The 70,254-nt window shown below is 56.5% G+C and overlaps 1 protein-coding gene and 3 long non-coding RNA genes across 4 annotated transcripts; 2 read left to right on the top strand and 2 right to left on the bottom strand.

Moving 5' to 3' along the window:
• The first annotated feature begins 6,400 nt into the window (after positions 1–6,400).
• LOC114676699 (uncharacterized) lies at positions 6,401–8,662 on the top strand. The gene is made up of 2 exons (XR_003727760.2): positions 6,401–7,107; positions 8,102–8,662. It is a non-coding gene; the product is annotated as an uncharacterized LOC114676699 (long non-coding RNA).
• A 16,849-nt stretch (positions 8,663–25,511) lies between these two features.
• Positions 25,512–26,791, bottom strand: LOC106997226 (putative uncharacterized protein encoded by LINC00322). The gene is given in 4 exon segments (XM_077997902.1): positions 25,512–26,092; positions 26,094–26,131; positions 26,134–26,261; positions 26,263–26,791. Coding segments are annotated over 4 exon segments (903 nt in total). The 5' UTR covers positions 26,547–26,791; the 3' UTR covers positions 25,512–25,639.
• Positions 26,792–37,379: 10,588 nt separating this feature from the next.
• On the top strand, positions 37,380–46,873 carry LOC144340122 (uncharacterized). The gene is made up of 4 exons (XR_013415839.1): positions 37,380–37,514; positions 37,900–45,088; positions 45,405–45,658; positions 46,726–46,873. It is a non-coding gene; the product is annotated as an uncharacterized LOC144340122 (long non-coding RNA).
• A 5,693-nt stretch (positions 46,874–52,566) lies between these two features.
• On the bottom strand, positions 52,567–56,875 carry LOC144340045 (uncharacterized). Its single transcript, XR_013415771.1, has 2 exons — positions 55,401–56,875; positions 52,567–53,991 (listed from the first exon to the last, which is right to left on the bottom strand). It is a non-coding gene; the product is annotated as an uncharacterized LOC144340045 (long non-coding RNA).
• Positions 56,876–70,254: the final 13,379 nt, after the last annotated feature.

Here is a 70,254-nt window from a genome sequence, read left to right as displayed (position 1 = left end):
TCAAACTCCTGGCCTCGTGCAATCCTCCTGCCTCAGTAGGAGTAGTTGGGATTACAGCTGTGAGACACCATGCCCAGCTGCAGGTGCAGAAGCCGGGGGCCTCAGAGGCTGTGGACTCCTGGCTGCTGAGGAGGGGCACAGGCCAGGAGAGCTGACTCTTCAGTGGGACTTAGGTGGCTGGAGCGTGACCCTTTCCTGAGGACAAACAGCGAGCGTTTTGGAGGCCGGCACCCAAGATAGGCCCCTGCTGGTCCAGCAGCCTGAGTGTCCACACTTTTCCAGGGCATCTTGAGTTAGCCCACAGAGCTGTTGTTTCAGGATAAAAAACGCCCTTGTATTCCATGTTCCAGTTCAGAGGCCCGTCTGTTCCCAAGAGGGGAGGTGTCAGCGGCATGAGTCCCACCGGAAGCCGGGTTGCCGGGTCCCTGTCTCTGCCCTGCAGACGATGCATTCCAGGGGCCCCCTTGGGATGCTGCCTGGCTCTCCCAGGCCCGGCTGCCTTCGCACGAGGGCTCCGAGGCCTGCTCGTCCTACGTGACTGCCTGAGTGTGCACACGCCTGGCCGTGTGTGGGCGTGTGCCTGGGGGCCTGAGCGCGGCAGCAAGGCCTGCGTGGACTTGTTGTCTGAAACAAGCCAGCAGCCAGCTGCGTCAAAGCAGGCAAGCTGAACAGGGCTGCTTTTTCAGCCTGACAACCCCAGAGGCTGAACAGGAGCTGGGGGAGGCGCAAGGGGCCTTTCCCCTGCCCACAGCACAGCGCTCGACCCTGCCTTGGAACCTGGGGCCCGGGGTGACTTGAGGGTCCTGGAGCAAGAGGAGCTGCTCCACGGGAGAGCCTGTCCCCCTGCCCCTCAGCCACCAGATTCGGGGCTGCTGGACTTGTTCTCAAACCTGCGGAGTGAGTGACAGCTGCTGAGACAGGTCTCGGGCATGTGCAGGTGAATCAGTGCGGACCACAGCGAGTCCGCCTTCATCCTCCTCCTGGGAGGACTCGTTCCTCAGAAGCGAACGGGGCCTCCTCACCAGGGAAATAGAAACCAAGCACGGGAAAAGCATGGAATGTGTGGGGTTTCCTGGGAGTCTTCTTCTGAGGCTGGAAGCAGCTCCTGCCTGAGGTGGTCAATGCGGGAATCACAGGGAGATGGTGGCTGGGCCTGTCAGGACCTTGCAGCCCACCTGGTCGACAGGGGTCCATGAGGGTGGTGGGGGTGCAGGCGGGGTACACTTGGTGATGCAGACACAGGCCCCTCAGTCAGCTGTTGTCACGCCAGTGCTGTGTAACACACACTCCTGATGGAAACACTGAAATAACAGCCTACGGTTCCTGCTCACCAGCTACAGCTGCTGCACGCTCCCGGCTCAGCTCCCAGCTCAGCTCTGGGCTGCAGGCGGGCTGCAGCTCTGCTCCTGCGTCCTCATCTCCGTTGGCCCATGGGCTGGCCAGGACACATGGCCACAGTGACACAGGGCACCAGGGGCCGACCTGGCTGCACCCACACAACCCAGCACTGCTTGTACCAAGTCCACCGTACACCCACAGGCCTGAGCAAGTCACATAGCAAAGCACAAGGCCCAGGGCTCGAGAAGCCTCCCTGAGGCTACAGCAGGGGCACACCCCACCTGTCCCTGAGGCTGAGGGGCAAGGCCCAGGAGAGGGGCTGCCTGAGTGGGCCCTCCATGCTGGCCAATGCGGAAGATGCCGCACTTTGCCTTCCTGCTGCTCTGTATCTCAGCGTCCCTCCAGCTAACTCAGGAGACAAATCCCGGCTTTCCCTCCACCTGTTTGGAAAGGGGGCTCGCTGGGCGAGCCAGGAAAATGCAGTGGGATTTGACTCTGCACAGCCCCTTCGAGGGGGCGCCCCGAGAAGCAGTTCCGTGCCAGCACCGACCGGTTCTAGACTCAGCCTGGCTTCCGCGTCCACTCAAGGAAGATGGGTTTGTGTTGGCAGAGAGGGCCTCTCCCTAGGTCCCCTCACCTGGCTCTGCTTTGGGGGTCCCCTCACCTGGCTCTGCTTTGGATGCAGAGCCCTTGATTAGGTGGTTTGTTCGAGGGGTGGACCTGGGGAGTTGGCCCAAACTTCTCAATCTACCAGAGCCCCTGTTGACTCAGCAGCCTCCACCCCCAGGCTTCTCTATGCAGACAAAGCCTGGCTGGCCTGGAGAGCTCAGGATAGCGTGGCCTCGGGCCAACCCTGCGGGAGTGTTTTGTGTGTCCCCATCTCTACCTGTATCAACCCTAAAACATACAGCGTGTGTACTTGACCCCGTTCTCATTTCCCGCAACACTGTTGTGTGGACGCCGTTTAGGGGCTGCTGACCGTAACTCACGTGGTCATGGCTATCCCTGAGCTGCTCTGGGACTTCCTGGGTCAGTCAGTGTGGGAGCTGACCAAACTCTGAGAAGCTTAGTGTCTTACTAATTTTGCCATTGGCCCCAGTGTGGACCCCATCCTCTCCCAAAACGGAGATAATTTTGCCTGGAGAATTCCAAAGCTCCCCTCGAGGTTTCTGTCCGCACTCTTGACCCCGGAGCTGCCCAAGGGCACAAGCGTGGAGACACGTGTCTGATGCTCTGCAGTGACTGCTGCATGCTGGAGTCTGATATGGCGGGACAGGCCTGGCGTATGCTTGGCGCCACGGTGTCCCTTCTCAGCCACTCGGCACTGGCAGGCAGGCTGTTTGGAACAGCATTGCAGATGAGTGTCAAAGATAAGGTGAGGCTCCTATCACGGGCAACGATTATTCAGCAGGGGATGCGCGGCAGCTCTGCCTTGTGTTGAAAAAGCTCTCACGGCCTCAGTTTCTTCCTCTGGAACTGATGCAGGACAGTGAGCCCCAAAGCTGGCTTGGCCCAGGAAGGTTCTTGGGTTCACTAGGAAGGAATTCCAGAGTGAGCGGGAGGTGAAAGGAAACAGCTTCACTGAGGTGACTGTGTCACAGCTCCGTGATCATGTCTGCAGAGCAGGGCCACCCCCAGGCAGCTTGGGGAGCAGCTGCTCAGGGATAGGCCTGCAGTCATATTTATACCCGTTTTTAACCACATGCAAATTAAGGGGTGAGTTATTCAGAAATTTCTAGAAAAAAGAAACTTCCAGATCATTGCCAGGGAAAGGAGTGGTAACTTCTGGGTGTTGCCGTGGCAATGGTAAGCTGACCTGGCCCTGGTGGGCATGCCTTATGGAGAGGTGCTCCTGACTCCTTCTTGTTTCAACAGTCCTCAATCTGGTCCGGAGTCAAGTCCCCCCTCCTGCCTTGATGGTTCCTACCTGAAAAAGCATTGAGAAGACTCCACAGGTGAACGTGCAAAGCTGGGGTGCAGTGGAACCTCGTAGGGACATACAGGATGAACTGTGTGCTGCAAACATGACCTGTTGAAGCCCTAACTCTCAGAACGTGACCTTATTTGGATAGGGTCTTTAAAGAGATGAGCTAAAAGGAGGCGTGAGGTTGGGCCCTAACTCAGCATGGCTGGTGTACTTATAAAGAGAGGAGATGTGGACAGAGACAGGCACAGAGGGGCGCCCATGAGGACGCAGGGGGAAGACGGTCACCTGAAAGCCAAGGGGAGGGGCTCAGAGGAACTGACCCTGCCACGCCTAGACCTCGGACTTCAGCCTCCAGAACAAGAGAAGATCCGCGTCTGCTACCGAAGCCTCCGGCTGGGGGTCCTTTGTGGTGGCCACCCCGGTGAACTCACACGGGACGTGTGAACTCACAAAGGACACGCAAAAGTTTCCCCAGTGTCTCCTTTGGGACTTCCTGGTGGTTTGAAGAAGGCACTCTGTTTCTGAAGGGCACTGGCAGCGTATTTCTGGGTTTAGAACTTTTCCCATGCATATTTGAAGAAGTATTTTGGGAAGATAAATGTTAGCACGTTTCACTGCTGTGGAGAGGTCCTGTGGGGTCTGTTTTGAAAATACGTGATGGTTCTGACCACAGAGCCCCGGGCATCACCGGCCACACCGTCGCCCACAGGAGGGGTCAGCAGAGCTCCGGTGGTCCAGACAGGCAGAGCCTCTGTGTCCGGTGTGGCTGGGGGTCCTTGGGATGCCTACCCGGCTCAGGCGTGTCCCTTGCTTAGCTTGTTTGGAGGCAGAATTAACCTAATGCCTTCACTAATTATATTTGTTTTTGTCCAGGAGTTGGTGATTTGTGCAAACATCAAGGACACATGTTTTGGGGGCCTATGTGCCAAGGGGCAGACAGAGAGCTTGTGTGTTTGGTGAGGGTCACGGCCTTGTCACTGAGCTTCCCTGATCCTGGGGGCCCTGGGTGGCTGCCTGCTTCCCCCTGTGGGCTGCTGAGTGAAATGGGGGTTCCCAAGGAGCAGTGAGGGGGAGGTCCACCCTGGTCGCTGGGCCCTGTGGTGAGAGCCTGCAGGTGGCACTGGGCACGCCTGGGTCACCCCTGCCATTGTAGGGCTCCCGCTACCCAGCTGTTGACAGAGCCACTGCTTACCCTGGGTATAGAGCATGTGGAGGGTGGAATCCCACGTGTGGGTCCAGTACTCACATGTCCTGACCTCAGGAGCACATGACTGTCTTGGGCCCCCCAGCATCCAAGAGACACCTGGATAAGGGCCAGGAGGTGCATGGCACGGGCTCCCTGGGAGGCATTTGGTTTTCATTAGTAAAGAGCAGCCAGGAGGAACCTGGAGCTCCCACCGCAGTGGACTTCATGGCATTCTCTGCAGTGTCACGTGTCCTGGGGTGGGGAGCCCAGCTCGCCCCCTGCCCGCCTCAGCCCCGGGCTTGCAGCCGCAGCGCTCCTCTGATCTCCGCCTTCAGCTGCGCATGGCTTCTCCCTCGTGTGTCTGTGTCTGTCTTCTCATGGGGACACCAGTCACATCGGGTCAGGGTTTATCCTATTCTAGTGTAAGCTCATCTTAATTTAACTATTTCCAGCTGCAAAGACCCGACTTTCAAGTAAGGTCATGTTCACTGGTGCCAGGGTCAGGGCATCCACATATTTTTCTTGGGGGGAGGCAGGGGACCTGTAACAGACGGCAAGGCAGCCCCTCCCTTTAGGAGCAGGACTCAGCCGAAATGCAAGGGGGGCCATGAGGATGTGGAGGTACCGCCCCGACCAGTGACCATGGGGGTTTGTGGGAACCGTTTCTCACCAGCAGGCCCTGGGAACGTAAATGCAGGCCGTCTGGGAGATCGCCAGGCCTGTCCCCTCTGCATCTTTCTGAGGACAAAGGACATTTGCAGCTGTGGTGCTGGGGAGCCAAGGAGACGCCGGCCTGCAGCCACCCTGGGTCCTGCAGGGGTGTGCACGTGCCGCTTTGTGAGCGAGTGGAGAGGGGATGGGTGAGTCCACGCACAGCAAGGGGAGAAAGAAGTCCCCACTCACATGGACACCGAAAGACCCCTCCCAGTCACCACTGCCAGGCCAGGAGTGGGGACCTGCAGTGCCCAGGTCCCCGTCCAGTCCATAGGGCAGCTGGATGGGGTGGGGCAGGGAAACTGTCAAAGTACAGCAGTGCAAACCTGGCCAGAGCCCACCGTGCGAATGCCCATTGGGACTTCGTGGGCCTCTGTGGCCTGAGGCTCAGTGGAAGAGAATTAAGACTTTTCTCAAAGTAGAAAAAGAAGAGGAGAATTCCTTTCCTTTTCCTCCTCCGGGGGGTGGAGTCATAAAGGGACCTCCAGGCAGGCACGGCTGAGGGCCACGCATGCACCCTTCATTCCTCCACCAGCTGACGGTGTGTGCATGAGCGTGGATGGAGCGAGTGCCGTCCTCCGTGTAGGGTAGCCCTCCCAAGAGAACCCCACCAGCCAGGGAGCCCCAACCAGCCCCCAGCGGAAGGGTCTGGGATCAGGTCCCGGGTGAGCATGCTGTGTCTCCCGGAGCATTTGTTTGGGGTGGCCTGACGGACAGGCATGGGGAACAAGTGAGCCGATTCTCAGAACTATCCCCCATCGTCCAGAGGCGTGCAGGACAAGGCGCCCCTCCACCCCCACCAGCCCCACCCAGCAGCCCCCAAAGACAGTATCAGGCACCCCAAGGATGGGGTTGACTGCTGAATCTGCAGTGGTGACAGCTTGGTCTTCCAGCAAAATCTCCAGGTCCCAGGGAGTTCCAGCAGTGTCCTAAGACCCCTAGTGCAGCGTGCCTGCCCTTCCCCCGTGATGCCCTGCTTGTCAAGGGGGTGAGGCCAGCCCACTGTCACCCATGGCAGTGCCTCCATGGGAACACACTCATGGGGAATTAAAGACAGTTGTCACGTGCTCCCAGTCGGGCCAGGATGGAAAGGGTCTTCTCGTCTGTACAGTGGGTGCAAAGCCAGTCAATTTCGACAGGAGCAGGTGCGCAGGAAGCAAGGGCAGCGCCGGCCCAGGAGGGCCTGGTGATGTGTACGGTTATTATTGGAAGTGTGATGGCAGTTGGGAGTGCAGGGCCATGAGTCACACCCAAGGTGACCTTGAGTCATGCATCTACCCGGCTCTTGGGCCTCGGGCTAACCAGCTCCCCGCCTCCTCTCCACACAGGAGGCCACAGAGAGGTTTGCCGAGCCCGGCTGCCCAACCAAGTGTCTGGGGCCAGCGGCTCCCGGCGTTCTCCTAAGCCTGTGGCTTCCCTGGGGATCCCTGGGACTCGCTGTCCCAGACAGAGCCTCACCCACTTTGGAGCTGGTTCTCCCAAGTGCAGGGCCTGAGGGTATCGTGGCTGCCAGGGCGGGGCAGGAGCAGAAACTGAACAGGCTGTACCCAAGAATGCAAACGGCGTGAGAACAGGGAAGGGCGCCGGCAACAGCGACACTGGCAGCTGCGTCCTGCCCACACAGCTGGCATGGGAATTCCCCGCCTGGAGCCCACGTTGCTCATGTCTTCGTTGAAGAAGGGATAAGGGGCTAAGTAGGGGGTGTCCCTGACCAATGGGACCTAGGGTCTAACTTGACCCACAGGATGGCTGCTCTGTCCACCCCAGCCCTGTGGATATCTCTTGCCCACCCAGCCACGGCAAAAATGAGGCGCCCCCCACCATGGTGACCCTGTCTGCCAGCCCCAAATTTGAGACTCAGAGTTGGACAGGCCAGAGTGCGGAGGAACACCAGCCCCCTGGAAGCCCCTGGAATACGAAGCCGTCACCGCTGAGATCATCCGTAAGTGCCTGCTGATCACCCCTTCCGCCTCCAGATGGAAGGAAATCCTACAAAGGAAACACACATATCAGACTTTCTAGACTCTCTCTCACCATGGGCTAACACCGCAGAATGACTTTACTGTTCTAGAAACATGGACATCCGCCCCAAGGCTTTGATTGGGGAACGGAGCCCCTGCTTTTCTAGAGTGAATTTTTTGAGCAGCTTGCAACCTCCGCCAGTAATTTGTCTCTTATTCCAGAGGGTGCCAGGCACGAGGAGACCGTGGGCTTCCTGCTGATCCAGGCCCACCCTCTGCGGATAAGATGAGGCCTTCCCTGCCAGTGGGAGCCAGGCTTATGGGGGTGGGGGACAGCCTGGGCCCTCCCAGGGACTCTAGAGGAGGAGGATGTGCTGGAAGGACCGCACCCCAGCCCGGAAGGACACCCCCAGGGCAGCCAGGCCTCCTGCTGCAGGTGACCCCTATGCCCCACACAGAAAGCACCCTGTTTATCAGGGCTTCTCATGGGCAGAGTAACCCCGGAGCCCCTGGAATAAAACTCATGCGTTTATGAAGTAAGACCAGGATTAAGGATCTAATGAGATTGTGTTGGTGGAAAAGGTCGGGAAAGAGGGCGTGAGCTTGGTGCTGTGCTGGTGAAGGAACGACCTGCCCAGAATTACTGGGGGCCACACAGGCCGGGTGAGCAAAGCCAGAGGCGTTTCCAGATCCCCTCCGGCTGGGTCCCCGTGGAGGGCGAGGGGTGGGAGGGACAGGGGGGCCTGCAGGGAGCGTCTCCGAGTGAGACGCTTGGCCAGGTCGCAGACCCAGGCAGCTGGCGCTTTTACTTTACTTATCTCTTCTCTCCCTTTTTTTTTTTTTTCTGTTTAAAGTTTTTCTAACATTTTTCTGTTTACTTTCAACAAGTTAAAGAACTTCTTGCTTTATTTATTTATTTATTTTCCTGTGGTGAAATATGCATAAGATAACATTTACCGTTTCAACCACTTTTAGGTGTGCAGTTCAGTGGCATGAAGCATATCCACATTGTTGTCAGTCATCGCCACCACCCATCCCCAGAACTTCCCATCCTCCCAGACTGAAAGCCCGTCCCCTTTGAACGCTGCCTCCCCACACCCCTCCTCAGTCCCCAGCACTCACCATTCCACCTCCTGTCTCTACGAACCGGACGCCGCTAGGGACCTCATACAAGTGGAACCACCCGGTGTCGGTCCCTGTGTGCCTGGCTTATTTCACTCAGCATCAGGTTCTCAAGGTCCGTCCATGTTGTGGCGCGTGTCAGGATGTCCTTGCTTTCTGAGGCCAGATCCTACGTGGTCTGCGTAGACCATCTTTCACTTGCTCACGCCTCCATCCACGGGCGCTCCAGTGGCTTCCATCTGTCGGCTGCTGTGAATAAACCTGCTGTGAACACGAGTGTACAAATATCTCTTTGCATCTCTGCTTTCAATTCTTTTGGGTATATACCCAGAGAAGAAATTGCTGGATCACGTGGTAATTCGATGTTTAATTGTTTTGAGGAGCTGCCATACTTAATAATTTTTGAAGGTTTAGGATTTCTTTGGGAGTTTCCTTCATATTTTTTATAATAATGTCACAGAACTAATTTTGATGAAAAATGCTTATTCTCTACCTTTTCATTCTGGGGAAATAAACTAGTGTGATTTGAATATAATGTAATTGCGTACAAACCCAGCCACAAAACCGGGCGCTGTGCTCCAGCAGAGGTTCAGGAGTTATGCCACTTTGCTAGGGAGGGTATGTTTCCATGATATGCCAGTGGTGGGTCCTCTTAAAAGGGTGTGTATTCTCTTGCTGACTGTTTAGAATTGGCAGGATGTGGTAATAATAGTTGGTTTTACTATCACTTTTAGATTCTTTACAGGCATCACACTCCCAGTCGTCTTGTTCCCTCCTATTACACTACCCACCTGCTATACCACTGATCATAGCTGTAGGTGCCTAGGACTGTAATGCTGATACAGCAACAAAGCTACAAATGGCTCCAGGCCCAGACAATTCCACCACACTGTTAAGGAACTGATAATATTTAAATGGATGCAAAGCATAAATAAGGAAAGAAAATTTCCAAGTTCTCTTTATGAAGCTACCATAAGAATGATACCAAAACCCAAGGAGACAAGCACAGAAAGAAAATCATAAGCCAATCTTATGAATGAATAGCAATATAAAAATGTCAATTAAATTGTCTAAAAACTGTAAGCCATGACCTAGGAGACTTGAAGATGGTTTGATATTAGGAAATATCTTAAAATAGATCTTCGCATTCATAGAGCCTATAAAATTGCAGTAATTGGGACATGGACCCACTAGTCAGAGAGCAAAGAAATTAGGCAGAAGAACCAGAAATGGATCCAAACACACCCAGGTAGTTAGGAAAGGTGATTTTGTCTATCGGTGTGATGAATTCCAGTTGTTCAGAAGACCCCAACTGAACAACAACCAAACTACAACTAGTTTTCTAAAAAAAAAATAAAATCGCATTCCTACTTTACTTCCTAAGCCCTCCATATGTTATAGTTACAGCAGATATTTTTATAAAATTAGAAACCATAAACATACTAGAAGAAAGGAGAGAGCCATTTCCTTTAGTAGTTTTAGAAGGAGGAAGATCTTCTGAAATAGAACACAAACTCAGAAGTCACAAAAATGGATAAAAAGAAATAATAATAAAGTTAAAAATGTTTGCCTGGTGGAAAACAACCACCATAAACAAAGACAGGTGATAAATGAGACAGAATCTGCAATGCAAGGCACAGGAAAAGCTTCATTTGGCTCCTACATAAAGAAGTTCTAGAAATCAATGCAATGAAGACCAGTCAAGTGATAGAAAATGGGCAAAGTACAAAAACAGTTCACAAAAGGGAAATATGAAAGCTGTTAAACGTATGGAAAGATACATGCACTAATGGGAAAAAAAAGAAATAATGCAAGTTAAAATTAGAATGTAAGACCGTTTTTAATCTATCCGATTGCCAATGACAAAATGTGAGAACCCTCCGTCGGTGAGGAGTAGGAGAGAGGCATCCTAACCGATTACTGGTGTGAGCAACGTGCGATGCTTTCTTTGAAACAGGTATAGAAACGTACAGTACACACACCCAGCAGGTCTGCAGATACATGCACACAAATGCTGAATGACATCTGCACCAGGCTACTGACACAGCTTTACCTGCAAGTAGTCAAAAGCTGGAAACTGCTCCAACGTGCCCGGATAAGAGCCTGGAGAAATAAATCATGCTACACCCAGACAGTGGGATTCGTGACAGGCAGCCGTTAAAAAGCGGGAGGTGGCTTTATGTGCAGCAATGCACAAACTACTGCTGAAGGCAGGAAACCAGGTGTAGCGTGCGGAACGCTTCCTGGGCAGCAGCACCTCTGGAAAGGTGCGTGAGCGCCCGGGGCTGCCATAACCAAGCACCACAGACCGCCTGGCTTAAAACCTGTCTGTCCTCTCACAGTGATGGGGCCAGAAGTCCAAAGTCATGGTGGCAGTCGCACTGCCCTTCCTCTGAGGCCTCCCAGGGAGAACCCTTTGCTTCTTCCAGCTCCTGGTGGCTCCAGTGGCCTCTGCCTGCATCTGCACGTGACTCCTCCCTATGTGTGTCTTCTCCCCGTCTCTTCTCTTCTGAGACCATTGTCATTGGATCCGGGCCCGCTCCAATTCAGGATGACCTCACCGGGAGGTCCTTAATGACATCTGCACAGATCTTTTCTCCAAATTCAGTCACATTTATAGATTCTGGGTGGACACATCTTTTAGGGGCTCACTATTGTCCCCCTAAAAGGAAGAAGCTGAGGCAGAATTAATCTAAGTGGAGAGTTTCTTTGGGCCAAGCTTGAGGATTGCCACAGATGCCAGTCGCCCTGGATCTACACGCCGATGGGCAGCAGTTCATATGGTTTGGAAGGAAAGTGGGGGTCAGGGAGGCAGCTGATACCACGTTTTCTATCAGGAATTCTCGTGAGTTTACAGAAATAGCATTGATGAGTGATCAGCTGTACAATGTTAAGCTATAGGGTGTGGGTTACAGGGGCCAGTGCGGCATTACTGGGTTAATCCATAGCTACTCATGGCAACTGCAAGCAGTTTCCAGACATGAACACACAGCTCAAAGCAGGGAGCGGGGTGCGAGCGCTGTCTCATTTGAAGGTCTCTCTGGGCCTGATAATGACAAGCACTCACATTCCTCAGACAAAGGGTTTTTTCTCACCATTTAAACCACCACTGCCGGAAACAGAGGTAAGGAAGATATCATGGCCTGCCCTCTGAGATTTTACACCATGCCTGGAATGACCTCTTATCAAAATAAGTATTTAGAGCTATTCCATGGCAGTGAGGAGGTCTGTGCATAAACTGTCTCCCAGTGGAGGACCGGCCACACCCACACCCTCCCATGCTAAGGACAGGCCCAGAGCCCTTGAGGGGCAGCTTGATTGATATATATATATATATATAAATAAATTAATTGTCTTATTTCTATCAACACAAAATTCTTTATTAATGCCGACACTTTTCCACTTTATGGTAACTCACTCATCTATTGTTTTAGTTGGCCGCCCCACTCCATCAACACACACACAGGTGCGCTGGCCGGGTGGGGAAGCCACAGGCAGTAGCAGGTGTGGAGATAGGCAGCCAGAAGGTGGGGCAGGTGCCCTCCTCCCTCCGTAACAGGAACAGCCAGGCGAGTCCAGGAACAGCTATGCTTTTCTGGCTCCCACTCAACTCCCCCACCCCCCAGCGTCCCCAGCAAAGGCTTCTCCCTTCCCCACAGGGCCCCACAGATTTGCATGTGAGTGATCCAAAGCTAGGTCAGTCATAGGCAAACGGGCCTATGCAGATATTCTGTGTTAGCCAGATTGCTTCTGCCAACTCAGGGTTTTCCGGTGTAGCCGTCTCCTTCCTGTGCCTTCTGTGAACTCAGGGTTTTCTGGTGTAGCCGTCTCCTTCCTGGGCCCTTTGGTCTGCTCTCCATTTGTCCTGAGAACAAAACCTGCTGCCCCACCCCCCACCCCCAGTGCCCCCCCTGCCCCCCAGCACCTCCTCCTGATTCACTGAAGTTGGTGTTGCACAAAGTTCTCTGCCTGTGAACCCGCATCCCTAAGCGTGCGGCCTTTGAACCTGCGTCCCTAAGCACACAGCCTGGGATGTGGAGGGGAACCTGGGGAAGTTTACACATTTTCCCAGCCAGACCCGCAGTATCAGTGGTTCTCAACCAGGAGTGGTCTAGACCCTGGGACATCCGGTGAGATCTGCACACAGTCTGGGTTGCCACACTTAGCAGGGGAGGGGTGCCATTCAGCATCCTGCAGTCCACAGGACGGCCCCCACCAGAAGGAATTTTCCAGCCCCAGATGTGAGCCACACGAGCCAGGGTCTGAGTGTCGGGGCTGGTGGTAAAGGTATCCTGGGCAGAGAGGGTAAAATTCTTCCGGAGGAATCCAGAGGCTCCTGTGACTTCTCTGTGAGGAGCGTGTCCCTCTTCGAGACAACCCTCCCAAGAGACAGGCGGGGGTCCGTTCTTGTTGATCATCTCACAGAGTTGGAGAACTACAGTTATCCTGGAGGCCAGATTGGAGGTGTCTCTGCACCCAGGCAGTGGCCCGGCTCACCTGCTGCCCAGGGAGGGTGCTCACATGCGTGGCCTTGGGGCCTGTTCTGCCGGGACCTTAACCCCATGGTGAGCCCATCTGGGTTTTCCTTGCCCTTCTCTGGACTCAGTGGTCCCAGCCCCTTTGAACTTCCCCTGTTATCTTCTTGGGACTTACCAGTTCCATTCTGAGTCCCACATGGTGGCTGGAGAGACTCGTATTGGGTGGAGCTTCAAAGCTGGTGTGACCCTGGGACTGAGGAGGGTTCTGAGGACTTTGCAGTTATGGAGACAGCCAGAAAGCCACAGTCCCTTCTCTCTACACACTGAGGAGGTGCCCACTTGGTGGAAGACATGGCCCTTCCTGCCAATGTGCACCTCCCCTGAGCTCCTGCAACACCAGCAGTGGTGAAGGTACCCCCTCCAGGAACCCTGGCCTGATGGCCTCGGGGCATCCATCACCAGTGAGGTCCTTTCCCCAGTTTTGAGAACACACATGACTTTACATCCAGCCCAGCAGCCCCCATATACCCCCAGGAAGGATCCCCCACTGGAGCCTTCAGAGGGAGCACAGCCCTGCTGGCATCTTGGATTTCTGGTCTCTAAAACTGTGTGAGAATAAATTTATGTTGTTGGTTTTGTTTTGTTTTGTTTTGAAGCAGGACCTCACCCTGTAGCGCAGGCTGGAGTGCAGTGGTTCAATCACAGCTCATTGCAGCCTCCACCTCCTGGACTCAAGCAATCCTGCCACTTCAGCCTCCTGAGTACCTGGGACCACAAGCACACACCACCACACCCGGTTAGTTTGTGTGTATGTGTAGTTTTTGTAGAGATGGGGTCTTGCTATGTTGTCCAGGCTGGTCTCAAACTCCTGGATGCCAGGAGCAGCCATCCGCCCGCTTTGGCCTCCCGATGTGCTGGGATTACAGGCGTGAGCCACCGCACCCAGCCAATTTCTGTTGTGTTAAGCTGTGGGTGTGATAATATGTTAGGGTGGCCTCAGGAAACACCCACCTAATTTGGGAAGATGAGAACAGGGAAATATATATCAGCTTGTGGGTGAGAATTTTTAGGCACAATAATTACTCAGATGTTCTTTCACTGGCAATCAAAGCAGAAGACATTCGAATGTTCAGGTTTAGATGTAGGTTCTGTCCCTGAATGTACTGCAAATCCGAGACAAACGTGCAGGGCGATCTGGCCCAGCCAGAACAACAGCTGGTTCCTTACGCTGCTCTATCATCAGCTCTCTGTGGACCCAGGTGGCTGCTTGGGCACTTCAGCCAGCAGGAAAGAGGAGGGGATGAAGGAAGGACGTCATTGGCCCCAGCTGCTGTAACAGAACACCGTAGGCGGTGGCTCGAGCCACAGGCATTTCTTTCTCCAGCTCTGGAGGCTAGAAGTCTGAGATCTGGGCCGGCGAGGTTGTATTCTGGGGAGGGTTCTCGAACTGGCTTGCAGATTGTCATTGTCTTGTGTATCCTCAGATGGCAGAGAGAGAGAGAGAGCCCTGGTGCCTCTTCCTCTTCTGAAAGGGCACTAATCTCATCACAAGGGCCCCCTCATGACCTCATCTAAATCTAATTATCTCCCAGAGGCCCCATCTCCAAATGACACCACATGGGAAGTTTGGGCTCCAATGTGAATTTACTGGGGACACAGTTCAGTGCACAGCAGAGGGCGTGGTCCTGCCCATTAAGGATGCTTTCTGGAGGTTGCACACAATACTTCTGCTTAAAATTCGGGTGCCAAAATTTAGGCACATGGTCACATCTGTCTGTGAGGCAGATGGGAATTGTATCCAGCCAAAATTAAGGATTTCATATTACAACGTGATCTGATGAGAGTGGGGACTCAGACTTTCTCCACGTCCCTTCATTGCTTCATGCCTCTTCACAGTCCTTCATATCGATCCTGCCATCTCATGGTCCAATGTGGCTGCTGGAGTGCCTGTCATCACCTCTGCATTCCAGCCAACAGACTACACCTCACTTAGTCCTGATATAGCGTGAGGAATGCAGCCTTTTATCTGAATGCAGTGTGTCCAGTGAAAAGCTGGGGTTCTTGTTATTCAGGAAGAAGGATGGAAGGGCTGGGGGTAGTCAGCAGAATTTTGCCCACAGCCCTTATTGCCCCAAGGACCTTGGGTACAACACTGACATGTAAACCGCCCTCCTGTTTGATCATTAGCTGCTCAGATTCCATCCCTGCAAAGCCCACACCAGAAACTCCCAAGTGCATGAGTCACGACTTTTCTTCTTCTTGTTCCTAGGGTCTAGGCTGCTGCCAGGCACGTCCCAGGAGGGTTAGCTGGGCATGCGCTGGCCAAGCTGAAGCTGGGCTGTACTGAGCAGAGCCTCGCGATGGGGAAGCAGCGCCTGCAGTGGCTGCTGACCTCCAGGTAACCCGCCGTGTGCCCGATGCTGGGAACCTCCCCAGAGCGCTCTCGGTTCAGGCTTTCTGCACCTGGCTTCCCCACCCCAGGTACTTTCCATCCGCACCCTCTGCAAGGCTTCAGAGCTCTTTCTAACAAACCCCAGGGGGAGGCAGCGTGTTTCCCTGCAGCCAGACACGCTCAGTGACATTCTAGAATCAAGGTCTGTTCAGCGCTTGGCAAAGGCCCATTCCATAAAGGACAGATGCCCAGCCTTGGGAGGTTACAGGAATGGGGAGCAGGGCGACAGGACTCTCAGCAAGTCTGTGCGCCCAGGGGTTCCAGCCAGCGTGGCTTGCCATGCTCCAGGCTGGGCTCAGAGGCTCCGGCTTCCCGTCCCTCTGAGAGCGTCTCTCTGCGCACACAGAGCGGGTGGGGGCCAGGCCTCTTGTCTGCTCCGGGCGATGTGACTCAGCTCGGACGATGACGACATGATCTTGAGCGTGACGGGGTGGGAAGCATTTCCTCCTTCTCCAGGGCCTGCAAACCCTGGAAACGCGTCCACGATGCAAATAGCGACAGGCATCATTAGCGGACGCATCCTTTCTGTTTGAGCTGGAAATGCTCAGGGCTGCAAGGCCCTTTTCTGGGAGGAGTGGTTCCTGCCGTCATCCTCCTCGGCACCGCGGCGTCTGATTCCCGGGAGGGACAGCCCGGCAGGTATAAAAGGCTCTTGCATGACAGGCCTAGAGGAATTAGAAATATAATTTTTCAGGCGCTTCCAAAAAATCAAGTAATTAGAGCTCATGCACGTAAAAAGGCCCGCCATGAGATTTGTGGATTGTTTTTTAAAGGAATCAATTTACATATTAAAACAATAAAATATGTCCAGGAGAGCACGAGCTTCTCAATGCTTTCAGTGTCCTCTCAGTGCGGTTCCAGAAAACTCTGCCCCAGAGGAAACCAAGGACGGTGTTCCCTGGGCCCTTCCTAGGGGTATGTGGGGGCTGCTGGGCTGGATGTAAAGTCATGTGTGTTCTCAAGACCGGGGAAAGGACCTCACTGCTGCTGCTGACCCCAGCAATGTGTTCACTTGAATCAGTTCAGTGTAAAACAGAAAGAAAAAAACAACGTTCTCGTCCTTGCAGGTCCTAATGTAGAAAGCGAAATGGTAGAAAAGATTTGATGTTAAATTTCCAGCTCGTAAAAGCAGATGCAAGTTCATGCTTGTGCATGGCCGTGGGGAGGCCAAGGCTGGGAGGGTGGGGCCCATCCTGCAGGCGCAAGGTTAACCTCTCGATGCCCACAGGGGCCTGCAGCTTCCCCCCCTCCCCTAGATGATGGCTTGAATGGTATTCCCCACAAAAGGTGCTGAAGTCCAATCCCCAATACCTGTGAGTGGGACCTTCATTGGAAACAGAGTCCTGGCAGATCAGGTTAAGATGAGGTCACAGGTTGGACCCAACAAGACTGGCTTTACTGAAAGGGGCGATTCGGACATAGAGAGGCATGTCCAGGGAGGACAAACTGAAGACACAGGGAGAAGACGGTCATCTCCAGGAACACCTCAGGCCACCAGAAGCTGGCAGAGACCAGGACCAGAGGCTGCCTCACAGCCCCAGGAGGAGCCGGCCCTGACCACCCCTACATTGCAGACTTCTGGCTTCCAGGGCTGTGAGGTCAGGGATCAGACTTCTGGCTTCCAGGGCTGTGAGGTCAGGGATCAGACTTCTGGCTTCCAGGGCTGTGAGGTCAGGGATTTCTGAGGTTCGAGCCCCCCAGCATGGTGGTGCTTTGTCACGTAGGCTGAGCTGACTCATACACCCCGACAGATGAAATGTTTCACCATCAGTTTCAGTTGTGAGCTGGTCACCTGGCCCCAAGAGAGCCCAGGCACCACGGCCCACTGTCCACCCCGGGTTTCTGCCCACACCGATGGCTCCTGCGTCACCATGGCCAGGTGGGGGCACTTCCTCCACTCAGCCCTGGGTCACATGACAATTCCCTGTTCTCACTGTCCCCGTGACCCCCTCAGGGTCAGCGCTCCCACAGCCCTGCTGCCCAGCATTTCTGATCCCTCTGTTGAGGATGGGGGCCCCTGGGTCCTGGAGCTCCCAGTACCCAATCCCAGCCGAGGCCACTGCCTGGGCTCCTTCCTCCCAGAGGCTGAGCTGGTCCTTGCCCCCCTGCCCTGGCACTGTGCTGGCTGTGCTCTCTGAGCTCATTTTTCTTGGTGGAGGCCAGGAGTTGGCTTCAGGGTACCCTTGTGGTTTCTCCTCCAAGGCCTGGGGACATGATCACAAATCCCTCCCAGGGGCCCTTCTGATGCCTGAATAGTGAGTCACGGAGGGCCCCCGAGCCTGGGGCCCAGGCCGGGTAAGACAGATTGTCCGCCGTCTCCTCTCCTCCCCTCACTGCCTTGAGAGAGGAGCGTCCTTCTCAGCTGTTTCTCTACATGGAGCACAGAGGCCACCAGGCCTCACCGTCCTGAGAGCCATCCCAGGCACCACCCTCAGAACTGGCCATGTGGCTCCAGCGTGGGTCCAGGCTTCAGTGGATTCGGGCCCATTAGGCCAGGGGAATGCCCAGTGGGAGGCCTGTCCCTCCTTCCCAACCCTCCCCTGACCACATCTGGCCTCTGTGTGGGGGCTTCCGGGTTTGTGTCCTCTTCTGGAGCCTGAGGGGGCCTTGGGTGGAGCTCAGATGTGCCCTGGGAGAGCCATGCAGGGCGACGCCCCTGGGTGGGAGATGGAGCTGGGTGGGCCAAAAGGGGGTGCCTGTGGGTGGGGCCTGCACCTGCACAGTGGCCTCAGCAGGTGTGACTCAGGCAACTGAACCTGGCTGAGGCTCAGGGACCCCCGAAACCTTGCTGTTGGATTGGAGACATTTTCGAAACGAGCCCTTGGTGGCAACCCCAGGTTGGCTCCACAGAGCCCCACGATCTGTCTTCCGGGTGCTTCCAAAGCAGGGGCTCAGGCCGGTGGGGCACCTCGACCCTCGCTGGATGCTTCTACCACCCTCCCCTGGTCTGCTCCCTCTGGAGAGGGGCATGGGCCTGGAACCACAGCCTATGAGCCCATCCACAGACCTTGTTTCCACTCACGGCGGCATTTCTTATCAATGCTCATGGAAACCACGCGGGAGGTGGCTCTGCCCCCTGGCTCTACTCAAGGGGTCATAATACATCTCAGAGCCAGTCTTATCTCCACTGCTTTATAGGAGTCAAAAAATACAGTGTCTTCAAGATAAGGACAGCCCGGCAGACCCACAAAGTCACAGGGCACAGAGCTGCCCAGCACCCTTTCTCCCCCAGCCCAGCCTGTGCCGGCCACGTTGCCCCGACAGGTGCCACATGAAGGCCTTCACCGTTGGAAATGGTGCTGTGTGGCAAGGGCACCTGGGCCGGTGATGACAGCCGAGAGTGGCGGGAGGACCCATCACCGAGGCTCCACGCGCAGCCCCATGCTGCAGGCAGAGCCCTGGGCCCAGCCAGAAACCAAGCGGTGCGGAGGCTGAAAGTTCTTGGAGACTGTCTGCCCGGCTTCCTCCTTTCTCCAGACAGCAAGACCCAGGATGGGCCTGGGGTTGTCCGAGGCCACAAAGCTGGTTTACGGAGGGCTGGCCTGGGGACCAGGCTCCTGGTGCCTGGTTCAGAGCCTTTCAATCTCCATGTTGCCACACCTGAGCCAGTGCGAAACTCAGCTGCAGTGGCCAGACTGTGAGCCCAGGGCCACTGAGAGGCAGATGCCAAGACAGGATGACGGGCAGGAGGATTTCATCGGGAGATCAGCAGTGTGGGAGGAAATGGGGAGGGAGCCAGGAGGCTGGGAAGGCCGCAGGACAGAAATAGGAGTCTGACTGCCAGAGAGGTGGGGAGGGGAGGGAGCAAAATGGCGGGTGCAGGCTGTAGGGAGCCCTGGAGACATGGCCGGGGCAGAGGGGTCCCAGTGGGGGACAGGAGTGTGGCTGATTCTCAGCTGTGTCCCCAGTACCTTGGACAGTGCCTGGCATATAGTAAATGCTCATTGTAGGTTTGATGAGTGAGTGAATGAATGCATGGCTGGCGATGGGCTAGTGGAGGAAACGGGAGAGACTTGCGCATGGGAAGGGCTCTTGGAGCCTTCTGCCAAGCAGAGCGGAGCCTGAAACGGTCCAGAGCGTCTAAGTCCTCTCCAGACCGTGACCCCTCGGCCGCCCCGACTCAGCCCTGTCTGCTCCCTGCCATGGAGGTCTTAGACATGCCGTCCCGGGCTGCAACCTGCTGAGCAGGACCTTGAGAATGAATGTGCTGCCTGAAGTGCATGGCCGGCCTCCTTTGGCGCCAGCCCGCTGGCCCTGGTTGCGGGGAAATGCCTTCTGTATTGCTTCGTAATGGCCTGCTTTGTTCAGCCAGCTTTGCACTTGCAGCCAGCCAGCTTGGCAGCCGAACGGCCACATGTCAGTCATTCAGGCAGCAGGTCGGCCGTGGAGCTGGGTGGCTTCCAGCTGCCCGTGGGAGCCGGCCTGAGACAAACCTCCTCCCTCCTTCTGAGAAGGGACCAGGCATGCAGGATGCGGCCTGGCTGCATTTTCAGTCATTTCCCAGGTTATTTTCCTGGCTGCAATGACATACCAGCCACACTGCTGCCCATGTGGGCCTGGGTCTCCCTGGGCTCAGGAGGAGCCCCACAGGTGCTTTATGAGGACGGGCTGGGAAGAGTGGAGGAGGCATCCCCAGCCTGTCCCTGCAAGGTGCCCGGGTCCCTGCTGTGGCCTGCCCATGTCCCCAGGTGCCCGCATGGCACAGCCAGGCCACCTGCTGTGCATCTTCTGGCCCTGTGCTGGGAGGGTGGCACTCAGTGGATGCCAGCCGTGCTCCCACCTCGGCCTCCACATTCACTTTGCCACAGGGAAAAGGGGAGTATTGCACTGGCCCAGTGACCCCAGACGCGCTGACCTCACGGGGAAAAGGGGAGCATTGCGCTAGCCCAGTGACCCCAGACGCGCTGACCTCACGGGGAAAAGGGGAGCACTGCGCTAGCCCAGTGACCTCAGACGCGATGACCTACTGGGAAAAGGGGAGCATTGCGCTGGCCCAGTGACCTCAGACGTGCTGACCTACCGGGAGGTGCCATGGGTCTGCCCTGCATCCGAGTCAGGCGGGAGCTGCTAAATGCACCCATCTGGGCTCTGTCCCAAAGCCGCTCGTGGGAGCCTGGAGATCTGCATTTCCACATAGTTCAGGTAACTCCCAGATGATGGATGTGTTGCGAGGCTGGGAATCCCTACATCACCTTCCCAGGGACAAGCTGATTGCACCCTCAGCTCCCCATCCCAGGCTCTGGCTTTGCTGGGGCCTTGCCGTTCCAGCCCCAGGTTCACGAGCTTGCTCCTACAGAGCAGACACCCCTCAGCCCCTCCCTAAGACCTCTTCTGCGTGCCGAGGGAGCAGGCGGATCTTTCAAAGCTTTCCCCGAATGCCCGGGGTCCACTCCTCTTGTCCTTGCTTGTGAGTCATTCAGGTGGCTCCAGCTCCATGCTTGCCGAGTTTCCTGGGCTTCCCTAGCAAAGTGCCCCAGAATGAGTGGTTTAAAACAACAGAAAGGTCTTCTCTCCCAGCTCTGGACACCAGAGGACCAAGATGGAGGCACACTCTCCATGAAGGCTGAGGGGCGTCCCTCCTGCCTCCTGCAGCTCCTGGCGGCTCTGGTTCTCCAGGGCTTGTTGGCCGCCTCTCCCCATCTGTGCCTCTGTCTTCCCCGAGGAGGGGAAGCACTGCCATCAGCCCCATGTCAGAGACAAGGAAACAGAACCAGGGCTTCTGCAGCCATACACACCTTGCCACCGGGGGAGAGGCTGCTGGGACCCCACTCCTGCCCCTCAGGCCTCCTACTCCCAGAGAGGACCCCTGGGAGACTCCGCCCCACCCCTGGCAGGGAGGAGCTGAAGGGTCCTTCTTTGAGCACCGTCACTCGGCAGGCCAGGTCACCCTGGTCTGACTGCAGCCTCCCGAGTCACTCTTAGCTCAGGGAGACACCACATGACCACGTCCCCGACGCGCCTTCTGGTTGGGGTGAGGCTCTGACACCGCGGAAGCCAACAGGGTTTAGACGTCCTGGTTCCCAATGTCTTGCAAGGCCTCAAGCCGTGTTGGGGGCATCCTGCATGTGTGAGGGCCAGCGAGGGCTGGCACTGTCCGCTGCAGCTCTGCACGAGGAGGGCTGAGGTTGCTCCCTGAGCCTGGTGCAATTCTCAGGGTGCGCATGGGACACCCCCTACCCCTTGGCCCTCTCCTGATCGGCAGCAGACATTCTGGTCCAACCAAAGGAACTACCTCCCGAGGGCAGAACCAGGCTCCACGCTGGGGTGACTGCCTGCCCCCTGGGTGGGCAGGGCTCTCCCAGCCCCTCTTGTCCCCAGGGCCTAAAGTTGGGTCAGAGCCTGGCTATGCATGGGAGGGAGCTAACCTCTGCATCCACCAGCTCTGAGTCAGCCCAGAGCCCTGTGCCCACAGGACCTCCTGGAAGCTGAGGCCACCACATGCAGGCCACTCTCCTGGGTGCTGGCCTCCATCTGCACATCCCTGGCTTCAAATGCTCCTTTTGCCTTCTGGTCACCACTGTGGTTGGTGCTCACAGGACTTCATCACGGACAGGCCTGTGTTCAGATCCTGCCTGGTCCTTGCACCCCATGTAACCCTGGCCAGGTCCGCACTCTAGGTCCTCTTATCTGTAAAGTGGGTGGTACAAGGAGACGGTGCATGGAAAGCACCCAGCGGGGCTCAGGGAGACCAAACATGTGATCCCCTCTCTAAAGTGTCTCTTATTTCCAGGGACCTAAGCAGAAGAAGCCAGTGCTTAACCAGAAGAGTGGGAGTCAGGTGGAAGATTCCAGGCACTGGCTCCCCAGGCTGGCTCCTCTCAGGGCCCGGCCAGGGCTGCAGCTGCCCCACCTCGAGGCTTACCCCAGGCATGCAGAGTGGAAGACTGGGATCCCCAACATCCATGGGCTCTGCTGGACTTGCTGAGGCTCGGGGCTGGCTGGGCACTCCCAGGAATGGCCCCCTGGCCTGGGCACTGTCAGGGCCCGAGGGGCACAAACCTCGCTCCTCACCCATGGAGCTGGGTATAGAGGAGCCGTTTCATGGTTAGAGCTCCCAACACCCAGACAAATCCCACTGGAAGCCTCAGGGTGGGGAAGCTGCATGTGCAGAGGTCCCCAAGCCACATGGTGCCTCTGGGGTGCTGTTGTTGCAGAGCCTCGGGCTGGGATCCTGACTCAGCTGCTCCCCAGATGGGCTGCCTTCATATTTAAATTTCAGTTTCCTCTTTTGCAAAGTGTCAATCGTAATACCCACGAGTCACCTGTATAGCTCTAGACAGGATTCCGAGAACAGCACCGGAGTGAGGGAGACACGCTGTTAGTCGTGCAGTCATACAGGAAAGTCCTATGGAACACAGGTGACGGTCGCCTTCCGTTCCACAGTCCGGCAGATGTCAGTTCTGACAAATGTTCGTGTCTTTTCTTCCAGCTTATTTTTCATAATAGAGTGTAATACAAATTGGAGCCATCCTGTACACCTGCTTCCCTTTCCAATTTAATGTATCAGAGCATTTTTCTGTGTCATTAAATATTCCTTTCTGACATGACATGGCCTTATTTCAGGGTTGCTTTAGGAAATGTGGGTTGTTTTTGACTCTTCACTATTATATATTTATGACACTTGCAGGGAATATTGTCATAAGGGAATCTGCACACTTGCAAGGTTATCTCCTAAACATCCGAGTGAAATGCATGGATGCCTCATGTCCCCTGTTGCTTTAAAATGTTGCTCTGTCCCCTCCCACCAGTGAGACAAGGTCAGGCTCCAAATCCCCGCACTAGGGAGGGGTGAGCCTTGGGGTGGGGTAGCTGCAGCCCTGACCAGGCCCTGAGATAGGCCAGCCCTGGGGGAGGCCAGCCCGGGGAGCCAGTGCCTGGGATCTCCCACCTGAATCTCATTCTTCTGGTTCAGCAGTGAAGCTGAGCCTCACCAGACCTTTAGATCTCAATTCCTGTTGGCAGGAAAACACTGGGAAAGAGAGAAGGACGACCAGTTAGACGTCACGGCCAGTCAGCAGATGAGACATCAGGAATGAGAGACGATTTGAGTCTCAGTGTGGGGGATGTCCAGGCGAGGTCAGTGGGGAAAATCCAGTTGGTGTTACCCCTCCCCCACACACCAGTGTACCAGCTTAGCTGCTGTTGGGCACGTCACCTGTCACCGGTGTGTGCACCTTGCGGGTACCACCCTTGGGCGTATCTCAGTGCAACTGGGGACACATGTGGGCGTTGCCTCCGTGTGGTGGGAGACACGCCCCTGACTCCAGGGACAAGCAAGCAGCGAGAGGAAGGCTGAGTTTCGTTCCCAGAGCACAGAGCCAGGGCACTCCTCCTGCCAGTGGCTTCTGAGGCCCTCCAGCCCCAGTGACCCCCGGCTGCACCTTCTCTTCCTCAACTCTCCCCTCCTTCATCAGGTTCTCTGAGTCAGCAAGGCTGGGCCAGGAGCTTTGATAAACACACTTCACCGGCGCCAAGCAGCTGGCAAGGGTGCAGGAAGGAGGGGAGGAAAAAGGCTGGGGCCATAACCAGAGTGAGACCTCGGGGATGGGGACGAGAGCGTCAGCAAACAAAGCAGGGATGCCGCAGGTGGGGACAGGGCCCCTCATTCCCTAGCCTTGCACACCCTCTGTTTATGATGACAATTTCCAAACATAGAAAATAGGAGAACTGTATGATATCTCTTATTTCCACAAAAAATTAACAGTGTCAGGTCTTTTGCTGTGAGTGCTTTGTTGCTGGTGTGCGGATGAAATTCTTTTTTCTTTTTTTTCTTTTTTTTTGAGACAGAGTCTCACTCCATTGCCCAGGCTGGAATGCAGTGGCGTGATCTCAGCTCACTGCAAGCTCCGCCTCCCGGGTTCATGCCATTCTCCTGCCTCAGCCTCCCGAGCAGCTGGGACTACAGGCACCCGCCACCATGGCCGGCTAAGATTTTGTATTTTTAGTAGAGACATGGTTTCACTGTGTTAGCCGGGATGGTCTTGATCTCCTGACCTCGTGATCCGCCCGCCTCGGCCTCCCAAAGTGCTGGGATTGCAGGTGTGAGCCACCGCACCTGGCCAATCCCAGCACTTTCATGAGATTAGCTGGGCTCAATGGCTCACGCCTGGAGTCCCAGCACTTTGAGAGGCTGAGGCGGGTGGATTGCTGGAGCTCAGGAGTTTTGAGACCAGCCTGGGCAACATGGTGAAACTCATCTCTACAAAAAACACAAAAATTAGCCAGGTGTATTGGCATACTTGTGGTCCCAAATACTCAAGACATTGAGGCTGGAGGATGGCTTGAGCCCGGGAGGTCAAGGCTGCAGTGAGCCAAGATCATGCCACTGTACTCCAGCCTGTGCGGCAGAGTAAGACCCTGTCTCAATCAATCAATCGTCAATCAGAATGAATAAATAAGTTATGAGATTACATTCACATTTCCAATTCAAATTTAAGATGACAGTGCTACTCTTAACCTATTGGATTTTGTATTTGTGTATTTTTTTCTCTTTCAGTAATAATAATTTTGGTTCCTTACATCATTCACATAATTACTTACTGGCTTTATCCTAGAAGAGGAAAAAATTTAAATAACGATGCCAAACTTAACACTAACACTAAGACCTACTGAACGATACATTTGATTTCCTTGCCATTAAAATACATGCCACCAGTTAAAAAAAAAGTCTAAATTCTGTACTCTAAAGCCACTTGAAATAATTTTGTGTTTGTTTCAGTTATGTCACAAACTCTATATAAATTTCCACTTTCGTTGTTTTCCTTTTCTAAGGATGTTCTCTTTTAAACTTAAATTTTAACACATTCAAATTGTTTTTAATATGGAAAACGTTCACATAGTTCTGGGTCAAACACTAAAGACAACTTATCTTCAGGGCAGCTTCCATTTCTAACTCCACACACACGTCAAGTCACCATTTTTATTAGTTTCTGATTTATCTTTCCAGTGCTTTTCTTTTGCATCTATAAATAAACACGCACATATGCATATTTTTACACTTTATTACGCACAAGACGGGTCACTGCGTACTGCTGCCTGCTTTTGCCACTTAACAATATATCTGGAAATGGCGTCTTATCAATCCCTGGAGAAGGGGGCTGGGCCTGGGTTGGAGGGAACCCAGCAGGCTGGGAAGGAGGGGTCTGGAGCATTTTCTTCTCCAGGCAGCAGGAACACTGGTGGTGGGGATTGACCTGGGGTTTCCAGGAACAGACGTTACTGGCATGCTTGAAAGAATATCAGGAGAGAATGTGAGTGCTCAGTGTGGTCCAGGCTCTGATCCTAAGCAGCCTGATGCATCTCAGCTGAGACTGGATTCCTCAGCCATCCTGGGGTCTGTAGGAGGATGGCACTGGGCTACATAGCGGCCCCCCTAAACTTACATCTACCCAGAAATGGGGAACGTGACCTTATTTGGAAGAAGGACCTTTGCAGATGTGATTAAGTCAAGGTGAGGTCCTACTAGATTTGTGTGGACCCTAAACCCAGTAACTGGAGTCTTATAAGAGGAGGGGACACACAGCAAGGCCAGGGAGAAGGCCACGTGACTCCGGGGGCAGGGATGGGAGCAGTGCAGCCACAAGTCAAGAATGCCAATGGTTGCCAGCAACACCAGAAGCTGGGAAAGCGAGAAACGGATTCTCTTCTAGAGCTGACAGAGCAGGGCTGGCTCTCCTGATGCCTTGAGCTCGGGTTTTTGGCCTCAGAACCAAGAGGGAATACATTTCTGTTGGTCTCGGCCGCCCCTTAGGTGGCACTTTGCTTGGCAGCTGCAGGACACTCACAGAGATGGGATGGTCTCTGAGGCTGATCCCTGCCCTCACACCCCTGACCAGTAGCCTTGTTCTCATCCGAGTGTCCAGAAAATGGGCTGTAGGAGTGCAACATGGGGAGGTGCAGGCATCCCACTGAGCCCAGGCCGGGTGGTGGCAAAGAGTGGCATTCCCACTGAGGCGCTGGTGACTGCCTGGCCAGCAGGGGAAACTGAGGCAACCAGGATGGCTTCACGGCCGGACTTGGGGAGAATGCACCCATCAGCAGAGCAAGTGTTGGGGGAGCCACCGGGAGCCCAGAAGAAGACGGGGGTGTGGGGTGATGGGGGCACTGGGAGGAAACATCCCACTAGACAAGTGGAGAGGCAGCTGGAGTGTTCCAGGGTCTGGGGCTCGCAGGACGGCTGAGTGTGGCGGTGCTGAGGACTCGGTGCCTGCACACTGGTGTCCAGGCGGCCCTCACTCAGCCAGCTCTCCGAGTCATTTCTACAAGGTTTATGGAAACACAGTTTTGCCCGGGAGGTGTGTGTGTCTCTGGAAGTCGTTGAATGTCTGTTTACAGTCGCCATTCCTGCTGGGGTGATTAAAAGCGCCATCGGAGTTGATTGTAGCCTGGGTGGTCTCTTGATCTGGGGGTCTTCTGGGTCGAGGGAGTGCTCTTGCCCTTCCCTTTCTGGTGTAGCGCGAGACTGAGCTGGAGGAGAGAGGCTCCCACACCCACCTGGCCAGAGACCACAAACCCAGACGACCCCTGTGAGGTGGAGTGCAAGGTCTCGCAAACCCAGGGACTCGGCTTGGACAGAATTTCCTGGCTGCTCCAGTCTTGAGGATTCCAGTGGGAGTGGTGGTCATCTACCCGGGTCTGTGGGCCTCACCTGGGGTCACCGTGCATCCTGGCCTGTCTCTCTTCCTCTCCGGATCCCCCACCCCAGGCCACATGCCTCAAGGGACATCTAGGATGGAGGAAGCCAAGGGTCAGGCTAGACCCTTCCTCACCAGATGCGAACACGATGCCTGGCACCCCCGCCGAGAGTGGTCTGTGGTCCCCTCCGGTGATGGCTACAGTGTCTCTGAGATATCACTGTCCCCATTTCCCAGATGGGAAAACTGAGGCTCCAAATGGCTGAGAAACGTGCCCAAGTGTCTGAACCTGCAGGCAGTGGGCTGGGGCTCAGGCCTGGGTTTGTGTGGCCTCCTCAGTCAGTGGGGAGTGTGTGTACGTGTGTGTGCATGTGTGCATGTGTGTGCTTGCGTGTGCGTGTGCATGTGTGTGTGGGAGTGATGGACAGAGAGGGAGAGTGTGCACACGTACTGGGTCTATGCCCCAAGGGCCATTCCCACCCCTGCCATGGGGATGTGGTGCCCTCGGGGGTCTGCCCTCTGTAACCCCCAGGCATGTGAATTTTCTAAAACTGGCTTTTCCCCTCTTGGCTCCTGTCCATCCCAGATCCAGCATCCACGTACGTTTGACGCCAATGGAAACTCTGCCTTGTGACTCGTGGAGTGGCCTCCGCGAGGGACACGTGACTGTGAGGGGGCCAGGCTGGGCTCGCTTGCGTGGAGGGGAGGGGCACGCTGCGGGGGTGGGGGGCGCCACCCCCATGAGGCCAGCCTCAGGGCAGCCGGGGCAGAACCTGTGGCTCTGGGGTAAACGCCGGGGCCGGCTTAAAGGAGTCAGCTCTCTGCAGCCTGCCTCGGCTGGGTGGGAACGAGTCCAGGCTTCCAGGCATTTGGAACCCGAGCAGCTGCAGGGACAAGCTGGGGCCTCAGCCTTCCCTCCCCCACCCCAGACCCTCTCTGGCCCCTCTTAACCCAGCCAGATGAGTTGCTTGGGAAACCTGGCCTGTCGCAGGCTGCGGAGAGATCTGAGGAGGAAGGAAACTGTTTCTTAGCACCTCCAGCAGTCCAAGCCCACCTCGAGCCCTCCACGTCCGGGCTTTATCCTCCTTTGCAAGTCTGCTCCTGTTTCTGCACTTCCAGGAGCCTGGCTGGGGCTGGAAATAGAAATGCATTCCATGCATTCATTCTCTCAACAAATATTTACTAAGCACCTCCTCTGAGCCGCCGGGGCTGGGCACTGCGTCATCCTGCGCCTCCTCGTCCTCCTCCACCTCCTCGTTCTCCTCCTCACCATTGAGCAAAACAGACAAAGCCTGCACCTACGCAGAGTAGATGCCCTAGTCGGGGAGCAAAGGGAGGGGAAGAAGTGCATCTCATAGTACGTGGGCGGCCTGAGAGCTTTGACAGGGCAGCTGGGAGCCGGGGTTGCAGTTCCACCTGGCTGCTGGCAGCCCTTGCTCAGACAGTCGCCGGAGGCTGTGAGCCCAGCAGCGTGGAGCTCCCTCCACTGCTGCGTGGAGCACAGACGGCGGCGGGGGTGGATGGGAAACCGTAGGAGTCTCGTGCAGTCATCCAGGCCAGAGAGGCGGGGAAGTGGGCAGAATCCGGATGCTCTCCGATGACAGAGCCCGTGGGGTTCCTGGAAACCAGGAGAATGTGGCTCACTCTGAGCAACTGGAAGGATGGATCTGTCACCCCCCGAGAGGGGGATGGCCGTGTGCAGGGATGGGAGGCGGGAGCGGCTGTGCGCTCAGGCAGGAGGGATGTGTCTCCCGTGAGACGTTTGCTGGACGTCCGCTCGAAGGAAGCAGTTGGGGACACAGTCCGGAGGCCAGGGGCGAGCGGGGCTGCAAAGACACCCAGGAGTCACAGAGAGTCCTCACTGCCATGACAAATCTCTTTTTAATTCCTGAGACCCAGGAAAAGCCTTGCAAATGTTTATCTGGCATCTCCCCCCACTGTCCCCACCCTGTAGGGAAATGTCCCTCAGGACTCCGGGGCTGATTTTGAGTCCTCCCAAGGATTCAAAATCCTCCTCGGTCTCCCGAGACTGGAGACACGCTGGTCACGGGTAAGCCTGCACGTCCCTCTCTCTGTAAGCAGAAGCCCCGCCACCCCCCAGGAACCCGGACCACCACAGGGGGCCGCAGTCTGATGGTAAGGCTGCTCCTGTGGCCCAGGTCCTGAAATCAGGAAGAAATTAGATGAGATGGCTCCTATCCCCCAGTTTCCGGCATGGACACTGGCACCCCACCCTCAGCGTGATGCAAAAACGCCGGGGGTTGTGTCTGTGTGTATGGATGTTTGTGCGTTTGAGAGTATGCGTACGTGTGTTGTTTGTATGTGCTTGTGAGCATGGTGCATGCATGTGTGATTTGTGTGTGCTGTGTGTATATGCATGAGCATTGTGTGCATGCGTGTGTATCTGTGTGTGGTTCAGCATATGTGTGTGTTTGTATGTTATGTACATGTGCTCTGTGTTGTGTGAGTGCATATTTTATATGTTTGTGCATGAGAGTTCACACGTGTGTGTATGTTTTTTTGTGTGTGTATGTGTGTGTGTATGTGTGTATGTCTGTGGAGTGTGCAGCCTGCATGTATATTTGTGTGTGTGTGTGTGTGTGTGTGTGTGTGTACTTAAGTCTGGTGTAGGCCGGGTGCAGTGACTCATGCCTGTAATCCCAGCACTTTGGGAGGCCGAGGCAGGTGGATCACTTGAGGTCAGGAGTTCAAAACCAGCCTGGCCAACATGTTGAAACCCCATCTCTACTAAAAATACAAAACTTAGTGGGGCGCGGTGGCAGGCGCCTCTAATTCTAGCTACTTGGGAGGCTGAGGCAGGAGAATCACTTGAACCCGGGAGGCAGAAGTTGCAGTGAGCCGAGATTGCCTTTAGCCTGGGCGACAGACTGCGACGCTGTCTCAAGAGTGATCGAGTTGGCCGGGCGCGGTGGCTCAAGCCTGTAATCCCAGCACTTTGGGAGGCCGAGACGGGCGGATCACGAGGTCAGGAGATCGAGACCATCCTGGCTAACACAGTGAAACCCCGTCTCTACTAAAAAAATACAAAAAATAGCCGGGCGAAGTGGCGGGCGCCTGTAGTCCCAGCTACTTGGGAGGCTGAGGCAGGAGAATGGCGTGAACCCGGGAGGAGGAGCTTGCAGTGAGCTGAGATCCGGCCACTGCACTCCAGCCTGGGCGACAGCGCGAGACTTCGTCTCAAAAAAAAAAAAAAAAAAAAAAAAAAAAAAGAGTGATCGAGTGACCTCACACAGAGCCCTCTGGGGCCGCACTCCTCAGAGGCAGGGAACAGTGAGTGCGTGTGTGCAGGCTGGGCAGTTGTGGGTGCTCCATCAGCAGCAGGCAAGCATCCCCCGACCGCGGGGACACCAGATATGTCAAGAGAGACTCACCCTCTACCTCCTGGCTGTGGGCAGAGAAGCTACTCCTTAGGCCAGGTTGTGCCTCTAGGGGAGGGGAGGGAGGTCTGAGAGGGTCTGAGGGGCAAGAAGAGGAAGTGAACATCCTCAGGTGAACCACGGCTGGGGTAGGAGAGGGCAGGAGGGGGTCTGGGAGGGCAGCTCCACCAGAGACAACTTCCTGTGAGTGCTTATCAAGGCCTTGGCACATAAGGAACCCAAATGCCAATGGGTTAGCAGTGGGCACAGAGCTGGTCACAGGGTGTGTGGCCTGTGGTCAACAGTTTGGGGAAAGACCAGGATGCAGTGACAGAAGTGTGGGCCATGGCTGGGCAGTGAGCTGAGGACTCATCCTGGCCTGTGCTGACTTCCTGGGGTCCAGTGCACCCTGATCATGCAGGCAGCCTCATCAGGATGGGAATGGGGAGCACAGAGGATGATTTCTGCAGGTGGTTGGAAAGCAGATAGCAAATGTCATGAGCTTTCTCTAGAAAATGGCCAGCTTTATTTCCAGCAGTGGGAACATTACCAACACCACCACTGCCACCACCACCATCACCACTATCATCATCATCACCACCACTGCAATCATCACCATCACCATCATCACCACCATCACTACAATCACCACCACCACCATCACCATCACTACAATCACCACCATCACCATCACCATCACTACAATCACCACCACCACCATCACCATCACTACAATCACCACCATCACCATCACTATCACGACAATCACCACCGTCACCATCATCACCACCACCACCACCACCACCACCATCACCATCACTACAATCACCAGCATCACCATCATCATCACTATAATCACCACCACCACCATCACCATCACCATCACTACAATCACCGCCATCACCATCACTACAATCACCACCATCACCACTATCATCGTCATCACCACCACTGCAATCACCACCATCACCATCATCACCACCATCACTACAATCACCACCACCACCATCACCATCACCATCACTACAATCACCACCATCACCATCACCATCACTACAATCACCACCACCATCATCACCACCATCACCACCATCACCATCACTATCACTACAATCACCACCATCACCACCACCACCACCATCACCATCACCATCATCACCACCAGCACCATCACCATCACCACCACCACCATCACCACCACCACCATCACCACCTTCACCACCATCACCACCACCATCACCAGCATCACCACCACCACCATCACCACCACCATCATCACCACCACCACTACCACCACCATCACCACCACCACCATCACCACCACCATCATCACCACCATCACCACCATCACCATCACCACCATCACCATCACCACCACCATCACCATCACCACCACCACCATCACCACCATCACCACCATCACCACCACCATCACCAGCAGCACCACCACCACCATCACCACCACCATCATCATCACCACCACCACCACCACCATCACTACCACCACCATCACCACCACCATAATCATCATCACCACCATCACCACCATCACCATCACCACCACCATCACCACCATCACCATCACCACCACCACCACCATCACCACCACCACCATCACCACCACCACCATCACCACCACCACCACCATCACCACCACCAACACCACCACCACCACCAACACCACCACCATCACCATCACCACCACCACTACCATCACCATCACCACCACCACCATCACCACCATCACCACCACCATCACCATCACCACCACCATCACTACCATCACCATCACCACCACCATCATCACCATCACCACAATTACCACCATCACCAGCACCACCATCACCACCACCACCGTCATCACCACCATCACCATCACTACTACCACCATCACCACCATCATCATCACCATCACCACCATCACCACTATCACCATCACCGTCACTGTCATCACCATCACCATCACCATCACCACCACCACCTAGCTACTACTCTCAGAGGTAAGGACTGGATATTTCTGGTTGCCCCACATCCTCTCTCCATCCCTCTTCTTGCCACCGGTACTGCACTTCAGAAAGCTGCCTGCTAGGCAGGTGACTTCTCCCACTAGGCTCCTTCACCTTTGGGCTTCTGTTTGGGGCTTCAGCCAATCGAAGATGGTAGCAGGACATCAGATTCAGGAAGGACAGACAGGACAGGAGGGGCCTTCTGACCACATCCCTCCAGGAGCACACCCTCCTGCCAGGTGGTCCCTCCCTGGGGCTCTGACCCCAGCTCTGGCAGCAACTCTCTTTCCTTTGCTTCTTTGGTCCTGGGGGTGGTCACACCTTCCACTACCACAGGCCCCTTGGTGTTTTTCCCTCAACCTGCCAACATCTCTGAAAATGCTCTTTTCATGAACAAATCTCTTCAAACACCCCCAATGAGTGGGCCATCTGTTTCCTGCCCAGACTCTGAGAGATGCCTGTCTTGCAGCATGCCAGGATGGCACACACAGCCAGGGAATCCCAGCAGCACCTGTGCAAGGCCAGCACCACGGCAAAGCGTCTGGCATCACCCGTGCCCGCAGCGTCCAGGCTGAGCTCAGGGCCAGGGCCTGTCTCAGGGCTCTTCAGGAGAGCCAGGCCTCACACCGACGGGGCCCGGGCAAGCTCCAGAACCCAGGAGTGGTGAGAAGGCAGGAAAGATCCTGGGAATCAGACTGGCCAGGTGCTATGCTGGAGGGGTGAGCTGCTGCAGGCCCCAGAACCTGTCCTGACTGCCCCAGGCTGTGATGACCTGGCTGAGCTCTGGTGTCCGAGAGCCTTGGAGAGAGGGCAAAGAAAGCCCCTGGTCACGAGGACCCACCACGCCATGCTGTGCCATGCCACGCCAGGGCAGGTGGGGAACTTCCAGGCTGGCACCTCTCTCCTGTACATTGCCCGCCTCCCTCCCTCCATCCCCTCCTGATTCCCATCCTGTCCTTCCCCTGCTCCCATCCCATCTGTTTTCACCAAAGGAGCTCCCTGGTTTCCCAGCTCAGAAGCCTCTGATGGGATAGGCATGAGTGGTGCCAGTCCCTGCTGTCCATTGGTCATGACCTCCAAAGAAAGCAACCCCCAGAGCCAGGGGACAAGGAGGCACCCCACTGCATCCTGGGCTGGCCTCTCCTGTTCCCTTGACTCCAGGACTGGAGCCCAGAGTGGCTGCTTGTCCCCGGGAGGGTCTGCAGAAGCAGGCGGGTGGGACTCTGTCATTTCTCTGCCAGCTCCTTCCGGAAAGTCCACCACTCCTGAGCCTCAGGGGTGCCCGGACAAACCCCAGCCGCGGCCGTAGGCTCTGGTGGGGGTCGCTGTCCCGGGCAGGAGGAAACTGGCTTCACTGCACAGGTGTGGCTGGAAAGGAAGCCTGAGTTTCTGGGGTGGGTGGAGCCCAACCGGGGCTGAGACTCCACTTTCCCTCCCCTGGGACCCCAGCTCCTTCCAGGGTCTGTGTGACCCTGTTTCCTTCCAGGTCTGGATCCTTGGCGTGCCAGCAGCCTCCATCACTCTTCCTTCCTGCAGCCTCCGCGGGTCTCTCCCGTGGCCTCCTTCCTCTTTCTCTCTTGTTCTTCTCTGCAGTAACACGAGCAGCTGCCACCCCCAGCCCCTGCTGGCCACGGCTGTGAGAACCATCTGGGGGCAGGTCACCCTTTCCTGGAGCACACTCTCATCTTGGGACTGTGAACTACCCCCAACGATCTGGGAGGTGTCCCAGGTGCCCCTGACAAAGCCCCCGTTTTTTGGAATCTCATATTTTTATGTGAACAATCCCAGTGTGTCCTCCTCCACTGCCCTATCAACACTGGCGCTCACGGGTCGTGCAGCCTCCTGTCAGCCTCTGTCTATGAGGATAGTGCTCTAGGAACCAGGCGTCTCCAGCCTGTGGCTCTGCCTACCCCTCCTGGCCCATCAGGATGGACATGCATGTGCATCCCCAGAGCTCAGTCGAGCATGACCCGCAGCGTAGTGGCCCCAAAGATGACCACGCCCTAATCCTGGGACCTGTGAAACTGTCTCACCTTACGTGGCAGAGGGGAGCTGGGGCAGGTCCCTACCCGGCTGGCAGTGGAGAGGCACCTGGATTCCCCAGCTGGCCCAGTGTGAGCACAGAGGGCAGGGGAGGGCGGACACCCAACATCAGACGCAGTATGAGGGCCCCGCCCCCGACGGCTGGCTTGAAACTGAGGAAGAGGCCATGAGCCAGGGAATGCAGGTGGCCTTGGGAAGCAGGAAAAGGCAGGGAAGGGGCTTCTCCCTGAGCCCGCAGGAGGAAGGCTGCGCAGCCCATACTCTCATCTCCATCAGTGAGAGCTGGGTCGGGACATCAACCTCCGGAAGCCTGAGGATGGATCCGCATGTTCCAGCCACTGAGTGTCTGGCCGTCTGTTACCACAGGGGCAGGGAGACATGGACTGAGCAACAAGCCCCACGGGAATCTCAGTTCTGCCCCCATGAGTGTGTGACCAGGAGTGGCCACAGCCTCCCTGAGCCCGGAATTCTCCACCTGGAACAAGGTCCGTGAAGAGCCAGACTGGCTTAGGGAGACAGCACGATCGCACCTGGTAGGACGGCCTCCTCCATCAGGGCGGCACCTCTGTCCCGGGACATCACCAGGTATGGGTGGGCTGCAGGGGCTGAGGAAAAGGGACAGGTTGGGAGCCCTGAGGAGGGACAGGTGTCCTCCAAAGATGACCAAGGCATGAGCATCTGCCTCTAGGCAGGGCTCCCAACCTCGCACCCCAAGGGGGCTACAGGTCAGGGGAGCTGTTGGTCCCACCTGGCCTGGGACTGGACAGAGCCCCAGCAAGGAACCTCAGGGGCACCCAGCTCTCCTTGTGGCTGGGAACGGGATCCAGTGAGCAGGCTCTGCCCAGGGTCTTTAAACACAGGTGAGTCTGTCCTCAATGTTTAAAGCCAGCCCTGATCACCAGCAGAGTCCCCTCCCCAGACTGGGAGCTGTGGCCCAGGCATGCCCCCTCCAGCCTGGGGAGAGGGGCCGTCTTGGAGCTCAGCCGTCAGCCAAGGTGGGGTGTCTGAGCTGAGGAGCAGAGGGTGTCTGCAGAGGTGAGCTGAGGGAGGCAGGTCAGGCTGTCGGGGGCAGTTGCTGCCAGGAGTTGGAGGCAACCTGCTGGCGGGGGCACCTGGACGGTGCCTGGGCTGTTGACTGACTCAGGGTAGGTTGGCGGGGTGTGGGGAGCTGCCTTCGTGGGAGGCCTTTGCAAGGATAAAGCGTGGAATGTCGGAGATGACTCACGTCTTCTGTTCCTGGGTGGGCGGGGTCGGTGACGAAGGGAGGGCGGGAGGGGACACACGTGGGGTTACATAGCGGGACTCAAACCTGGCTCTTTCCCAGGTAAGTGCTGCACTCACGCCTGGGGCTCCCTGGAGCGCCCCGTAGGGACCCCAGAAGTGAGCATTCTTCCCGCCCCTCCTGGCCGCCGCGTTTCTCAGGAGGATCCTTTGAGGACCCTTTCATGTCAGTGAAATTGCAGTTTCCAGCTGTGACCAGAGCTCCTGCCAAGCCCCTCAATTAGCTGGAGCTGGAGTCCTTTGGTGGCCACGCGGTGGCTGGTCCACTGCTGGGGGGCGTCAGGGCAGCCCGTCGTGGGAGACAGTTCTGGCTTCCACCTCCTCTCGGGGGACTGACCTGGTGCTTGTATCGTGGAAACTACTTTTAAAAACCCAGCTCCTGGGGAGACATGGGTGTGGGCACAGCACTGGGCTGCGTGCAGCCTCCCCTGTCTTCCTGCAGGACCCTGACTGCACCCCCAGAGCTGTGATGTCACCGTGACTCCCGGTGGCTGCTGAGCACCCGGCGTGAGCCCCTCCTGGCCAGCTCAGCACTGACGCACATCAAAAGCTCCCAGCTCCCCGGGCAGCTGCCGCCGTCCCAGCTGGCAGCCCTAGGCTGCCCGGCGGGGAAGGGGGGGCTCTGGTGTGAGGCCTGCCATTCGAGGTCGTCAGCTGCTCTTCAGGGGGCAGCCAGCATGGCTTGTGGGGCTCCTGTGAGGTCAGGGAGAGGCAGATACTCTGAAGCTCCTGGTGGGGACAGTGGCCCCATGAAGCCACAGATTCCGCCTGCCAGGCCAGCTCCTGCTCGTCTCCCTGTTCCCCGGTGGATGGTGGCCCCTTGACTCTGGTCACTGGCTGTTTGGTCCAGGTGGCACTTGAAGCATGGCAGGAATTCAGGCCAGGGTGCCCACAGGCTGTGAGGCAGGCGCCATGCCTGCCCAGGGGTGTGAAGGTGACACATGGGGTCATGCAGGGTGGCCTCTGCATGGGGGTGAGCGGCATGTGGGCCGTGTCCTATTTCCTCCGGGTCCCTTTATACCTGGGCTTCTTAACAGCTCCTCCAAGGAATGAGCCCTCTGAGAGCCACGTGGGAGCCAGGCTGCATAACGGGAGGCCTGGCGAGCCCTTTAGGCCCCACCAGACTGGAGCCACCATGGAGATCTCGGCTGCCCTGGCGAGCGCCTCCCACCGCTCCACGGACACACGCTGCCAGCCTGCCGGAGCAACTTGTGCACCCTTAAATAGGCACACGCACATGTGCACACACACACGCACACGTGCACACACATGCACACACACACATGCACACACATGCACACACTCACACATGCACATGTGCACACACGCATGCACACACATGCACACACATGCACACACACGCATACACACATGCACACGCGCACACACACATACACACACATACACATGGGCTTACACATACATTCCCATGCACACCCACACAACACACTCGCTTGCACATACATATGCACACACACACACATCAAGCACATGTACAGGACATGTACACACAATACACGTGTGCAAAACGTGTGCACACACATACACAGCACATATGTGTGTGTGCAATGCAAGCACACGTTCACACGCATAACAGCAGAGAGTGTGTCTCAGGATTTTGACCGTTTCTCTGTCCCCCTCCACGACACACACACACTGTGCATCTGGGGCTGAGACCCTCTGCCCTGTACTCAGTGGGCATGAAAGAGCAGGTGTCCACGGGCTAAGAATGGCCACCTGGGGGCTGACAATGGGGCAGCTGTTCAGGGTCAGGGTGCGTCCAGGTGGGCGGGACAAGACGGGTTGAGGACAATGATGTGAGGCCCCTCCAGGGCACCTTTGCCCCCGACAGGCAGCCCGAGGTGAGAACTGGCTCCAGCCACCTTTCTCCGATACGTGAGGCAGACAGTCACGGGACACGGTGGACATGACGCTCTGCTGTGTGGAGACACCCCTCTGTGTGCACAGCCCAAGTTCACCAGGCGGTCAGAGCTGTGTAAGGATGGGGAACGCAGCAGCCTGTGACCTCTCAGCCACTGAAGAGACCACCTGTGTGGGTGGCCTTCAGAGGGCAGAACCCTCCGTGGGGAACGCACCTGCCTGGGGCGCGGCCTGTGCATTCTTGCCTGGAGACAGGAGCGACCAGCCCCCAGCGCTGTTTACCTTCCGTCTGGTGGCCTAGCAGGGAGCCACCGCCCTCCCCTCTCCTGGCCTATAAGGCCTTGTCCTGGCTTTGCCCTGGGCGGGAACACTGCTGTACTGTGCTGACCGTCTGCTCCCAGCAACCCAGGGCCACCGGCAGCTTCAGGGACAACCCTGCTTCTGAACTGGGGCCACAGACACGCGGGTTACTTACAAAGCAGGTGTCCTTTTCCATGCAGATAGCTGAAGTGCAGACCCAGAGCTCACGGGATTGCTGGTGGAAACTTCCAGAAGCGTGCAGCAGGATTGCCATGGGGTTAGGAAGCCAAGCCACCAGCAGACAGGCAGGTGCACCTCGGCAGGACACCCCCATCTGGGGAGGTCCCTGAACTGCATCTCCTGCTGGGGTCAGGGCCAGCCTGCTCCCCAGAGAGCCCCACGTGCTCCCACAGCAGGGCTGGGCTGGCACTCCTGGGCAGAGCACTCCTGGGCAGGGCTGGTGTCAGAGGGCCCCAAAGGCAGATCCTGGGCTTGGGCGAACCCAGGGGCTCTGGCTGCAGCTCACCCCCCAGGAAGTGGGTGCTGGGGGTCCTTAGGAGGCTCCATTCTCTCCGTGGGCTCCCCCGCAGCTCCTCCCGCTGCCTCCCCGCTGCACTAGCCTTGGAGGGTGTGTGTGTTTACCTTTAATAACCTGACCCTTTGACCCAGGCTGCATTTACCGACGCACAGCAGGCTGGCAGTCATGCTCCCCACGTGGCCGGGCTGGTGGCCGTCACCTGCAAGTGTGGACAGGTCTGGAGGGGGGACCACGCAAGGGTTTCTGCCCTCAGGCACAGCAAAAGCCAGAGAGAAGGAAGGACCCACCGCCCCCGCTGCGGAAGGTGGTGGTCAGGAGGGGTTGGTCGAGGGTTGCTCAGTCACCCCAAGGTGAGGAGTCGTCGCCGGCACAGCCGACTCGGCCCTCCTTCTCTCTCTGCAGGTGGATAGAGGCCCAGGTGGCCCCTAGACTGAGGGAGACGTCTCCGCTCGTTTGGGCTGAGTGAGGCCAAAGACAGCCAAGGGTTTGTTTCCCTGCCCACCCCCAGTTGAGAGTCAATATCCCACACACGCCAAACTGCCCTTTAGTTCCTAAGACGTAAATATTTGCTCTTCTGTTAAGAAAATACTCAGCGGTCCTCCTTTAAGTGCAGCGTACACCCCAGTGCCCTTCAAAAGCAAACATTGCTGTTTCCAAACGAGGAATGTGAGAAGAAAGCCTGGGTGGGGGCTTCTGGGGGTGCACGCCGACCCTGCGGGCTCTGCCCCAACCTGCCTGAATGTTCTCCAAGCCCAGGGCACCCAGGAAGGAAGCCGAGTTTGGAGAGAGGGAGGCTGGCAGGAGCCCAGGGCCCTGAGACCGAGGCTGGGAGGAAGAGCGGGCTGCTCCCGGCCACTTGGTGTTGCACGGCAGTCCCCAGGTCCCGCCCCCGGGGCAGCAGGCTGGAACTTCTGCTGGGAGTGAGCCAGTCTCCAGGACCCCAGCCCCCATCCAACCTTGCCAGAGCAGCAGAGGGCAGAGAGAGGCAGGGACCTTCAGTTGCACAGGAAGGTCTGCATCTGGGTCCGTTCTGCTTCTCACTATACATGTGGCCTTGCGCAGCCTGTCCGCCTCTCGAGGTCTCAATATTCTCACTTGCAAACTAGGGGAACGCAGCTTCCTTGCACCACCGCTGAACTTCCTGGGCTGCAGCAAAGCTGTGGCTGGTGGTTGGGAGCCCCAGTTTATGGACTAGGGTGTCTCGTCCCGACGGTGTCTCGTGACCTCACGTCGGGAGCTTGGAATCGGCCATGCTGGGAGTGTTTGCACCATGGGAACTGGCAAATGCTGCACACCAAAGCCAGGTCATCGCCCACCGACAGCCCTGGTCTCCCGGGGCCTCTCTTGCCTCATCTCGGGGGCTGCATTATGGACTGGAAAGGCTGCTTGTGAGCATGGTGCATGGTGGACCCTTGCTACAGGAGTCACACGAATATACGAGAAAACCAAGGAACAACTGAATAAACAGCTGGGGCCACACTCTCTCATGTCTCCACGTCTGCTGGGTGTCAGAACTTCCCAGGGCAGGGGAGTAGCCCCTTCCCACAGGCATCTCTCCCTGCAGAGAAGACACCCCAGAAACCCACACTGCAGCAAGGGCCAGCGTGACCGTCCGCCTCCCTGACGACATCACAAGGGCCTCCATGCAAGTCTCAAGCCGTCCGTTCAAAGTGCAGGGAAGCCAGGTGCCCGCACTCTCTGACTGCTTCCTGTAGATACGTATGGAGCTGTCCGGGAGACTCTTCGACCTGGGTGGGCGCGTCCCTGTGCCCCAGCCCCCTCCGGAGACGCTCCTCACTCCGTGGGCGCGTCCCTGTGCCCCAGCCCCCTCCGAAAAGGCTCCTCACTCCCAACTCAAGCAGCTCCTGGAAGTTGTCTCTGATCTGGACCCCGCTCCAGACCACACTCTGGCTGGGAGCCGGGTTTGGGGTGTGAGAACTCCCACAGACGTGGGTTAGCGTCTGCTCCAGGGCTGGGGGAGAAGGAAGCGTGCCTGGCCGCCCAGACTGCATCATCTCATCTGGGTCTGAGACATTGGCCTGCAGAGCCCCAGTTACCCGTCGCCGAGAGGGTATGAAAAGCGTGTGCCCAACTGGAGCTCAGCGAGGACAAGCTCTGGCTTCCTTCATTTTAATCACATCTTTCCAGGGGCCTCTGGACCTGATGCAGAGGTTCCCTGGGCCTCTCTGGGGGGAGGGTGTTACTGGCTTATTTTCTGCCAACAGGAGCAAAAGATTAGGGAACTCATCAGCTTGAGTTGGGCGGGGTGGAGGGTCGCGGTCAATCCCGTATCCACCACGTGACCCATGAGAACAGGCGAGGCCCAGGAGCTGTAAGAAAGCGCCCAGGCCGAGTCACGTGCAGCTGAGCGGGGGCCTGTCCTCCCTGTGCTCCTGGATGGAGGCCCTCCCTGCGGGTTCCTCTGCTCTTTCCTGCCCCACTCCTTCCTTCATGAATCAGCCCCCCGGCCCCGACCCTGGCGTGACCCTGTTTAAACCCACGCTTCTTCCTCCTCTGGATCTCTGGCTGTCGGGGAGGCCCTTCTCAAGGACCTGCTGAGGCTCCACCACCCCCTCCTCCTACAGAAGACACTTCTTTCACCTGCCCCAAAGACCAGGCAGCTTCCCACCGGGCCTCCCCCTGCATGCCCTCATTCCAGAGGGCTCCCAAGGGGCAGATTGCAGTGAGTGTCTGTGGACAGCAGGCCTGCCTCAGGGGAAGCCCACACAGCCTCTGCTGCACTCGGAGGCTTCTAGTCAGCCATGGACGGCCGCCATTCCCCGGCTTGGGGCCCACTGAGCAGGGCTGGGAGATGGTGCAGTGGGAGGCCCAGAAGAGGTTCTAGGCCTACCCAATACCTGGCCTGGCTGCTTGGGGAGGGGCAGCCACTGCCCCTGGAGGGCCTCTTCTGTGCCGGTGCCCCCACGGCACGCACCATCCAGGAATCCCAAGTCTCCGGTCAGGAGTGTGACCACCGCCTGCCTGCAGCAGGCTGAGGAGTGAGGTCTGTGAGCCTTTGCTTCCTGGCCCGCTGCTGACTGACCGCTCTGCCAGGAATGACCACGCTGGACTCTGCAGCTTGGGCCAAGATAGCAGTCCCAGAGGAATGTTTCTGAGATACGATCTTCACATCCCATGATCCGGCAGCTCCCAGACCACAATGAGGGGGTCAGACACCACCCAGGTCTCCGTACCCCTTGGGGAGCTCTGGTGTCACCCCCATCTGTCTGTTTTGGGTGTAAAGTAGAGTCCACAGGCCCTGGAGCCCACCAGCAGCTTTAGGTGGCTGGGCCTGACCTTCCAGTTGGTACTGAGAGGCCCTCAGCCCTCACCCCCCACAGCCACCAAGGAACCCTGTGGTTACCTCAACCCCAGGCCATGTGGCTCAGACCCCAGGGCCTGCCTTTCCCACCAGGCCCACTTGCAAAGGCAGAGGTGAACCCCCAACCCTACAGAAAGCAGGCACCTGCACCTTCCAGATGGTTCCCCCACTGCCCCAAAGCACAATTGACTGGTCAGACCGTGGGCCTGAGAAACAGATGCCCCATCGTGACCCATGCACAAACTCCCAGGAAACAAGCCAGCGGCCCGTCTGTTCCTCTGAGGAGCGCACGAAGAGCCTGGACCTTTTTGAATTCCTTTCTTCCAGAGCATGTGATGGAACACCTTGCTGTTCAGGGCCGACCGAGGGAGGGCAGATGTGCCTGGCAGCTTCCTTCCCCGTCCACAGTGCCGGCCCCCAGCCTGGCTCTGGCCTGGCTAGCCTGGTGACCGTCACAGCCCAGGCAGGGAAGGGACATCAGGACCCAGGGACCCCAGGACACCCAGTGGGAAGAGGCCTCAAATCAGGCCAGGCCTTAGGATGCTTGCAGCGGAATGTGATTTTAGCATCTACTTTTGAACAGTCACAGATTGGTTTTCTTGCATATTAGAAAAAAGTGTAGGGCCTAAAAACCACAACGAAGGATTCTGGAGTTTTTGACGGAGGCTGAATTCCTAGTCAGCCCGAGCCGGCGGAGTGATAAACACCCGTCTCTCGGAGGGGCCTCCGGTCGGCACCCTGTCTCTGGGAGGGGCCTCTGGTCAGCACCCCGTCTCTGGAAGGGGCCTCGTGGTCTCTGCCCTCAAAGTCCAGAAGCATCCACAGAAGTGGAAGAGTGGGTGTGGCTTGTGCCAATTACACTGTGTTTACGGACCCGGAAATGGGAATTCTGTTTAACTTTCACGTGTCACAAAGCCTTCTCTTTTCCCCCAATCATTTATAAATGTTAGAATCATTCCTAGCCTGTGGTCAGACACGGGCAGGCTGAATTTGGCCATGGCTGCAGGTGCTGCCCTGCAGCTGCCTCATGTTCCCATCCTGTGGCTGAAGGACAGACCCACGACGCTGAAGGGGCTCGCCGGGCGCATGTGGCACTGGGCATCACGGCCTGGGCTGGAACTCCTGTCCCCACCTCGGGGCCCCACCTGGGGGTCTTGGGGGTGCGGTGGACGCTGGGTATGGTTGCCGCTGGCTGTATCCCGCCCCTTCCTGCCTCCGCAGCATCAGTGGGGGGCCTCTTGCCACTGGGGCTGGAGGTATCCCGGCTGGGTCACCATGCAGGCCGTGGGGTGCTGTATGGCCAGGCCAGGCCCAGAAGGAGTCCCATCCATCAGAGGAGAGAAAGAGGCCCCACCCAGAGGGAAACAGGGTGGACAGTAGGAGGGGACTGGGTCGCTGAAGTCCCCGAGGCCAGCTCCTCCAGGGACTCTCCACAAACTTCCTTTGTGTCTTAAAGTTATTTTGAGTTCAGGTCTTGTTTCCTGCAACTCTCAAAATCCTGCAGCTCCACGAGTTTGCCCTTGTCGCCCAGAAGAGACCCCGGAGGACCCAGCCAGGCTCAGAGTGAAACAGCCCCTCCGAGCTCAGGACCCTACAGGACAGGGTTCCAGCTGCAGCGAGGAAGCAGGGCCCAGGGTTTCCAAGGGCGGTGCCCGCACACACACCGGGGAGAGCAAATGACACACCCAGAAACCCACCAGCCTGCTTGGACCCACCTTGGACCTGCCCTGGGCAGCCCCGAGACATGGTCATGGCGATGCAGACTGCGTTTCCCTGCGAGAAGCCCTCCCCTTGCCGCTGTGAACCCTGTCCCGATCCGCTCTTGACCTGTCCAGGGCACCACGGCCTTGCCCAGGATCTTGTGGCTGAGTCAAGATGAGCCCAAGGAGCAGGCAGTCTTGCCGGAATATTCCAAAGGCCCAGAGGTTGTCACAGACAGTGACGTGTAATAAAATCCCCAGATGTTCCAGGACAGGAAGCCAGTTGAACCCTTCCCGTTTTGCCTGCGGCTGCTGTGGAAACACAATCATTTCATAGTCAGAAATCTACCCGTGTCCTGCTGGAAGCCATCAGTGTGTCTGACAAGAGCCTGAAACAGCAGTTGGCAGAGACATGAATAAAAGGCCAGTGTCTTGGATTCAATCACCCGGCTCTAAGGTGGCGCTGGCTTTTTAAAGGATGCCGGGGCTGAAGCTGGAGGAGGAGGCAGCCAGCACCCAGGGGGAGGGCAGCCAGCACAACCCCCTGGAGGCCTTGTCTGACCTCAGCTTAGGAGGCTGAAGGGGCAGCCTCCGCCCACCGCGCCACCCTTGGGAAGGGGCTCCCACAGAAGGGTTGGCTCTGCCCTCTAGGAGCTAGTCCTGCCGCTCACTTCCATGGCCCTGGTGGCCTTCATGGAGACAGCCATTGTGTACAAAGGAAGGAAAGTAAGAGGCCCCCCGCCTTCTCTCACCCTTTCCGGGGAAACCGAGGCAAGTGACACCTTAAGTCCCAGGGTGCTCCATGGAGCAGCTGAGACTCCGCTTCTGTCTTCTGACTGTCAGGGAGCTGTCTTTCTGGGTCCCTGGGAGGGAGGCTGGAAAGGGCTGGTTTCAGAATGCGGTTGGGCATGTTTGTTTTTCTCAATTCTGCATTTAAATCGTCTCGAGTCATGGTTCTGATGACACACGAACGTGTGTGTAGATTGTGCGTATGTGCAGTGGAGCCAATCGATGAGCAAAAGGGTATTTTGCCATAATTTCTTTCTTTTTTTTTTGAGATGGAGTCTCGCTCTGTCCCCCAGGCTGGAGGGCAGCGGTGTGATCTCGGCTCACTGCAAGCTCCGCCTCCCGGGTTCACGCCATTCTCCTGCCTCAGCCTCCTGAGTAGCTGAGTAGTGGCGCCCGCCACCACACCCAGCTAATTTTTTGTATTTTTAGTAGAGACATGGTTTCACAGTGTCAGCCAGGATGGTCTCGATCTCCTGACCTCGTGATCCACCCACCTCGGCCTCCCAAAGTGCTGGGATTACAGGCGTGAGCCACCACGCGCGGCCCATAATTTCTAACCAACGCTTCCTACGTAATGACTGCGGTTGAAAGAAAATGTTAATAAAAGGTATGAGTTCTCTGGCAATCTGGCTGCCCTCTTGAAGGCCACGACTGAACCAAGGTATGTTCCGGAGGAGGAACTATCTGGGTCACCTCAGGATAAAATCCCAAGGTAATTCTCTTCCTCCCCAAACTCACTCTTTCCCACCCCACACCCCATCTTCTCTCCCACCCCTCGGCTCTCTCACACACCCTTTCCAGACGGAGCTAACGGTGAAGTCCCTCCGCCCCCATCACAGGTGGCCCAGCATCTGTCAGGAGGGGCGGGCCCTAGGTCCCCTAGGACCTTTGGGGAGGACAGCCCCTAGCGCAGGGGTGCAGTTAAGCCCTCTGACACCTGTCCCACCCCCAGGTAGCTGGGAGCTGTGGATCCCAGGGAACCGTGACTGTCACAGACCACTGGGACTGCAGGATTGACTCCCACTCAGACCAGATCTAGGGTGAGAGGGGGTCGAGACGTGGGGATGTGGGGGATCCTGCATGGCTCAGGGCTCTGAGGTCACCTAACCCTCCCCATTTGGCCTGGACTAGCGGGGTATGGGGCTTTTAGTGCTGAAACCAAGGAAGTCCCGGGCAGATCAGGACCCTGGCCCCCCACTGGGGTGGAAGTCTGGGAGATCTGTGAGGCGGTGGGTGTGCAGGTGAAGGCTGAGGCCCCAAAGCCCCACCATCCCAACAGTGTGCCTGCCACTTGGGTCCCGCCCCCTTGGTGAGGACAGTGTTGAGTCCTGGCCGGTTCCCCCTGCCCGGGCTTAGGTGGCAGCTGAGAGGGGTGCAGAGGACTCCTGGCCCGTCACGCTGAGCCTGCTGTCCTCGGGACAGGCTCCGCAGAGCCCAAGACACCATCTATGGAATGGCTGATAGTCACCAACATGCCCTGGGCCCCGTCTCACTGCTGGCATCACCACACATGCTTCTCCGACACACCTCCTCCCTCCCAGCTCTTCGAGAGCCCAGCAGAAGGAGACACGGTGCCCCAGTGACGTGCAGCAGTACAGTCCCCCAGCCCGGTAGGTGAGGGAACGGGGCCGACTGGGTTCAGGGCACCCCCGGCTGAGGCCTCCTGTCCAGGCAGCTGGTAAATAGTTTAAATCCTTTTTTCCTGACTATAAAAATAATACATATTCATTGACAGAGAATTTGAAAATTAAGAGCATTACAAGAAACAGAAGGAGAAAAACCCACCATATATTCACAACACAAAGAGAACACCATCAACATTTTGGAATATTTCCTTCCAGTGTTGACTGTTTCTGTGCATTTCAAAAGCATAGTTAAATAATGTGTGTGTGTGCGTGTGTGTGTGCGCGCATGTGTGTTCTAGCTGGGTTTTCTGAGATTCTGCGTTTGTCTTTTTGGCATCCATTCGTCACAGGGCCAATTGCATTCACTATAATTTTCTTGTTTTCTGTATTCTTGATGCTCTGGCTTTCAGAGACTCTTGCAGACTGTCCCTCCCAGAGCGGGCTGATCTCAGAGCCAACATAGGGCTTGGCCTAGAGCAGCCAGTCCTGTCTATACTCCAACCACCCGCTTCATCTCACTGGTACACCAAGCCAGCATTTTCCTTGCCCTAGGTGACCCCAGAGCCAGGCAAGCAGGGACAGCCCCTACGCCCCAAAGTCCACCAGAATTGTTCAGGCCAGCCAGTCCTGAGCTGTCTACCCACCTGTCCTGCCTTTCCCGAGGAAACGCCAAGAAAGGCTGGTGCCTGCTCCTCCCCAACCTAACTGGCATTTCCTGGCCCTGCGAGGTGTGGCAGGCCCCCTCTTCTTGTAAATATAAAAGTCTCCTTTCTGGGACATGGCCTGTTCGCATTGACACTCAGTCATACCTCTATAAACTCACTCCCAGGTACGATTTTAATCCAACGTGTGTGTGTGTAGGGGGTGTACACTGTAACCATGGGGGTCTCCAGTACCGTTAGTATCCCTTTTCAATGTAATTTGTAATGATTGTACGACATTCTCTCTTATGGATATGCCCAAATCTCTCCTTTTGCTATATTGGATTTGCTTCTGTGCATTTTTTAATTACCCTGAGATGAATCTTTTTCTGCATCAATATTTTCCCATAGCTTGGGATCTTTCCTTATGTTCGAGGATCAGAAATAGAAGCCCAGGATTGAAGGAACGTTTTCAGGTTGCAGATCCACGTTGACAACATCCTCTAAAAGTCTACCTGCATTTACGCCGCACTGAGGATGACCAGTTAAATAAAATTTCTCCAGTTCAGCAGGGAAGCCGTAGTGTCTGGACGTAAATTCTTTTGCCGATTGATGAGGTCGAACCTTCTTCCCGGCGTTTAGCGGCCCCTTATGTTTACATCCTTGAGAACTCCCTACTCCTGTTCTCGGCCTGCCTTTCAAGTTGAGGTCTGTTTTAAAAAGGTAAACTGAGGCATAGTACACTTTTTAGAGAGTTGACTTGAGCAAACCACCATTCATGAATCGGGGAGCCCCACAGCAGAGTGGATGGGGAGCTCCACCAAGGGAACACGGGGGCAGCTCTGCTAGGACAGGTGCAGACGTGAAGCAGAGAAAGTATCTGATTGGTCGCAGGTACGCAGTTGTCTAACGCACACCAGAGAGGGTATCCGATTGGTCACAGGCATGCAGTTGCCGCTTGTAAAGCAGAGAAATATCTGATTGGCCGCAGGCAGACAGAGAAGGTATCTGATTGGCTGCAGGTATGCAGTTGCCTAACACACACCAGAGAGGTTATCTGATTGGTCACAGGTACGGCAGTTGCCAGAGGTGAAGCAGAGAAAGAACCTGATTGGCTGCAGGTATGCAGTTTCTTTATTGGGTCCATCCCATTGGAAAGTCCCTGGTTACGTAAGTTTGTTGGCTGCTTCTGATTGGTGGAGCTTAAGTTCTGTTTCTCTTTCATGTAGGCATTTACAATAAATAGCTCAGTTTTGCTTACCTCTGCAACTCAAGTAAGGGTGAGGTCACTTGCGAGGCCTGCCTGGCACCGTCTGCTTGGGCCTCTTGGGGCCTAGTCTCCAGTTTAATGTAACAGGCCGCTGAGGCTTCTTTATTTCCGTTTGGAGAAGTTCTTTGCTTATGAGGGGATTGTTGTGGGTAGAATTACGTCTGTCTCCATTCCACTACCCCATGTGTATGCCGAAGTCCTGACCCCCAGTACCTCAGAATGTGACTTATTTGGAAATAGGCTTTTTGCAGATGGAATTCATTAAAAGGAGGCCATGCTGGAGCAGGCTGGGCCCCTAAGCCAATGACCACTGTCCTTCTGAGAAGGGGAGATTTGGGCACAGACAGGCGCTGCAGAACGTGTGTGAAGAGGCAGACAGGGAGCGGGATGATGCTCCCACCAGCCAGGGAATGCCAAGGGTCCCAGAGGCACGGAGAGATGCCAGGACAGACGCTGTCCCCTAGCCCCAGAAGGAACCAGCCCTGCCAACACCTTCATTTTGGGCGTCCAGCCTCCAGCACCGCAAGAGAGTATCTGTTGTCTGGACCCCTGTTTGTGGTGCTTTGTGCAACAGCCACGGGACACCCGGGGGTCGAGCCTGACCAGCTGGATGGCTGCCAGCATGGTCTCGATTTTCTCCGTGGGGGATGGAAGGCAGCTTCACTCCCCATTCCTGCAAAGGCCGCCTCGGGGCTAGCCCTGCACGGTTCATGTCACAGAGGGGCCCGGTCCCCCTTTTCCCCCCAGAGAGGAGCTCTAGGCTGTTCCCGACAGCCCAGGATGACATGACGCAAGCAGCCCTCCCTCCCAAGTCCCCTCTGTGACACCTGCTGCAGGCGCCAGGCAGCTGTTGGAGAGCCGGCCTGAGGGGCTTCCAGTCACAGCAGATGAGGGTCCCTTGGTCCTCAGGGATGTGTCCTGGATAGGAGTCCAGGACTGCAGCTCCTGCTCACCTGGTTGCATGAACTGAGTATTGAATGAGCGCCCCAGCACCAGGAAGGGCCCCCAGCACAGAGGATGTGGGATGAGAGTGGTACTGGGAGTAGCAGAGTTTCAACAGACAGAGGTGGAGGCCTCGGGCCAGCACAGCTCTGGCAGCCTCAGGGGCCCCCAGCGATGCTGGGTCAGCGCCAAGAGGACAGCCTGGCCTCACGTTGAGGCCACAGCAGGGCAGGCAGGGGGCTCACTCCCTGCACATTGCTTGCACCTCTGCTCTTGGCCCCATACTTTGTTTCTAAGGGCTTGGAAGCTGCACACTCACTTCCAGAACTCCCGTGCCTACCTACGGGTGCCTCGGCCAGCTCTGCCGCAGGAGGAGGGGGCAACGCTTCTTGCTTCCAGTGGCCACTAGGGTGAGGGCAGGTGTCCTCACCTTGCTGCAGGTGGCCCCTCGGGTCAGGGCAGGTGTCCTCACCCTGCTGGGGGCAGCCCCTCTGGTCAGGGCAGGTGTCCCCACCCTGCTGGAGGTGGCCCCAGGGATCAGGGCTGGTGTCCTCGCCCTGCTGGAGGCACCTCCTGGGGTCAGGGCAGGTGTCCCTACCCTGCTGGAAGTGGCCCCTCACCAGCACATCCAGAGCCAGCTGCAGCTCTAACAGCTCGGCAGCACAGGCTCCGTGGGCAAGAGCAGCTCCCATCGCCGGGAGCACGCTCCTGCCCTGGCCTTCCCCAAGCCTGCTTCTCCTTTCTGCTCTTCTGGCACCTCGGTAGCTAATTCCTGGAATTAAAGCTCTTCTGTTGGAACATCTAGACCAGCTGGTTTTCCTCACAGGACCCTGACTGTCAGACCTACTGCCCTTTAGTGAAGTCAAGAATGAAAGAGCACCCCCAGGCCAGGTATAGGCCAGATTTACTTCTATAACACGTCCCACGCAGATCCACCTGAGTATGACCACCCCGTCCTACTGCAAATACAGGTGAAAGCCCCAATGCAAATACAAACACAAATACAAGCACAGATGCAAATGCAATTGCAAGTTCTGATGCAAATGCAATTTGCAGCTGCACCCCTGAGACTACCCCCTCCCCACCACAGATGCACACGCACACATACTGACATATTCACACACACACACTGGTGCAGCCCTGCAGCTGCACCCCTGAGACCACCCCTCCTCATCGCAGACACACATGCACTCATACTGGCACATTGCAGAGCACTGTGTGATAGCGTTGTTTTTAACTGCAAATGCCTGAACTCAATCTAGATTTCCATGCATAGTTATGAAACTTCCAATGGGCTGCTACTCAGCCGCGGGAAAGGCTGGGGCTGTGTGGCGGTGGAGAAGGAGCTCTGACGCACGGCATTTGCTGAAAAAAGCGGAAGTGCACAAGAGCAGGAGCAGTGAGCCCCACCTCTGCACACAGGCGTAGACAGTGCTTGCGCCTATCTGCTCATTAACGCACAGAAGGATGCACACCACGGTTGGCCATGCTGCTTGTCTTGATGGGCGGGTGGGGACTGGGTAGAAGGAAGGCTTCACAGAATAGATACCCCGTGGGGCCTTTAGAACTTTGCAGCATATGCCACGCTATAAAATACATGCAAAAATGTGCTATTTATTCAAGGATTGAACTTGAGTAACATGATTATTTCACAGAAGACCCTGGCACTCGAGGCAGGCTGTGGTGGGCAGGCAGCCCCCTCGGGGGACACAGCTGGCCCCGGCAGCATGCAGCAGCAGTAGGAAGACTCCCTGCTCACTGCAGACCTGAGCTCAAGCCAGAGGAGCCAGGCTTCCGAGCACCGGGGGCCCTGAGGCCACTGGAGAGGGTGGCTGTCCCACCCCTGGAGGCCCCAAGAGACCTCGTCTGGGGCTGGCACCTATGCCTACTTATTTGGCCATAATGAATGGGCACTCCCGGGAGCGGATGTGCCCAATAACAGTCCAGCAAGATTGCCTGGAGAGTCACCTCTGGCACACACTTTAAAGCCACACTGGCCACGAGGGACGCTGGTGAGCCGGTGGTCTGCAGAGCTACCTGCTCGGTGTATTTATGTCACTTCACTCCCAGCCAGCCAGGGGAGGCCAGGTAGCCCCTCGATGGAACCACTAATGTCACAGCCCACAGCCCCCACCAGGGACAGGCCCTGCAGCAGCCTGGAGGCTGATGTGACCACACCATCAATGGTCGTCAGCAGGGGCTCTGTGGAAGGACAGAGCTGCTGGTGCCTTGGGGAGACGAGAGACTGGCTGCCGCCTGTAACTGCTGGCCCGGCTGTGGGCTCTCGGGTGAGGTCTGCAGCCATGCACTGGACCACCGTGTTGTACAGGAAGAGGACTTCTCATTGGTTTCCACAGTCTGTGCACCCTGACAGCGGGTTGTCTACCGGAACCTGGTTCAATATCTCTTAGTTGAAACGTTGGTGGTGCCAGGGCTTGAAAGCCCCTACCCGGGAGGGCTCCCCTGCTGGTTCTGACTTGCTGTCCTCGGCAGGTGAGGCTTCCTGCCCATCCTGTCAGCTCGAGGCCCATAGCCCGTCTCCCCTCTTCCTAGGAGCACCCTGACGCAGTCACACAGAGACCTGCACGACTGATTTACGGACAGAGAAACCCGCTTTGCTGACTCTGAACACAGGTGGCCTGGTTCCTGCACAGACCCCCCAAGTCTCTGGGCACACACTTCAAAGAGCGTCCCAGAGTCAATGCTACTTCAAGAAACCGGTGGCCTGGGAGTCTAGAATCTTCTGGCTATCAGTCAGCAGTGCCTGCCTGTGGGAGCCCAGGCCCTTAACAAACTCCTAGGCTCGGTGCTTTCCCGCAGCGAATCTTCAGCACGAAGATTTGGCTTCCAGCTTTCATCGGTTATCTATGTCTTTCCTGGTCCAAATAACATCGTGGTGGGACACTAGATAGGAGCCTGTCCCCAGATAAATGAGTTACAACAGTAACTAGTCACTAGTAATTAAACACACAGAGACAGACTATTATTTTTATTATTTTGAGATGGAATCTCGCTCTGTCACCGAGGCTGGAGTGCAGTGGCGCAATCTCTGCTCACTGCAACCTCTGTCTCCCAGGTTCAAGCGATTCTCCTGCCTCAGACTCTGGAGTAGCTGGGACTACAGGTGTGCACCACCAGGCCCGGCTAATTTTTCTGTTTTAATAGAGACGGGGTTTCACTGGATGATTTACCCCTTTTAAAAATAATGCAGTTGGCTGGGCACAGTGGCTCATGCCTGTAATCCCAGCACTTTGGGAGGCTGGGGTGGGTGAATCACCTGAGGTCAGGAGTTCGAGACCAGCCTGACCAACATGGTGAAACCTTGTCTCAAAATAACAATTTTGATTCTCGCTCATCAGAGCGAGATTCTGTCTCAAAATAATAATAATAATAGTAATAATAAAATGCACTTACAAGGAAATTAGCAACGTTAGACCCCCACCTACTCCCACCCCAACACCTTCAAAGAAGGAGGGTGTCCAAAAAGGGCAGGACAAGAGCTCCCCAGGCCACATGGCTTTGGGACGTGGGGCGGGGGCTGCAGGCTCTACACAGCTTTGGGTTCCTCAGGGCTCCACCATACATTGATTCCGACGGCCTCTCTGCACAAGGAGATCATCTCCTGAATGTATGAGTTCTCTCCTTGCTTGCCTAACAGGGTATTATAGCTTTGCTGTCTTTCATCGCTGGCAGAGAGGTTTCTAAAAACAGATGCATCCATCTTCGTGGCCTCCCGGTCTGGTGGCAAGCATCCCAAACTCTGCTTCACAGATGGAAAAAGCTGAGAGGTTAATTAAACCGTTTGTTGTCCCACGCGGAGTCAGCTTTGGGGCTGGAAGCCACCGCAAGACCTGGCTCCCCACGACACTGGCTGACCCCGCAAGCAGCTGAAGGTTCCAGGACCCTCGGGGCAGCTTCCAGGCCAGCAAGGAAGAAGCCAGAGTAAAATTTGCAGAATGGATTTGTTTCCACTCTTGGAATTTGTGATCACTTTGCTCCTCTGAGTCTCCAGGAATTAGCAATTGTGCCTATCGACCAAATTAAGGTGCACATTATTTGTGTTGTTAAATGACTCCAATTATTACTTGGAGAAAATTTTGCACTTCAATTAACAAAAAGACACATGGGGCAGTTTCTGAGCAAAGCCAGATTTTATAATACTCAGAAAAATGAGGTCCAGCCCCGGGCCTCACCGCCCTCCTCCTGGCTTTCGGCCCAGCCTGTTCCCTGGCAGTGCCAGCAACTTATCCGCAGGTCCCCAAGGCCACCTGTTCACTTCTCACTGGGGCTCTCCCCTCTGTTCTTTGAGAAGCAGGAAGCTGGATGGATCCATGTCAGGGGTGGTCCCCCAGAAGCAAAGGCTGAGGGGAGAGCTCTTGTGAGAGTGATTTACTGGGGGAATGGTCCAGGTTTTGTGGGGTGAATTGCATCCCTCAAATTCCCATGTTAAAGGCCTAACCCTCAGGACCCAGAATGTGGCTGCTGTTGAGACAAGGTCTTTCAAGGTGATTAAGGTAAATGAGGTCATTAGGGTGGGCCCGGATCCAGTATGACTGGTGTCCTTATAAGAACAGGAGGAGAGGGCACATGGGGATGCCAGGGGCCTGCTTGCCCAGAGGGACAGTCCTGAGACAGGGCAGCAAGAGGGTGGAGTCTGCACGTCATGGAGGGAGGGTGGGGGAGTCAGGGAGAAAGCAGCCCTGGGGGCCTGGATCCTGGACCTCCAGCCTCCAGATGGTGAGAAATCGGGTCTGCTGTTGAAGGCCTCAGGGTGTGCTGTTTCAGTTGAGTGGCCCAAGCCAGCTAAGACCAGGGGAAGGGGCTGGCATCCAGGGAAGACAGCTAAGCCGAGATGTGGGCGGGAGGGGAGCGGCGGCCGGGTCCTGGGGCTGGGACCCTGAGTTGCATGCCCGGTGGCACCCCTCCCAGACTCACAGCTGTGAGCCCCTAGCAGCTTACGGTTGCGGTGGGTGATGAGTCCTGGGGAGAGGGATGGGAGTGGAGACCCTAACAGCACCTGCCCCTCCGCATTGGACGCTCAGCCAGCAAGATCAATGCGGAACTCATGGAATAGCCAACCCCCAATCACCGATCAGCCAACACCCTGGCAGAATTATCTCAGCATCTGGATGTTGGCGCCATGGGGACCTCAGGCTGCAGAGGACAGGCCGGCCTGTGAATGGAGATGGTGCCCAAGCTCTTGGCTGCAGAGGACAGGCCAGCCTGCGAGTGGAGACGGCACCCGATCTTATGGCAATGTTACGGCGAAGCCAAGACCTACCCCTGCCCGTGCCTGACTTTCCCGAGGTGCCAAGTCCTCGGAGCACGTCTCGTGGCTCCGGGCTCACTGGCTTCTAAATCTCCTCCTTCTGTCCTTCCGTCTCAGTCTCAGCCTTCACTCTTCCTTCTCTCAGGGAGAAAAATAAACCTCTGTGGCTGGCATTTGCAAAAAGGATAGACTCTTCCTGAGGAAATAAAATAGATTTCAGTCAATGAATATGCAAATTTGAGGCAGGTCAACACCCAGGAGTCAGGGCTGGGAGACATTGGAGCCCAGCAGCCTCCTGGCCGGACGCTCACACGAAGCCCATTTCAGCCAAAGGTATCAGGTTGTTCACCGTGTAAACACACCACACACACACACACACGATAAGCAACCATTTTGGGGTGCAAGTACTGTAACTCAAAACTTGCTAGCTTTCAAGACCTGAATTCGGCACAAGAGGCGTGTCCTGGCCTTTACATTGCAGCATGGTTTTTATTTTTTACATTTTTTAAAAATCAGGCAGCCTCCAGAATCACAGCAGATTCAGAGACAACAGCATGATATTTTAAAGCAAGAGACGGGCCTTGGCACTTTTTCGACAAAATGGAGTCCTGAGCGGGTGGTGGCCATCACGCTGGGCACAGACCAGAGAGCAGAACCTGGGGTCTGCAGAAAAGCTCAGCCAGCACCCAGAGCGGCGGGGGAGGCTGTGCGAGGACAGCCAGCCTTCCGCAGAGCTTGGGGAGGCTGGTGTCACAGGGGAAATGAAAACAGGATTTCCAAGAGGGAGCGGGCGGAAGCCCCTGCAGAGAATTTTCTAGTTCCTAACCTGGAACAGGCACCGGCTCCGAGGCACACGGCACACGGCCTCTGCCTTCACCATGTGCTGTCCACACGTCCCGAGCCCCAGGCTCCCGAAAAGGGAGTCACCTGCCCGGCTAAACCCCCACCCCCCCATCCCTGTCACCGGCTGCTGCCAGGGGTCCATTCACCCCAACCCCATTCTGAGCAGAGACCACCCTGGGCCCCTGTAATGGATCCTCATGGCGGCCACTGTGTGAGAACCTTTCCCTGCGGGTTTATCCCAGTCACGTGAATCAGGCTCTGAGTGAACGCGTGTATTCCTTGGGTGCCTACTTAGAGCAGAAGGAAAGAAAAGATGCTCACCGGATAGCCGGGAGTGCTGCTTCCCTGCCCACGCGCCATGGTGTGTGTGTGAGCTCGGGGCACGTGGGCACACACGTGTCCGTGGCTCCCACAGGAGAAGCAGGACACGTGTCCGTGGCTCCCACAGGAGGAGCAGGCCCCTCCTGAAACCCAAGGCCCACATCCCCAGGAGTCTCAGGCAGATGAGTGGAAGGCACCTGGGAGCCGGGGACAGGGCCACCCCCTCGAATACAGGCTTTCCCGCCTAGCTTCTGTCTTAGCGGCATTGATGCCACAGGCGTTCACCTCTCCGTGCCTTGGTTTGCTCACCCATAAAGTGGGGGCTCGCTCTGCCTGCCCAGTTGCCGTGCAGATTGAGCCAGGCCAGTACAAGTCCATGTGGGGACCCCTGGGTGACTCCCACCTCCCTCCGACCCTTCCCACTGTAGGACTCCAGCACGCCAGGCCCACCGTCATCCCCTGCTCTCAGTATCCACGCACAGCCAGGTGTGGGCGGTGCACGGTGGGCCCAACGGTGGACCGCGGCAAAGGTGGTTCCCAGGGCCCTGTGTAGTGGGGGTCCCGTACCCCCATGGACTGGGGGTCTTGGCTGGGCCAAGGCCATAGCGCAGCGTGGCTCGCACTCGTGTTCCATCCTCTGCATCTCTGCGTCAATTGCAAACAACAGCCACAGTTCACATCTGGATCTGTGTGGTGCCCTTTGGTTTAAAACCCCTGCCCAGAGGCCATCTCCTTTGAAGCTTCCCAGGCAGGTGTCCAAACGATCCTCCCTCCACATGTCAAAGAAACGCAACCGCGAGAAGCTGGAGGCCTCCAGGAGGAGCTGCGGGCCGGCCCCACCCACCAGCAGCTGCGGGCTCCCAGTCACGGTCCTCTGAGGACAGGCTTCTGTTTCCCACTCCTTGGTGAGCGGGCATCATGGATGTCAGTGCCAATGACAGGCCTTTGTCCTTTGGATAAACTCCACGTGGAGTGGAAGGAAAGATGGGAGCACTCTAGAACCTGAGCATTTTATAGCAAGAGTACTGTTCTCACCACTGATTTCCAGTGTCCAGGGCAGAAAGATGAAGAGATAGCGTTTTCCCTTAAATGGGAGTGAAGGACAGAGGCAGCGTGGCGGCCGGTGATGGACAGACCCGTGTCTGCTGGCAGGACACCCCGGCTGCCTCCGTCTCACACAGATGGAGCAAGCAGTTTTCTCTACAATGTGGCTTCTTTAGGAGGCAGCTCGGCTGCCCAGATCCCTCCTTATGTTTTAGTTCTCAAGCCCTGTAGGGTGTTTTCGGTCACAGTTGTTGGAGTGACAACAACTGTGTTTGTGGTCCTGACCCTCCTGAGTTCCAGTGGCCCTGTTCTGGAGAGCTGCCTGGGGCCGGGACTTCTGGAACAGACACTGAGCCACAGGCCAGCCGGGCGGCTTGGGTTCACCTCAGCCTCTTCGTGTGTGATGTCCTGGGATCGGCCCATGCACGTTCAGATGACACTGTACATATAAATAACTTGTAGCCGAGAATAGGATGGGGTGGGGACGAGGGGAGGGTGGAATGTACCACAGCAGCAGAAGCCACTGTGGATGCCTTTGCCAGTTGCACGGAAGGTTTTTAAACCCAGCCCTGCGGAGTAGCCCTCTCCTGGGCCGGGAGAACGATGGGGAGAGAGCTGACATTCAGCCTTCATCACTGGAGCCATTCCTTCTTCTGGCCCCTCAAGGGCCTGTTCATGATCACACCTTGTCTTGCTGGGGAAGTGGCCCCTGTGACCCCTTAGAGGTGCAAATCCAAGGCAGCAGAAGCCACCTGCCATACCAGTGCCCACCACTGCTTAATTCAGGCGGAATCATGGCTCGGAAGGTTCCATCCACTTTCCAAGGGAAACATGTCCACGGGGAATCTCTTCCTGCGTATTTTCTCACGACCTTTCCTTACATCCCAGGTCACAGCTCTCGACATGTTATCCCCGCTCTGCCGTCACACATGGCATAATCCGCGCCCCCCACCCCCCACATCAGCTGCTCCGTGAGCCACACTCACAGTCACAGGCCGTGCCGGCGGCCACCCCACCTCCTCCCGCCCCGGCAGGAAACGCTCAGCTGCACCACCACCATCTGCTCAGCTCCTCAGCCAGCTGAGCTCCAGGAGCCCCGGGGGCGAGGCGGCCGCGGCGTCCTCCACGTCTGTGTCTCCCCGCGCGTCAGCCGCCCCATGCTGTCTCTGGAAGCTTCCGGAGCACCCAGGCCTTCTGCACTCCACGTACTGCATGTGCTCCTGAGCCGCCGTCTCAACTTTACAAAACGGAATCTCGCGGTCCATGCGCTCAGGGAGGCGGCTGGCAGGATTTTCTGGCAAACTAAGGGTGTTCTTTCCTGGCCAAAAGAAAAGTCTTTTGGAAAATGAATAATCTCTTCCTAATTTGCTTGACTAGGAAGATGGGTTTTTGCACGGTGGTTTTTGAAGGGAGGCAGCTCTTGAGATTCTGTTCATAATCCAACATGACAAGGGTGACCCTATAATTTATCCACCCATCTGAGCCCCTTGAGAAGAAACGAGAAGGTTGTTAATACACACGCCGGGACCACAGCCATCACTGGGCCTGTCCTGGGCAAACCGATTTGTGATGGACGCCGTCGACCTTCACCGTGGTCAGCCTAAGTGACCTCGGCGTGTGCCTGCCATGATTTCCTGGAATCACTCTCTGGGTTCCAGGCTTCTTGGCCTGTGGTTTTGGGGCTGGTTTCTCTCAGTTCTCAGACCCTGGCCAGAAGTTTGTGGGCAGATCGGCGTCTCTGATGAATGAGGGCCACTCATTCAAGAAACTAGCATAGCAAATGGGAGGTGGCGCGGGGTCTCCCTGCGAAGCCCTCAAGCCCACTTCCCTGCCCCTATGTGTCCTGATTTTACTTTGAAATTTCCAGTGGATGCAACAGTGTCGACCATGTGCACTTGGGGTCAGGCTCTCCGGCCCGGCAGCTGGACTGCTGCGAGTACACATGGCCTCAGGGAAAAGTCCTCTGCAGGCCGTGGGGGACCTCGGCTCTCACAGTGCCTGTGCCTGAGAAAGCCCCTCCAGATTCGCCAACCTGGCCGTGTGTCCTGTCCGGAGGGCAGGGTGGGCCTGGTGCTGGTTACAGACGATCCTCCGAAGGTGCGACCGGGCACCCCTCCTGCAGCTGGGGCATAGAGAGGCACAGGGAGCCTGGCTCCCTCCACCAGGGCCCCCCCGGCAACCTGCGGGAGAGGAAGGCAGGGGAGGAACGGCCCTGCTCCCGAGGGTGCGACGTGTAGGTGGCCCAAGGGGGTCATCTGCATCCTGGTTAAAGGGAAGCCCACCTGCCTCCCCCAGGTCAGGAACGCTCCCTGGAGTCCATGGTGTGGAGCGTCCACCCGGGCTTCATCCTCCAGCTCAGCTGCTGGGCCCTGGGAAGGGACAGGCCCAGCACCCGTTCAGCCAGGCTGAGCTGCAGGCAGAGCTCCCTGCCTGGGAGAGGCAAACCCATCGCTGAGAACACACTCTCAAGGTTCACCCTTCCCCACTTCTGTGTCACCCCTTAGCTCTAAGGTGCTAATTCCATCTCTAGTTTCAACAGGCTGATTGCTCTTAAGGGAAAACGGGATTGCGCAATCTGGCTGCGGTGGCCAGGGCTCTTGGTCTCCCCCCAGTAAGAGGATGGACTTTCCAGCCCTGCTGATGGTCAGCGGGGACCGCATGGAGGCTTTGGCAGATGAAATGGGGCACAGTGGCATAGCCCTGCCCCCGCGGAAGCCTCAGAGCCATGGCTGGGCTCCGCCAGGTCTGCTCCAACAGCCACGAGGACCTTGCCTCACAGGCAGGGGCTGCACCTCCTCCCTGGTTCCAGAAGGAAGAGGCACAGCCAACATGCCGCTGGAGCAGGAAACCCTGGGGGAGGTGGGACGCGAGGTCCTGTGTCTGATACTACCGTGTAACCAGCTAGAAACTGACTCAAAGGGGCACTTTTACAGCAGAAAGAGATGAAGCACACGTGCACCTGCCCCGTCTAGGCGTGGACGGCTCCATGGCCGTGTTCGAGCCCCACACCGGCCTGGGGGGTTATGCTACCCTGGAGGACAGCTGACCTCAGTTCTCCAAGCTTCCATTCCCCCTCGTATGGGCACAGCACCCCAACCTTCTTTTGGCAGTCCCACGCCCCCCAGTGCTGGTGGGCTCTAGGGCGTGCAACCTGGTCCCTGATACTCAGAGGTACAGAGACAGCATCCATCAGGGGCCCTGACCCTCTGGCCCAGGTCAGGCTGTGGTGGGGCCTCAGGACCTTTCCAGAACCTTGGGAGTGGGCAGCACCCTCTGCTGGGACAGAGGTGCCTGGAGCTCTGCGCATCTGGCCACTGCTGAGATAAGCCCACGGCAGAACGAAGCCAGGTAGGCAGGGAGAGCTGCGGGCTGCCCGGCCACTCCTGTTTCCGTAAAGGGCCTAGCGTCTCATTTCCTACTTACTTTGGGCTTTGAGGGCCTCCCGCAGCCTTTGTCACACATTCTTCTTATTTTTTGTCCATGACAACCTTTTACGGTGGCACAAGCCATTGTTCTCAGGGCCAACGTGTGGGTCCTGCGGTGAGTTTCCTATTAGTGTGGCTCGAGAAGGTGCCCAGTGCCGATGAAGCCTGGAGAGGCAGGGCCACGCTGCAGAGCCTCAGGCCAAGGATGGCTGCGCTGGGGCAGAGCCCCTCACATTGGCCTCAGGAGCCCAGAGTTCACTGACCACCAGGCGGCATCAGCCTGCGGCTCTGGCACCCAGAACTCCTGACCAGCAGCAAAGTCTCCTGCTCCTGGCTGCTGGCCAGGAGAGCCCAGCTGGGCCCCACCTGATCGAGAGGAAACGCTCGTGTCCTCTATTCAGCAAATCAGGGACAGAGTCACCCGTGGGACAGCAAGTGGACTTTCAAGGACATCAGGTGGCTGGGTTCAGGCTGGTGCCAACACCACCCTCAGCTCTTACAGTCTGAGGAAGCCCCCTGAAAAGTCACCGGAGTGGGACCACAGGAACCCCATAAAGGCCTTTCCTGTTCCTGAATCATTCCCAAGCACCTAGGACTTCCCAGGCCTGGCTTCCCCGCCAGCCCAACCTCCGGACCTGAAGACCAAGCAGAGACCAGGTGTGAGGTCCCAGGAGAAGGAGGAAGAAGAGTGGAAGAGGGTAGAGGGTAACGTGCCCAGAGGAAGACACTGAGGGTCAGGCTGGCCCCGGGTCTGACCTGTCCTTGGGGTGGACAGACTGCTGCACTGTGGGGGTCGGGGGGCTCCTAGGCAATTAGCCGAGAGGTAACTGATGCAGAGAGAGGAATGCTGAGACCACGGCCCCTCCGGGCCTCCATGGCCGCAGCTCGTCAGCATCCACGGTTGCCAGCACGGAGGCCAGCTGGGCTCCAGCATTGGGAAGCTCAAGGAAGACCAGTCCCGTTTCCCCTGAGTAAGATGCTGCCCTGGGGTTTGTGGGGCCACAGACAGACACCATCCCTAGGGCTCTTTGGGTCAGGAGGGGTGGCCCAGGGTTGCACAGCCTGGAGAGACCCCGCGAAGAAGATGTCCTCACAGACCCCGGCCCACTCCCCCAGGGCCATCCCACAGACCCTTGCCTTTGTTTTTTGTTTTTTCTATTCTCAGCTTTTTTCATTTGCTTTCAGATCAACCGCTTCGTTAAAAAAACATCCGCCTAAACTGTGGAGACAGAGGACAGATCGGTGTTTGCCAAGGGCTGGGGGAGGAGGAACGGGCAGAGCACGGAGGGTTTCAGGGCAGCGCCGCTCTGCATGACGCCATCACAGAGGGTCCAGGTCGTCATACTTCTCTCCAAACCCCTAGAACGCCCAACACTGACTCTGAAGCCTTATGTCAACGAGGGATCATCCGCTGTAAAGTCTGTACCAGTGTGGTGGGGGCGTGGATAGTGGGGGAGGCTGTGTATTTGCGGGGCAGGAAGTGTATGGGAAATCTCTGTACCTTCCGCTCAATTTGGCTGCAAACATAAACTGCTCTAAAAAAAAGTCTATTTTTGGCCGGGCGCAGTGTCTCACGCCTGTAATCCCAGCACTTTGGGAGGCCGAGGCAGGTGGATCACGAGGTCAGGAGATCGAGACCATCCTGGCTAACACGGTGAAACCCCGTCTCTACTAAAAATGCAAAAAAAAAAATTAGCCGGGCATGGTGGCGGGCGCCTGTAGTCCCAGCTACTCGGGAGGCTGAGGCAGGAGAATGGCGTGAACCCTGGAGGCGGAGCTTGCAGTGAGCCGAGATCGCGCCACTGCACTCCAGCCTGGGCGACACAGCGAGACTCCATCTCAAAAAAAAAAAAAAAAAGTCTATTTTTAAAAAGCATAAGCCTGAAAAGTCCTTGAAAATGCATCTTTCCCCAAATATTCAAATTTATGTTCATTAATAAAATAACACAAATTTATTCTAATTTCTAAATCTTCACAAATATCAGTGATTGCATGATTTGTTCGCAAGAACATTTTCCCAAACTGTATCTAGAAGCCACATTTCTGTGGTCGGCTCGCCAGTGGCGGGCACGCGTCAGGTCAGAGGAGTGGGGTCTGGGGTCAGCCTGGCTTTCTGCCCGCTGAGCACAACATGGAGGCTGGACTTGCGCCTCTGCAGCCCCTCGAAGCCATGCCACCATCCTGCCGAGGGCCGAAGCCTTGTCTCCACCTGCATGCCTTGAGTGTCCTCGCTGGGAAATGGGCACAGCAGGGCCACGAAGGTGCCTGTGCTGACTTTCCGTGACTGTGAGAGCCAGGACCCAGCCAGGCACCCCACGCAGAGACCAGGCACAGATCCCCAGGTCCCTGAAGGAACGATCCCACAACAGGCAGAACCAGGGTGCGGCCCGGGGTTGCCTCCTGGGGATTCCAGGCCCTGGGCCTGGCACCAGCTGGGCACATTTCTCAGCCCATCAGAGGACACAAAGGGCAAATGGAGTGGGTTGAATTGTGTCCCCAAAATGATCTGTCGAAGGCCTCACCCCACATCCGTGAATGTGACCTTCTCTGGAAGCGGAGTCACTGCGGGTGTATTAAGATGTGAGTTAGGATGAGGTCACCCCAGAGAGAGGTGGGCCCTGATTCGGTGCGACTGGTGCCTGGTAAGCGGAGGAAATACGCGGAGATGCACAGAGGGAAGCTGCGGTGAAGGCCCAGGAAAGAAGGCCTGAGAAGGTGGAGGCGGAGGCTGGAGTGATGCCTCTGCATGCCAGGGGTGCCAAGGGCTGCAGGCAACAGAGAAGCCAGAAGAGGCAAGGAACAGATTCCTCCCTGCAGGTGTCCAGGGAGCACGGCTCGACACGCTGCACCGTGATTGCAGACATCTGGCCTCCAGCCGGAGCCGGGACACGTTCCTGCTGTTGTAAATGACCCCGTTTGTGGCCATCTGTGGCAGCAGCCGTGGGGAACTGGCACCAATTTCAGGGCCGGAAGCACAGCTGGGCACGGCTCTCCCCGGCTCCCTCGGCCACTGTCCCCTGTCACAAACTGTGCAGAACAGCCTGAGGGGGTTCCTTGCTGCCCTCCAGGGCTGTGTGTGAGTGCTGAGCCAGCCCCGGAGGCTGGGGCCTCGGAGCCCAGGGGAGCCACAGGAAGGGACGTTTCCACCTGGCACTGGAGCAGGAGGGTCAAGGTCTTCCAGGCTGAGGACGGGAACAGGCTCAGGGCCTCATCCCTTCAAGGTGGCCCCTGCCAGCTGCCCCTGGAGCTGCAAGGCTACAGGGACCTGGCCCCAGGTGGGGATCCTCTCACCACCCTGCAGGGAACCCACTCTCATCCCCAGCCTCTCCTGCCCCTCACACCACCACCCTGCATCCCACCCCAAACTGGGTGACCCCCCAGCAATCCCTCAGGGACACAGAGAGGAGTGTCTAGGGGGTGACTGGGAGGAGGGCGGGGGGAGGAGTGCTGGAGGATGATGGGGAGGAGGGACAGGGAGGGGAGTGTCTAGGTGGTGACCAGGAGGAGGGCCGAGGAGAGGAGTGCCCGGGGGATGACTGGGGGGAGGTTGGCCAGGAGCACCTCAGTGGCTGCTCAGAAACGCTCAGCATCACTGGTGCTTGAGCACTTCCAGTGTGCCCAGAAAGAGGAGCACATTTACAAAGGCAACGACAGGGATGGTGGCTGCCTTTATCAGGGAGATGGGGTCCCGCCCAGGCCTCGTAAGGAGGTGCATGCTGGCAGTGACGACGGGAACAAGAGAAGCAGAGATGAGACACTGGGATGCAAGGATTGCATTTGAACCCGATGAAGAAGGAACTGTTGAGAGTGTCCCACAGTTACAGCCCCAGAGTGGGGGCATCCCCATGGCCCAGGGAACCCCAGCTTCAGAGACACACACAGCGTGCAAGCTACATGAGCGGGCCGGGGTACCCCTCCACCACGTGAGCCCAGCAGTCACCAGGGCATTTAGGAAACAGCATGGCCTTGATCCTGAGCTGCAGTCACACAGATGTTCCCTGGGAAACTGAGTGAAAGGTACATGGAATCTCTGGATTGTTTGTTTTTTTGCAACCTCGGGTGAATATGCAATTGTTTCAAAATAAAATGTTAATCAGACCAGTATGGTCAGTGGTGTGACCATGTATGTGTATGCGACTGTGTGCTGCATGTGTTTCTGTGCGTGTGTGTGCATGCATGTGTTTGCATGCGTGTGGTGTGTCTGTGCATGTGTGTGCATGTGTGTGTGCGTGTGTGTGCATGTATGCATGCATGTGTGTGCATGTGTGTGCATGTGCATGCATATGTGTGTGTGTCTGCATATGTGTGTGCAGACGTGTGCATTTGTGCGTTTGTGCATGTGTGTGTGTGCATGCGTGTGTGCATGTGTGTGTGCATGTGTGTGGGCTGATGGCAGAATTTCAGGAGCATGGCTAATCTGACCCATTTCAATCAAGTCCATAAAGAGAATGATTCTGGAAAGACTCACTTCTATGGCAAATCACGAAAAGACAGTGACAGAACCACTCAGCCATGACACCAGGCTCATCCCGAGGACAGTGGTGACCCGTTTCCATTTGTGCCACTTGATGTGGATGGAGGCAGCACGGCGAGGCAAGCGCTGGCCACACACACATGCGAGGGACGAGATGAGTCATCGGCACACATCCCTGTTCCCATCACTGTCAGCCCAGAGCTGGAGCCCTGTGAGGCAAGATGAGGGGCAGATGAGAGCTGAGAGCAGAAGGGAAGAGCCGGACACCCTGGCAGAAAACACAGACCTGGGCGGGAGGGAGGCGGGAGGACGGCGGGAGCGCAGGGGAGAGGCAGGGGCTGCAGGATCTGGGCAGGGAGGAGGCTGTCAGGAAAGGCTGTCGTACTTTCTTGAATGCAGCCCTGTTGGCCAAGACACAGGAAAACACGGGGTTTTCTTTTAAAATGCTCTGTGTTGGCTGGAATGGGGGTCTTGGATGAAACCTGCGGGGATGGGATCTCACGGGGCAGCCAGCAGTCGGTGTCACAGCAGCTCCACGACAGTTGGAATACCAGGTTTCCTTGGTGGGCAAAGTTTACTTTCGGCTCCATCTCTGAGAGCACGAGCCCCTCTGACAGGGCAGACACCGATGGTCTCAGTACAGCCTTGGCACAGCTGCGTGGGGATCGTGCATGAAACCGCGACTTGACTTCTTCCAAAACCCTGGGATTCCCCCGGCATGGGAGGCTGGCGCTGTGCCGGTGGTCACCAGCCTCACTGCCCGCCCACTGCCCACTGCGTGGCCTCTCAGTGTCCCCTCCAGTGCACAGGACCCGGCTCAGTTGCTCAGAGAGAGATTTTTCCAGCAAGACATTTGCAGGCGGCCTGGCCGTGCTTCTGACCCACCCGCAGGTTTCTGAAGAGCCCCTGCAGGCTCTTTCCTGCAGGACCTGAAGCCATAATTAGTTTTTCCTCCCTTGCCAAATTGGGAGCCTGCGGGTCTGGTAGCACTGAGGAAAATACAGCTCAGTGTATGGCTGAAGAGTGAGCCCAGGGCACACACGTGTGCACGTGCATGAGAAAGAGAGAGGAGACTGAGAGGCAGGGAGCCAGTTCTCTGCGGATCTCACCTGTCTGTCCACACTGCACATCCCCCGGCAGCACCCCTTTCAGCACCTCGTTTCGGAGCTAAACGAGTCATCCAATTCGCTTCAGCAAAAGAAACGTCAGCCTAGAAGCTTTAAGCATATTCCCACAATGGGCTTTAATTATCAGAGGAGGTTGGCAATACATTTGCATTTTAATTAAGATTAATGAATCATGCATGATTCATCAGGCCGTTCCCCTCCGTTGGCGGAGCAGTGATGAGAAGGCCACCATGTCGCTGAGGGGCCATCTGCAGGGACGGCATGTCAGATCTGAGAACCTCACTCAGTGGTCCCTCCCCTGGGGCCTCAGCAGCAATCTGTCCTCATACAGGCAGCCACTCCTCGGCCACATGGCCTGGGGGTTTCTGCCTCTCCAGAAAGGGCGTCCTGGGTGCAACTACATACACACTTACCCTGTAGGTGCCAATAAACACAACATTAAACAACAAGTCTGTGGTTAAGTAAGTTTGAGAAATGCCAGGTTACACGAAGGTGAGCAGAGTTGTGTGTGTTTCACTGCAGGACTTCTCAGAACCTTTAATACGCACATGTGCACGGTGAACCCCCAGATTCATTTGCACACAGAAGCTATCCATCCAGAAATCACCTTTGAGATTAGTACAGTACTCCCTGTAAACCAAAAATAGAATTCTAAGCCTGCCGACTGCCTGAATGGCTCCCCTACTCTTGGCCAAGGGGATCCCAAAGGAACCTGATAAATTAGTTCAGGCCAGGATGGGAAGAGGTAGGGTTGGCCATGCCTCATAATACTCTCCTCCCTCTGGAGTTTAGGCACAGCTGACCAGCATTAACATGAAAACAGAGATCATAAGACTGGCAGAAAAACTATCTGTAGCAGTAAGACACCAAATTCCAACCTCCGTTTGGAATGCCCCATCTAGTGAGCATCACATGACGGATAGCAGGCCTGGAAAGAAAGAAAAGTATTTACCCCCAAAATATATTTCTCTGACATATTTTGAAATGGCCCTGCAAAGCTGTCTCTTAGGGGGGAAATTTGCATTCTGTAGAGAATTCCCTGCCCTTAATAGGTCTTTTACAGAGCGTCTGACACATTTTAACTTCCCATAAGAGACATTCACCATCTAGTCTCTCTGAAACGTGCTGGGCCTGGAGGCTTCATCTACGTAACAGAAACCTTGGCTTCCATGATCCCCTTGTCTTAACTCAAGCATTTCTTTCTGCTGACCTCAAACATTTTAGGCAAAGCTCAGCTCTTTCAACCAGTTGCCAATCAGGAAATCTTTGAATCCACCTATGACCTGGAAGCCCCTCACTTTCTGAATCACACCAATGTATACCTTACATGTATTGATTGATATCTTTGCCTGCAACTTCTGTATCCCTAAAATGTATGAAAGGAAGCTGCAACCCAGCCACCTTGGGCACAAGTTCTCAGGACCTCCTGAGACTGTCACAGGCCATGGTCCTTAACCTTAGCAAAATAAACCTCTACATTGATTGATACCTGTCTCAGATATTCTTTGGGTTACGCCTCCAAACCGGGAACTGGTGATCCAGGAAAACACTCCACTGGGGGATGATCTGAGTGGGTGACGGCAGCCCCGGCCAACCCTCTGGGAACGGATGCATGCTGGTACCAGGGATGCTTGCACAGAGATGGGATGGGGGTCCTTCCGAACACTCCCACAATGACTGGACGCCAGCTTGCATCTGTGCTTGATGTAGCTGTCACCCAGCTGGTCAGTGAGTGCTGCATGGACCACTCCTGCATGTGGCTTGCTCACATGGGATCCCCAAAACTTCAGGAGGTGCCTGGAGCACAGTGGGTGTCCCCCAGATAGCCACAGAACACACAAGGGAATGTGCATTCAACCCTCGTCTCCTAAGGAGGCTGTGGCCCGCCCTGCTTGGGATGGCAACAGAGGTGCCAAGTGTATGAATAACCCCCCAAACCATTAAAACATCAGCGTTCCTCAAACAGCTTCTTGAGAGGGGGCGTGTGAGGCTCACTACACGTAAGAACCATAATGAATAAAACACAAAGGCCATTACAATCCACTTAGTGATTCAGGAACTGCGCAGATAGCTGGCGTCTGTGAATTGGAAAATAAGGGAACTCTCCTGGGTGTGGAAGCAGTGGAAGAGGTTTCTGTGTACTCACTCTGCCCCTGCACCTGAGTATCGATGGCACCGGGCTGGACGTCCGGGTCTCCGGGCTTGGGGAGCTGTTCCTGCACCTCTGCCTGTCCCCACCACCAGGCAATGAGGTCAGTGTGGCCCACCAGGGAACCACACCAGGGCCAGCAGCTCCACGGCCCGTCTCTCTGACCCCTGGTCAGACCTCGGGAGATGAGAGAGACCCAGGCCTAGCCAGGGTGGGAGATGGGGAGAGAGGTTGGGGGACCATTCAGGGCACAGGAGGAGGAAGACAGAGCATTCTGGGGACCGGGGTTGAGGGAGGGAACCAGGACAGAGAAGTATGGTGAGCGCTGGGGGTGAGTCTGGCAGGGACCCCTCAGAGGACAGCAGTGGGGCTCACCCCCAGGGTGCAGCAGCCTCTGGTGAAGGACAGCAGTGGGGCTCACCCCCAGGGTGCAGCAGCCTCTGGTGAAGGACAGCGGTGGGGCTCACCCCCAGGGTGCAGCAGCCTCTGGTGAAGGACAGCGGTGGGGCTCACCCCCAGGGTGCAGCAGCCTTTGGTGAATGAGTGTGTATGGGCCTCCCTGGGGGGCTTCGGCTCCTGCTTCCCCGTTTCACCTTGTCCACCTGATCCTGGGTAGGAAGGTGGCAATACCTCTGCTGAATTTCATCCTCTGAAAGGTGGAAACCAAACCTCAGAGCCAGGTGAAGTCAAAAAGAAGGGACCCCTGACGGCTCGGAAGAGCAGCCCCAGAGCCGCACCGTGGGATGAGCCAACGGCAGGTCCAGTCGCCGGCCGGGTGTGGTGCTGCCCGGAGCCGCAGAGCTGCCAGGGCTTGCGCACGTCTTTAGCCATGACGCACGTTTGGGTCAGGATCAGGACTGGAATTTGGCTCTCGCTTTACTGAGAAACCTGGCAGGCTCTCGGGCCAGCGCCCAGGTCACCTGCGCACCAGCAACGTGAACCACAGGAATGGAGGCCGTGCAGGAGGCGGCTCTGCTCTGCGCTGGGCCCCCTCCTCCTCCTCACTCACCGTCTTCAGCCCAAAAAAAATTAAATGGGGCCGCATAAGAGTCATGTGAAAGTCAATGTTTCTGGATTTCCAACTTTTCCAAACAGAACTGGAAACCTGGGTTTCACGTCAACTCTCCCATGTGGTCGAGAGTTGAAGCCTTGGCCCGGACACTCATCAGCCTGGGACAAGCTCCAGACTCGCTCCAATTTGGTTTAAGAGCCTTGACAAATGGTAGTGTTTGCTGGGGACGGGAGTGGTTGGGGGAGGAAGGGGTTTCATCGAGAATCTGGAGTTCCTGTGAGATATCCAAGGACCGATGTCCGTGAGATGCCAGGACCCTGGGGCTTTGTTCTCAGGCCTGCGCCCACAGGGCTCTGCACCAGACCTTAGAGCCCCTGGTCCAGCACACCCCACTAGCGAGACCCCTGCCCCTGCCCCACCCAGGCTCAGGACCCACTGACTGTCTGTGGGAGAGAAGCAGAGATGGACCTGGGCATTTGGGTTTTGCTGGGAGTGCACAGCCAGCTCCCTTCTTTCTGCTCTGTCCGTCTGTTCCCTCATGGGACACACAGGCACCTTCCGGATGCCTGGGGCAGAGGTGGCTAGAGGTGGCCAGGGTTTCAGTCAGGTCATGTGCCCATGGTGGCTGGTGAGGAGCGGTGGCTCACAGTGACCCTCCCATGCAGCAAGGGCCCCGCTGTCTATGGTGGCACCTCCACAGTCATGCATCTGACCCCTGGCCTCAGCACACAGCCTGGCCATCCACATGTTCAGGGGTGCTGGGCCTCCCGCTCCGTCCCTGAGCCTAGAGCTCATGATTCTCGCAATAACGTGTGAATGGGAGGAGTGAATTGGAGCCGAGGCCGGCCCAGAAGCCAGGACTGACCACCTGGAGATCAGGTTATAAAGCCACCACACAGGGACGTCATCTGAGTGTCCACTGACTCCTGGTGAGTGTTCCCACTGCCCCCGAGGCACCCTTTGTGGTCTCTGTCACAGAGAATCCAGCCTGCTCGGGGGCGGTGCAGCTGAGTTTGGGGAATGCTGCAGCCATTGTGGGCTGTCCTGCGCTTCTGACTGGGCCCAGCGTCCTAAGCCCCATGCAGGGCACGTGACGTGCATTGGGTTGCGTCTTAGTCTGGTTCATGTGGCTATAAAGAAATACCTGAGATTGGGCAAGTAATAAAGAAAAGAGGTTTATTGCGCCCACAGGGCTGCAGGTTAAGTTCAAGGGTGTGGCTCTGGCTTCCGCTGAGGGCTTCCGAGCTGTGTCACACCGCGGTGGAGAAGCTCAAAAGGGGAGAGGACACCTGCCAAGAGGTGAGACCCCAAAAGCCCAGGCCCCACGCACCCTCTGTCTTTAGGGTCACCCTTTTAGGCAGGCCGGGGACCCCTGGGGAGGGCCACCCACCGACCGTCCACCTTAGGGCCTGCCTCAGCCCCATGCACGATCCTCAGCATTGATTCGTACTGGGTTCAGCCGTGCCAGTGGCCTGGAGACTGCGCTTGCATCTAGTAAAGAGTCCTGTGTAGGCCGGGCTCGGTGGCTCAAGCCTGTAATCCCAGCACTTTGGGAGGCCGAGACGGGTGGATCACAAGGTCAGGAGATCGAGACCATCCTGGCTAACACGGTGAAACCCCGTCTCTACTAAAAAATACAAAAACTAGCCGGGCAAGGTGGCGGACGCCTGTAGTCCCAGCTACTCGGGAGGCTGAGGCAGGAGAATGGCGTAAATCCGGGAGGCGGAGCTTGCAGTGAGCTGAGATCCGGCCACTGCACTCCAGCCTGGGCGACAAAGCGAGACTCTGTCTCAACAACAACAACAACAACAACAACAACAACAACAAAAAAGAGTCCTGTGTAGGCGGCAGCCTCCCAGCCCCGATGCCCAGCTGAGGTGAGGAATGGAGGCTGCCCTGAGTGTCTTCAGGGACTAGCACAGTCCTGTGCTTCGGGGACCAGCCTGGCAAACCTGCACACTGTGCCCACACGGCCCTCATAGCTCCCGGCACAGGCATCACCACCTCCCACAGAGGCGCCGAGGTCAGAGGGATTAGGCCCCGTCCAGGTCAGAGGGAGAGGAG

The sequence above is a fragment of the Macaca mulatta genome, chromosome 3 (genome assembly GCF_049350105.2).
Source record: "Macaca mulatta isolate MMU2019108-1 chromosome 3, T2T-MMU8v2.0, whole genome shotgun sequence".
Lineage (NCBI taxonomy): Eukaryota > Metazoa > Chordata > Mammalia > Primates > Cercopithecidae > Macaca > Macaca mulatta.
The sequence above is the reverse complement of the archived record's forward strand: the minus strand, read 5'-3'. Positions and strand labels throughout refer to the sequence as shown.